Consider the following 72,089-nt stretch of genomic DNA (forward strand, 5'->3'; position numbering starts at 1 on the left):
TATCATATATAACCAAGACAATCTCAAAAGCATTAAGATAAAAAGCTATTACAGAAATGGGAATAAAGTTTAGAAATCAGGCTATTCTACCTTGGAGTTTTTCTCAGGTACATGAAACCCAAGTTAAAGCTAAAAATGCTCTAAGAATCTGACTTAAGTCAAAAATACCTACGAAAATGCTCCATCACAGCAAAATGAATGGCAGAAAATCTGATTAGACTCTGTAACATCGGCCAAATAGGAATGCTGGGCAGAGACGAAAAACATAATTTATTTCCAACAAACTAGATTTAGGCATAGAGTGATAACCCCTTATTACTATCAGAACACATTAATAGTGGATCTCCCAGAAGCAAACAACTATTAAATCAGTAACTATTTGCTCTTTGAATTTTCTATCAGTGATCTAGAAAGTAACAAATAAGAAAATAAGACACAAGTGCTTGAAGAGATCAAATGTTCAAAATAAAGAAATAAAATACAGATTATTTTACGTAAATTGTAATTTCAAAAGAGGGTAAAACACTGGAGCGATTATTCACCAAAAGAGTTATTCAACAGTCTTCAATCCAACTGTAAATGACTGCATGAAAGTTATCAATTAATCCATCTATAACCAGTGTTAAACAACCCTTGTTCAATCTGTATTGTTACCTTTGCCTCGTAATCTATAAAATACAATTGGTATATGAAAATTTGATGAAATATTACAAAAAGGGAATAGAAAGAAATCAATTTCAAGTTTGGGTTTTGGTTTTCTATATAAACCCCCCACTTTGTTTCTAAAAGTGATTCACATTACTGCATTTGATATTTTATCAATGGCTTTTAAATATATATTTAATTCAATAATGACGTCATTTGTACAGGTACAGAGTATACAAGTTTATTTTCACTCACTATTCTATTACCATAAACTCCATATAAAATGTGTACGGCAGAAAGGTGTTATCACACCTATTTCACATTAGGAAATTAACACTTCACGAGACTAAGAGATTGCTTGACGTCCAACAATTAGTGTCAATGGCAGAATCAGGATTTGAAAACAAATCTTTAAACTTTTAACCACTGTACACTATCTCCTTTACCAACTGGGAATAGTATTATGATAGTTTGGGATACATTTTAAAACTGTCTAGGATGTTCTAAAAATCACATTTCAATCCATTCCAAAAATATTGAATAAAAACTGATGGTATTCTAAACTATTTTTTAAAATGGTGACAAATAAGGTATAATTTTTACCATCAAGGACCCATCATGGTTTGGAAAGATACACAGGGCAGTGAATAATAATAATAATAATAATAATAATAATAATAATAATAATAATAAATTTTAAAAATACATATAATAACAGAAGCTTATAAAAGAAGAAAGATTGCATTTTGTCTGAGGCTTCTGGAATGCCTTATTGAGAATATGATATAGGCTAGTTTTCAAAAGATCTATTGATCCTGCCTGGATATTCTGGAAAAGGATATTTCATGTAGGGGGCTCCCAATGTGCAAAGCTATGCAGATACATTAAAAATTGAATAGTTTTATCAGTAAGTACTAGATTATTTTACTTTTAAATACTATTTCCAACATATCAAAACTTAGTATGAATTATTAATTAAATTCATTAGCACTTTATTCTTATAAAGCAATTAGTACACTTGATTCTACATTCTTTCTTCTCCCACAAGAACTAAATGGTAAGATGAGTGATTATCTCCCCCAAATGCAAAAATTTCTCCATGTTTTTCTACCATTACTAGTGATAAAACTTCTGATTATCATCCATATTCTAAAGCTACAATTTTAAATCATTAATTTCTATTGAATCAAACTGTGTACCCTCCCTTGAACTTTACATTAACATAATCATTGAATGTTCTTTTTCTAAGCTTTGCTCCCCTCATCCCTCTCTCTATAAAATGCACAGTAGGTTCTCCTGTAGACAGAAAAGAGAAATAAAAGTTCCAGGTCCAACAAGACAGTCATCCAATGTACCTCTACTCAACAGCTTTTGCTAAGCTCCATAAGCACCTATAATAACATGCACAATTCATTTCATATCATATTTCACATTAATTTTATGTCTCATTCATACATATTTTCAAGAAGAATGAATGACAAAATAATCCATTTTTTTATGTTGATTATAATTTCTCTGCCAAAGATACACTACATTTTTGTTCAAAGTTTACATAGTACCCTGCAAGAATCTTGAATACTGAACCAACCGTAAATGCTTCCCTCTTAATTTTAGCATCTACAAAAATAAGATCATTAACATATGAATATGTTCTAGAATGCTCTCCAGTAATTTTAGTCAAAAAGTTCTTTAGGAAAGAACAGGCAACAGGGCATCTGGGTGGCTCAGTTGGTTAAGCATCTGGCCCTTGGTTTCAGCTCTGGTCAAGATCTCAGGGTTCATGAATTCAAGCCCCGAGTTGCGATCTGCACTGACAGGGCAGGGCCTGCTTGGAGTTCTTTCTCTCCCTCTCTGTCTCTCTCTGTCTCTGTCTCTCTCTCTCTCTCTCTCTCTACTCCTCACCCACTCATGCTGTCTCTTGTCTTTTTCTCTCAAAATAAGTAAATAAACTTAAAAAAAAAAAGATGGAATGCCATCAATCTAATTTGGTTATGTAGAATGAGTTTTTATGGCAAACAATAAAAAAATATCAATTAAAGCCATGTACAGAATCATAAAACAACCCATATAGGCTCCACTACTTAAAGGCATGTTAGACAATTACTTGGAGGAGGTATGCTGGAAGGCATATATCCAAGACACAGGTAAATGCATTAGATGGGTAAGTCCCCTCAAGAAAAGATGAAGGGAGGGGCATCTGTGGTGTATCTGCTAGTACCCTCTTACCCACACAGGCTGGCTCTTTTGCCTCGCTGCCCCAATTCTGACACAAAAATGAACTCTGTTGTCAGTCTGTACTAGGCATCCAGTTGCATTAATGTTACTAAGACTTACGCGACTCTGAAGATTTGGAGATCACAGGAAGCAGTGCCACTGCACAAGGTTTAACACTGTATTTTTAAAATTCCCATGTACCATCTGTCTTCTCAAATCTTTTCTGGTCCCTGACCACTTAATCCTCTTGCCTCTTACCCACACAGTACACAGTCTCACTCTTCTCTCATTTCTTATGCAATATAGTTTCCTACTTTGTGAAAGGGGACCCCAGGTAGCTCTTTCACTTTGAAATTGTTATTTCTGTAATGCTGAATCTTCCAATGATGTATTTTACTTTTATAATCAGAAAGAAAGAAAAATGATTTAAAATTACATATGGAGAAAAAGACATCAATTAGGTTAACTAAAAAACAAGGATATGCTTCAAGCAACTGTGAATCCCTAGCATTTAAGGCGATGCATTTGTTCATAGTGGGTGCTCAATGAATGCTGACTGTGGTATGAAAATTATTGCACGTGAGAGATTCATGTAACAACACATGGGAAGTTAATGTGATAAGAAAGTAGAGTATGTATTTATTTATTTTTAATTTTTTTTAATGTTTATTAATTTTTGAGAGAGAGAGAGAGACAGAGCACAAGCAGGGGAGGGGCAGAGAGAGAGAGAGACACAGAATCCAAAGCAGCCTCCAGGCTCTGAGCTGTGAGCACAAAGCCTGACGTGGGGCTCGAACCCACAAACCATGAGATCATGACCTGAGCTGAAGTCGGACACTTAAACGACTGAGCCACCCAGGCGCCCCTGAGTATATATTTCCTTTTTTTTTTTTAATGTTTTATATTTAATTTTTGAGATCGGACAGAGCATGAGCAGGGGAGGGGCAGAGAGAGAGGGACACATAGAATCTGAAGCAGGCTCCAGGCTCTGAGCTGTCAGCACAGAGCCCGATGTGGGGCTTGAACCCAAGAACCGCAAGATCATGACCTGATTCAAAGTCCAACGCTTAACCGACTGAGCCACCCAGGTGCCCTGTATTTCTTAAACACTGGATAGGCAAGTTACTGGATATGAAAGGAAATAAAGTGAGGTGTGAAAGAAGAATGGTTTGAATTAGTTTATTACAAGGTTCTCTACCAAGTGCTCACTAGGTACCAGACATATCTTAAATATTCCCATCCCTCTCCTAACCCTCATGGGTAAATCCACACCATTCTACTCAGTTTCTTTTCTGCATAAAACACAATTTCTCGTTACATATTCGATTTATTTCAGTTTCATTATAGTTCTCTCCCACAATAGCCTGTAAGTCTTTCAAAAGAATTATATCTGCCCCTTCCCACAAATAACATATACAGAAGGCCTATCCTAGTGCTTAACACAGAGGAGATATAAATACCTGTTGACTATATCAATCAACCTACCATAGACTAAGCATTGTTCTACAACCACATTGTTCTTCTTAATCTCTAATATATAATGCAGATTTTTCTCTGATGATATTTAAAGAACTGTAACACCCCGTTTACCTTATTAAACCAGCAACAGAATCCATTGTATTCATACTCCAAAGTTTATTGAACTATATTCCCAAGGGATGTCTTGGGTTTTTGTTGTTGTTTTGTTTTCTTTTGTTTTTCAGTTCTTCAGTAAGTAAGCAGTTGAGCATGTCTTCCTCTTCCTTGGCAATCTATCTGCCTTTTTGAGTTTTTTCTTGACTTGATTGGATAGAATTTCCAATATAACATTGAGTAGAAGTGATGAGAGCAGACATTCTTGTCTTCCTTCTCAGATTACAGCAAAAGCAGTTGGTCTTTTGCCATTAAATATCGCATCAGCTACAGGCTTACTGCAGATATTCTATATCAAGCTGAGGAACTTCTCTTATATATCTAGAGTATTTGCTAACAGTTTTTATCAAGAATAAATGTTGGATTTTCTCAAATACTTTCATTGCATCTACTGAGATGATCATGTACCTTTTCTCATTCTGTTAATGTGAACTACATGGATTGATTTTCTAATGTTTAACTACCACTGCATTTGGGAGATGAACCCAACTTGGTCACGATGTATTACCTTTTCATATACTGTTGATTTATATTTGTTAGAATTTTATTAATACTGTTTACATCATGTTCATGAAGGGTACTGGTCTGTCCTTTCCTTTCCTTATATTGCTTTCTCATGGTATTGGTATCAGGGCAATGCTAGCTTCATGGGATAAAATATAAAGTGTTTCCTCCTCTACAACATCCTGGAAGAGATTGTGCAGAATTAGTATTATTTCTTCCTTAAGTGTTCAGACATTTTATTAGTGAGGTCATCTGCACCTGGGGTTTACTTTGTGGGAAGACTTTGTGGAGTACTGTTTTGTTTGGAATTGTGGTTATTCGTACAGCTGTATTGAGATATAATTTATCTACCATAAAATGTACTCATTTTATGTAAACAATGCAATGACTTTTAGTAAATGTACAGATTTGTGTAACCACAGTCACAATCCAATTACAGAATAGTTGTTTCACCACAAAAGATTCCTCATGCCCATTTGTAGTAACTTATCATCCCCACTCCCAGGGCCTGACAAACACTAATCTACTTGCAAATTCTGTAAATTCACTTCTCTGGACATTTTGTATAAATGGAAGCACACAATATGTGGTCTTTTGTGTCTGGCTTCTTTTTTTAGCATAATGTTTTTCAGGTTTTTCTCATGTTATAGCATACATCAGTATTTCATTCCTTTTTCTTGCAAAATATTAATCCATGGTATGAATATATCTTATTTTTGTATCCACTCATCAGCTGATTTGACATAGGAAGGTTTTACCTACTAACACAATTTCTCTACAAGATATGAAGCTACTTAGTATGTATGTTTTTCTTTTATATACATAATAAATCTTTGTAAATTGATGAGAGTATTTTGGAAGATACATTCCTAGAAGAGGAACTATGAAGCCAATTATTATGAACATTAGTAATGTAACAGATATTTAAATAATAAGGATTTACATTTCATTCCAATGGGGTTAAACTGATACACAATATCTCCAATTATATATATGAGTTCTGTTCTCCCACTCCATTAACAACATAGGAAATCTATCAGTGTTCACATCTTTGTACTAACTCATCACCAAGACTATCTCACTATTGTGTAAATGTGCATTGTTTCAATTATTTCTGAAGTTATATATTTATTGCTCTTTTAAATTCTACTCCACCTTAGATCAATTTCCTCCCCTCTTTATGAGAACTCCCCAGGCCACTCTCATCTCACCCTATCCTGAATTGCCTGGTTATACAACTCTTGTATTGTTATGATTACTCTCTGTAGTCTTGTGAACAATAGATACTTAAGAATTTTCTGAATGAGTTGACAGACTATTCTTTGTTAACTTCCAGTTCACTTTTTGCCTTCTGTCTTTAACAAGATTACAAGATTCTTAAGCACAATATAATATACATACACCATTTAATCCTGAATATCATAAAGAAAATCACTTTAATGTCAGTAAGTATTTGAGAATTAACTGATGTGAATGTAACTAACTGAGGCCAAAGCTAGGGTTTTTCATTACCTGCAATGAAATTAATGGCAAACCATAAAGAAAAACCATCTGCAAGCCATAATCATATACTTAACCAATGGGTAATAGTCAAGAATATAATTACACAAGGACTATGAACTGCTTTTAAAAGGAGATTTAAGTATCTATAATACATATTATACATAATACATAATCTATATTAATACATATAATACATATTATACATAATACATAATCTATAATATGCAGTATACTATCTAATATATGTAAATTATATGAATATATAATATATGTAATATACACTATATAATACATATAATACAATGTATATAAGAGCATAGTATATATGAAGTATAGTATGCAAAGTATATATACAGAGAGAGACAGAAAGAGGGGAGAGAGAAAAAAATATATAGAAAAGTCCAATAAAAAAATAGTCGAGAAGATAAAGACTCTTTCTCTGACAAATGAAGCCCACCGTTTCAAAATCAACATTTATCACAAGGCACTGTTGTTGGCTCCCCTGGTACACCAGGAGCAATACAGTTTTTATGCTAATTATTTCCCTTCATGCTGGCTACTAGATAGATATCTTGCAGCTAACCATAGTTACATTATAATAGAATGAGATTGTATGAAGACACAAAATCCTCTTATGCAGTCCAATTTAGAATCCATTTCAAAAACTCTCTAGTGCTATACCTAGAAACTGAAATGTGCTGGGAATCTTAGATTTTTGCATATATTTCCGTTACACTGGATTTGGGCAAAGATTTTTGTAAAGACAATAATTCTTTTTTCTACAGAAAATTTGATATTATGTTCTATTACATCTGCAATAAAAAATGTAATTTGTTTTTTAGGCTAAGTTCCTAGGTTTACATTTAGTCTTACTAATACTATTAGAGAAAATACACTTGTAGTTTATATTAACAATGAAACTAAAATTCTAGGGAAAGAAATGGTATCTGTCTTATCCTTGCAACTGGTACAGATAAGCTGTTCCTAATATTAACTAGTGTTTACATGCAGAAAAGCAACAAAAATTATTCTAGTCCAAATTCTAGCAGGCACCATACTTTATCAAAAGAGCACATAATTATTTCAATGGGGCTTTTAAAGTTTTATTCAAATCAATGAGTCATGTAACATCTATCATTTACTTTCTTACTAATTCACCTGATTAAAATAATCTATAAATAATATTACTAGTTTTCAATAAAATAAAACAAATGGACTATCAGCATTCCTGAGAAAATTCCATTGTAAAAATGAAGACACTGTATTAGTTTTGTGTCGAACATCACAAATTAAACCATTGAATCAACATTTCAAAGCAAAATATTTTTAAACTGCTCATACAAAATGGGTAACTAACCTGATAATAATGAAATCAATGGAAATTGCTACTTGCAACCCATTAAGTATTCACAAGAAGAAAAATGTAGAATGCTTTAAAAGGGGGGGGGGGGCTCCATTTAAACCTTATTTATTCAAAAATAGTTTCCTCTTCTTTTCTTTTTCTTCTTTTATCATCATACCTCTTTAAAAGCAACTCGAATGCTCAGATGTCTCTCACAGTAGGCATCACATAATTTTTGCCATATTAATAATAACTTTGAGGAAAGCATCTCACATACATACATATTAATGTAAATTTTACTTTCATGATACTCATTAATAGTCCCCTGGGGGGGGCGGGGAACAACAACAACAACGCTCATCAAAGGTGTTTCAAAATCCATGCTTCATTATGGAAGTTTGATAGATATTCTTTAAATAGAGTTAATTTACTTTTCTATCAAGTGTTACAATGTCTGATATTTACTTAGCACCTTTAAGGTTTGGGAGTTTTCTTTGGTTTTTGTTTTTTGTTTTGTCTTCTCTTTTCAAAGCTTAAAGCTAGGTGTGGTCAAGTTTTAAACACAAGAAGAAAGTGTGTAGCTTTTAATTTTCCCCATTTTGCAGAATTCAACACTGAGCCTTAGAAAAATAAGGCAGCTTTTCAAAAGTGACACCATTAGTGGCAAGAGAGAAGCAGAATTCATGCCTTCTGAAACCACATCCCGTGATTTTCCTACTTCTTCATGCTGCCTCCTGGTGGCACTGAATTAGTTTCTCTTGGGAGATTTCTGGATACTAGATTTTCTCTTGGAGGACATTTAAAAACTGTTTAGCAACTGGTATTTGATGAATGACACAAAGAGAGTTACATTCAGTAAAGACTTAGATGGAGTTAAGGATTTTCCGAAATGGATTACTAATTTCTGACCAGGTATAAATTGACAGGTATAACTCAACTATTTGCTTACTGTAAACATTTCAGATTTGATTGCATTGGCCAGATGCACATGGAGAAAGTATCAGCTACATGGAAATAAGTCACTCAAAGCACAAATGCACCATGTTTCAAGGCAGCCCATCCACCTCCAGGGACTACTATCCAGGCTTGTGGAGAAACAAGGAGCTAGAACCAGACACAAGAAGTACCAACAAAGTAAGAGAGAACCACCAGCTGATGACTTCTACTCCCTAAAGAATCAACCCCACACTCTAGCAGGTTTCTTCTATATAAATTTTAAAACTAAATAGAACAGTCAATATTTTAAAATTACATCCCATTAAAAAATTTATGAACTGATCATTGTAAACTAACTATAATTCTGGCATGGATTTGTTTCTGAAGAAAATATTTAACCAAAAGAAAGAAAAAAGAAAAGAATGAAAGAAAGAAGGGAGGGAGGGTAGAAGGAAGGAAGAAGGGCAGAATGAAAAATATTACTATTACATTTAAGTTTAAATTTTTAAAAACGTTACTGAGAGAAGAAATAATAGACATACATGCATTTAGAGTATTTAACCTGTCTCTCCTATCCTCTTTTCATTTCCTCATCAAACATCTTTTTAAAGCTCAACTGATTTTCTTTCAGGAAATATGATCTTTTATGATTAGATAGTTCTTAAAGTTCTTTACACTGAAATAGCCCCTAAACCATAAAAGGAAAGGGCTTGATGAAATAGTTCCTCATCAAAATTATAAATGGAGTCCCCACAGGTTGAGGGTTATGACAAAGAGGGAAACATTCATGTAAATTCAGAAAACGGATTCCCCCCCCCCCCCCCAAGCCCGCATCCTGCCTTATAGGTAAAATGCAACCAAATTGGAGAATCACTAACTGGCAAGCTTGTTTTGTTTTTTGTGTGTGTGTTTTTTTGGTTTTTTTTTGTTTTGTTTTGTTTTTTGCATCTAGTGACCTCCTCTCCTTGTACTACAGGAAAACATTTCCACCTAGAGTCCTTTCACAGAATATCTAGAGACCAAATGAAATCAACCATAATGACTACCAGAGCCAGATAATAATCAGTTTTTAATTGAAGCATCAAGCCAATTAATTTGTGACAACATCCTATCACCTCTTATTCTTGACATGAAGTTTCAGAGGACTCAAAAACAGTTTTCAGGTCCATAGCATCCCTGGAACATTTCAGTGTTTGGTCTCTTTTAAAATCATATTTATTAGAGACAGAAAAACCTCTTTGTGGAGATAGAGTCCTAAAACTGAATCTGAGGTTACAAACCAGCCTCACTAGTTTGATTCAGTTAAGTGTCAAGAAACACAACATTTTTTATTCATCATGTACACAGATTCCTCATACTAGGAGATCTTCCTCTGGTTTCAGAGATCTCTTTCACAATGAAAGCTGAGCCCTTATTGTGTATTTGTCTTGGTTAATTCAATTCAACAAATAATTTGTATCTATCTATGCATGCAGACAACTACATTTAGATTAGTAACTATTTTTTCGTCACACAATAAGATTTCTACAACAGTTTATTTTAAGAATGTAAGCCATCCTTTTTGAGATTTCAACAAGATATTTATTCTTGTCTTCTACCCAGAGCTCCATACAATGTAATACATTTAACGACAAACTTTATATAAATCTTCCTTGAGATCATGCCATGTGTTATTCTGGAATGAGACACATCAGTAAATTGGCCTGTTTTCACTTGCACTAAATTACACTTATTATATAATATTAACTCGCATATTTACCTTGATCAAAAGTAACGGATGCCCGACACATAACCAAACCACTATGGTCCTCACCAATAGGCAGTCCATTCCATTTAAATTCTTAGGGTGAAATATCAGACAGTATCTCACAAAACATTTTACTGTTTTTCAGCAGGAAGTGCTTCATGTTTTTCTGCCTCACACTAACTGTATTGGAAGTAATGCAAGCTACAGGATGATGATGATAGTAACTACAGAACATCCCCTTCTTTTAAAATGCTACCCACTGCTTCATCCCTGAAAAAAGAAATATTTGGCACTCCTTCCCTATGTGGCCCAATATTTCACAAACGCTGGATCTCAGGTTTTATTCACTATTCCTAGGACAGTCCATGGCCCATCACATTTCCTGCCTTCCTTCAGTGTTATTCTGCGGGAGGTTTATTATCACAAGTCATGTTTGTGAAGAGCCACCTTTGGAAGACTGAAATTGCATTACTGAATGTAAAATGACCACATATGGTATGCACAAACACAACACAGCACAATGAAAATCACATACATTTCCTGCTGCCTGACAGACACGATGTAATCACGCCAAAGCACACACAATACCCGCTTTTTTTTTTTTTTTTTGGCCTAGACACAATCATCAAACATACTCTGTGCCCACCGTGCCCAAGGCAATATCTAGCAGAAATGATTTCTGTTAGTAGCTTGAGCAAGGATTATGTCAAAGACAGTGTGAAATGTGAGCTGAATCAGACTTCATCAAATAATCTGGAACTCCAAGGCTATTTCCCAGCACCCCCCACCCTATACACAAGCTTAACTTCACCCTCCTTCCTTCCCTGATGTTCTGGCCATGACTTCCCTCTCATTCTTCTCTCTCTCTCTCTCTCTCTCTCTCTCTCTCTCTCTCTCTCTCTCTCTCTCTCTCTCTCCAAGTCTCTCAGCAGCTTTGATCCGTTCTCAGAGCCAAACCCTTGGGAAAAGAAATCAGTTAAATGCGAGATGGTGAGACCTCATCATCAGGTGAGACAGGACAGGGGAGGAAAAGAAGAGGGTGTGGTACTCTTTTCTTCACCACACCCCAACCCTGGAGTCGCGCACTCAAGTCCACTGCGGCTCAGGGGAGCACAACGGGTCCCCTCGCTCTCCTTGGAGCAGCCCGGCCCCAAACCAGCCACCCCGCACTCTCTGCAGAAAACTTCCCTCAAAGCAGTCAAATATTCGGGGGAGGGAGGGAGGGGGGTGAAATTGGAGACTAGTTCGAATACACATTCTACGGAGCTCCTCGGAACAGCATTGAAAGGCACCTTTAGATATGGACCCTACAGACCCGCACCCTCCACTCCCTCCCACCTTGCGCGTTAGGCTGAGGGGGTACGGAGAAGCGCGGGGCGAAAGGAGTGGAGAAAGGGGACGTTACCTCCCGGGACTGCCCTCAGGGCGCGGGCCAGGATCGCCCTCTCGAAGTGTCTCCGACTCTGGGGCACAGCTTTCCCGAGCTCAGCCCGGATTCGGACCCGCGTCCCCCGCAGCTCTGCGCTCGGCCAGGAGGCGCGCCAGGACTCCGGCTCTCGTCCCCCGCCCTAGCCGGGCTCGCCTCCCCCTGCCGCGCCCGCTCCGCCACCCCGCGGGCACGCTCGCTCCCCGCGCTCGCCCCTCCGCCTCCCGGCGCCCCCACACCCACCCGCTCCGCGGCGCCCGCTGGGAGCCTCTAGCGGAGGCGAAGGGAACCGCAGCAGACCCGCGGCGCCTGGGCTCCGACGCCCGCTGCACGAAGCCAGCCAGGCGGCGGCGTGGGCTTCGCGCGCCCCGCGATCCGCCGGCCGGATGCCGCCGCCCCCACTTGCCCACCTGCGCCAGGCTCACCTGCCACCGCGTCCTGGCGGCGTTCGCCGGTGCCCACAGCGCTGAGCGGCCACGAGGGGATGGGTCTGCGGTGCTAGAGGCGGTTAAAAAAAAAAAAAAAAATCTCGCCGGAAACACACGCACGAATCCACGCTGTAAATCAGCCCAGACAAGTCGACCCAGCTACACACCTATTTCCAATAGGCTCCAAAAAGTGTAAGGTCAGGACACCAGAACACTCCCTTCGGTAGCTGCCTCCCACCTGGGCACCGGCGGCACCGGCTACTCCCTGACTTGTCCGCTCCAAGGCACTCGCGCGGCTTGAGCAATCTCGTGGCGACGCCCGGAGAGATCATCCTAACTTGGCTTAAGCCCCCACCCCATCCCCGACATCTATTTTAAGTTATTCTTTTTCCTGGCGGTGCTTGTGCTGCCTCTTACCTTGAAACGCTGTTAATTCTCGTTCGCGTCCTTAAAATCCAAAGCCAAGGATGCGTTGCACACAAGTCCAAGCTTTTACTTGCCCCCCCCACCCACCCACCCCTGGCCTCAGCTCTGCCGGCTTTTCCTTCCGAAGGGATCGGGAGGTGATGGCGGTTTCAAAGCCCTCGCGCTGGAGGCGCCTCTAAATCTTCACGCCCGAGGAAACGGGGACGGGGACAACCTTTCCGGCGTCCGGAAGCCTCCCAGCCCCTCCTCCGTCAACTTGGCTTTTCTATTTAATTTTCTTCTTTCGCCCTCCAGGCCCATCGGTCAGTTCCGCGGCATCAGGCAGGAGAGAAGCGCCTATCCTCAGCTGTGGCCGCTCCTCCCTTTCTCTGGATGAAAACCCCTCCCCCACCTCTCCCCCGATTTGGGGAAAGCTTCTACCTTCTGCCCGGATTTGGGCGGGGGGGTAGAGCACAGCTGAGAGGTGCTGGAAGAAGAGCCACTCCAAGGCACAGCTTCAGAAATCCATCTCCCTGGGCAGCCCTTCGCCAAGGTGCCCGCTCTGAGGAAACTTTGAGGGGAGGCAGCGGCAGCCGAGCGGGGCTGAGCGGGCGGCCGGCGGCGGGCGCCAGGTGAGGAGCCTGCGAGGACGCGGCCGCGAGGAGGTGGGACGCCAGGCAGGCGGGCGGCAGGCGGGCGGCAGGCGGCTGGGTCCCGGCGGCCGGGCTCGGCGCGCGGGCTGCGCACACACACCCCCGCGCGCGCGCGCAGCAACACACGCACGCCCAGCCCCGCGCCGGCGGCCCCAGGCCACTGGCGAGCTAGAAGTCGCGAGGAGCGAACCGGGGCAGGGGCTCCCCGGATGCAGGAGACGGGGAGACTCAGTCACTCCTCCCTAGTTAGCGGATTGCTGCTGGCAGGCAGTTCCTCGCCGCCAGCCCTCAAGTGCGTTCGGCCGCCTCTCTGGTCCCTGCCCTCCCAGGTATCTCGGCTCCCAGCCTCTCTTCCTCGAAGCCAGTTACTCTCCGGGCAGCCTGCGTGAGGTCGCCGGACTAAAGATTAACCCGGTCCCGGTCTCCACCCTCCAGAGCCACCTCCGCCCCTTTCGCGGAGCACTGAAGTGGCTGCCGCAGCCTGCGAGGGAGCCGAGGGGCTCCCCGAGGTCTTTCGAATAGAGGAGCCAACGCATATTTTCCTGGAATATACAGTCCCCTCTTATGCCCCCTTTCCTGCGTACTGCATCACGTAACATTTTCCCAGGAGCCCCTGAAACTCAGGTAGATTGTTCAAAAAGGAACTGCCCAGGGATTTGTGACGCCCAGCTTTTGGAACCGGGCTAATGCACTGTCTACGCTTATATTGTAAAGTGGACGGTAGCAGGTGAAGGGCTCAGCTGGAGAAAGGGAGGGATTAGGAGTCTGGAGACTCTGCCCCTTTAGCAGCCATTTCCGACGTTTCGCACCCAGAGTAGGTATCCTGCTCTCCGTCTAGCTCCTTTCCCAACTTCTGCCTCTTCTCTGACAGCCGGGAAGGATCACTGGGTGCCACCCAGCTGGGGAGCCCCAAGCCGGAGACACTCCTCTCTCAGAACCGCCCCAGGCTCTTTCACTCCTCCCCGGAGAAGGTGACTCCCAGCGGGAGGGAGTTTGTCTTACCCAGACTGGGATTCTGGAATTGCTCTCCGAAAGTAAACTTTTACCCTCCGGGTTTTGGGGGTTTTTTGTTTCTTGTTTGTTTTTTTTTTTAACCGTGGCTCGCCTTTGTGCTCTGGGAGGTCGCTACACCAGCAGAGCGTTACTCTGCCATCCCAAGGGCTGGCCAGGCCGAGGACTGCTGTGGGTTTTTTTCACTCCAGAGCTTCGAGAATCTCTGCAGCTTGGGACCTGACGGAAGGAAACACAAAAAGTTGCGCAGCGAGGAGATGGCGCGAGCTTCTCTTGCCCCCACTCTGGGCGCCTGGTTCCGCCAAGGTCTCCCTTCAGGTAGCTCTTGCCTGGCTCTGGGAATCCGCTTCGAGTTGAAAGGCAGCCGACTTTGCCGGGAAGACAGCGCACGAACGCCAAAGCCGAAGGTACAGTTGCCAAGGCGCAAAACTGGAACAAGTGGATGATTTGGTGCAAAAGATGAAACTTGTGTTGATAGGAGTCCTAGCGGCGCTACTCACAGCTCAGAAATCCATCCAGAGCGTTCGAAGGTGAGCCTTGCCGCGCGCAGAGTCTGTGGACCAATAGCTACCAATTTCAGGAAAGAACCTGCTTCGGATTCGGTTTGAGCCGACTCTGGAGGAAGCAGAGACCAAGGGAGACTGTCCATTTGAGAGGGTGATGGATCATTCGATGCTGTCCCTCGGAACCAGGGAACCTCTGGCAACACCTTCTCGCTAACTTGCGTCTGTGCAAAAGGCTACTCACACAGTCACGCTTGGGGAATCGGAGCGCGCAGGTCCCACGCACTGGCTTCCCTTCTGATGCAGTTAAGAGAAAAGCTTGAAGCTCAACCCGGGAGCCTGCAAGAAGAAGTCAATAATGAATTTGGTGGTGAGATACTAAAGGATAAAGAGGCGTTTAATTTCTGTGTGAATTAGTTTGCCCGGAGCGACTTTTTAGGTTTAGTATTCCAAGATGTATCACGGACAGACACCGACTTTTTGCAGAATTGCAAGTGGAGGATGTTCCCAGTGTTTTTTAACCCGGTGTAAATCTGTACATTGTCAGCTTGCCACAAGGTTGGATGCTCCTAGGAGTTTTGAATCTCACTCATAATTAATAAGTGCTAATCGACGGTTTCTGGTAATGAAGTGAAGTGGCAGTAATAGTTATAATGAACTATTTCCAACAAAGGCCATCTACCTTGTGATTTCTGTTGGCATAAGCCTACAGATTCATAATAAAATACTGTGGCTATTAGACAAGAATTGCAGAACTTAGTGGAGGGACTTGGTGGAGGGACTTGAAAGAAAATTTGGAATTCAGAGTTTACTCCTCTTCATAAAGATTCTGGCTTGTAATTCCTTTCCTGGTTGCTGTTTTTGTGCAGGCTGCTGTCTGCTACTAAGGAGCTCTCTTTAAAATAAGTAAACAGGACTTTTACACATTTCGTACCTGAAAAGTTGTCTTATAGTTTTGGAAAATGTTGTGGAAGGTCCAAGGAGTATTTTTCACTTACCTTGAGCTTTTGGTTTACAAGATGTGTAGGCAACAGTGGTGGTCAGAGGTATGATATTTCTTGATATTTAAGCACCTTCAATGAAATAAAAAGGTCTGTGGATTTATGGGCTCTTCAAGAAGCATTCACTTCTCCTCAAAAAGTGCAGTTTCCTCAATAACTTGATTATTGCAAAACCAAACTCACATTTATTGTTATACAAAAAACAAAAACAAAACAAAACAGGACGTGAGGGTGTGAATCACTTTTCCCTCCCACTTTTCACACTATGCTTTTATGAGGAAAAATAGTTGACAATAAACAAAAGAATCAAATCTCAAGGTCAGTGGATTCACTTCATTCCCTATACTTCAGATGAGTCTACATTATCAAGAAAAAATTATTGAGGCTCAAAGGTACTCCAGGAGCCCTCCAAATCCCACCGGTAAATTAAAATAACTCCTTCATTGTTCCGGTGTTATATATTTCCCTATATTCTGTGACAAGTGAAAATTGAAGTTGGTATATGGTACCTCTTCCAGTGGAGACTTTCTTGAACCTTTTATTTCTTCGAGATAATTGCTGGGGAAAATGTATTTTCATATCACTTTTCTTCCCAGGAGATAGCATTTAATCTACTGGTGTATTGCTTATTATAAATTAAAGTTATTCTTTGCTTACTGGCATGCCATTCCCACTGTACTATAAGCCCCAGGAGCAAGGATGGTGTTGTATACATTGCTGTCCCCCAACATCCAGTACACAATCTATCTCAGAATAGATGCATATAATAATGTTGGGGATGATCATGAAAGCTACCATTTACTGAGTAACTACTATATGATGTGATTGATGTACATTTTCTCAGTTGATCCTCTTTATAACCCTCTAATCTAAATTGTATATTCTCAAATTGTGGGGAAATTGATGCATATGTAAATTTACCCAAGATCACAAAGCTATTTTCACAAACGAGGTGGGATTAGAATCTATATGCGCTTGACTCTGAAGCCTGGACTATTAACAACTTTGCTCTATTCAAATAGCCAGGAACCACATGTTCAATATATATGTGTGTATATATATATGTATGTATGTGTTTAATGTGGAATATAAGAATATGTCAACTTTAGAATAAATTCCTTAGCACTAATGCAATATAATCAATATCAGTTTAAGTGTGGAACATTGAAACAGTGTAGTTCTCATGTTAAAATATGATACTGTCTTCTAGGAATTATTGCCACAAGAATGCCAAATATAAGTTTTGTTTTGTTTTGTTTTGTTTTGTTTTTTGAGGGAAGGGGATTGGGACACCATGAATTTAAAGTTATAGAAAACTTTTCATTGTTCATTTCCATGTTGATTTCCTTATGTTAAAAAAAGAAGGGAAAACTGTTAGAAAATTTCAGTAATGCAAGATGAATAAATTCTAGAGATCGGCAAAATATTGTGCCTATAGTTAATACTATATTGTACACTTACAAATTTAAGAGAGTAGCTCTCATGTTGGGCGTTTCAACTCCAATTAAAAAATAAAAATAAGAGTCTGGGAACACAGAGGACGTTGGATATAGAATGGCATAGAAACATGCTACAGAGATGTAATTATCACTTCCAGAGACCCACGTTACAAAACATTTTTTAAGCCTTGTATCATTACAGTACAGATACAGTACATCCATTCCACAGGAGACTATGTTGCTGTGGAAAAGAATAAGAAAGTTATCTTCATACTGATGTGGAAAAGGCTTCATGATATTTTTTAGGTGAAAATTGAAAGGTGCGTGAGAAAACACCAGAAATTAGTAAAAGTAGTTAGGGTTGAGAAGTAAATGGGCAAATGGTGTCAAGGGTTGAGGAAAGACTTCATGTATGTATGTATGTATGTATGTATGTATCTGGAACCATGTGAAAGTTTCACCTCTCAAAAGAAAAAAAAAAGTGTTCTTGAGGACTTGCATGGAAATAAGAATATAACAAATGCATCTCCTCCATTACTGAAAGAGAAAAAGATGAGAATCTGGCCTATGGTACATTTTCTCATTCACTCTCTTTATTAGAGAGAGACCTTGGGGCAAAGAGTGAAGAGAAGTGTCTTAGCATAGGTTGCCATAACAAAATATAACAGACTAGGTGGCTTAAACAGCAGAAATGTATTTCTCATGGTTTTGAAGTCTGAGAAGTCCAAGATCAAGGTGTCAACTGATTCATTTCCCGGTAAGAGCTCTCTGCCTGACCTTTACACTGTCGCCTTCTTTATGTGTTCTCATGGAATTTCCTTGATGAGCACATATGGGGAGAGAGGGAGAGTCCCCTCTTCTTATAAAAGCCACTAATCCCATCATGAGGCCCCCTAAGTAAGCCTAATCACCTCCTGAATGCCCTATCTCCAAATACTATTACCTTGGAAATTAGGGATTCAATGTATGAATTTGGAGGAGAGTTGCAAACATTCAGTGTACAATAGGAAATGACCAAGTCTAATCTCCTTGTCAATTGGACATCCTCTGAATAAATAGACTGATGATATTTACTAGGAAGCAGAGGTCTATCAGTGAAGTGTCTTTAGTTGGATTGCTCTGACTAGGAATTACCTATAATGAATAGAACCAAGGCATGGCTCCCTGGAGAATGTCATATCGGCTATCTAACTCTGAAATATAAAATAGAGATGTTTCATAATTTAAATGCCCACAGTGTGAGAAGCCATGCACACCTTACTTCTCTATTCTGGACTAGAGTAAAGCAACTGTTATAGGAAGGAAAGACCTGGAGAGCAAGCCATTCTTGGTGAACCTCTTATTCATATCCTTGAAATTATTTAGTTTAGGTTGATACTGCTTATGGTCTCTGATTCATAGCAGTCTGATTTGAAAAGTCCAGTCCTATGAATTGCTCAAAAAGTTGTGGGCTTAATTCAAATTATATCCAACTTTACTGAACATCTTTTATGTACCGGGCACGATCCTAAAGGAACTAAATTTATGGCTTCATTTCATACTAACAGCAAAAGTATTAGTTATTATCATCTCCATTCTACAGATGAGAAAACAGTCACAAAGAGGGCAAGTGACCTTGCCATGGTTACACTGCTGACTAAGTAGTGCATGCAAGGTTTGAACCTTGACTGTCTTGATTTGGAGCCCAGCTCCTTAAACTGCACTAGAATGTTCGGTATAGGCTGTAAGGTCTGTTAGAGCAGGACTCCGATATACTGTTCATCATAGACTCTTGGGCCACAAATTGTACATGACTCTGATTGGGGAAAAAATGCAGAAGAGAGAGCTGTACAAATGGCAATAACGTTGACCAAATGTCCTCTGTGTGCCATGCCCTGTGCTAGTTACATAATATACATTATCTTATTAAATTTTCAGAAAAAGAAACATACATTGGGCAATATTACTGTTTTCCTAATAATCAATGCTAAGCTAATCAATTCCTGAAAGTCTCACACCCATTAAGTATAGGTCCAGGATTTAACCCAGACCTATTGCTTTCAACCATTGTGTCACATTTCCTTTAACTTAATGTCATTATTTTAAACTACAATGCTCTGTTTGCAACAAAGTCACTTGCTTAAAATTGAATAACCATTCTAGCTTTTCTAATTCAAAACACATGCAACAATAAAACAGAAACTAAACACAGACTTGGAATAAATGTTTCTCTAAGCAGTTGGAGTGTTTTGCAGATGAAACTGCCTAACAGTCAGTGATTTGCCACTTGCCATCCTCCGAAGATAAACAGGTACCCTTGTGACTTTATTTTATTTTATTTTTGAAAAGGGAGGAAATCAGACAAGGGAATGTGGTCAGGAAAATAAAGTCCTCTCTTTGCACAACTTTTGCCCATGTTATTTCTTACACAGAAGCAGTGTTTATTTTCCTACACTGTCTCTTGGTCTGTCAGTGGATTCATAAAGCCACCACATAAAATGTCAAAATGGCATTCTCCATTGCACATCAGAAAAAGGAAATAACCGATAGAGAACTTTTATTTCTACCCTAATTCAAATTTGTCTTTTCCCTAAATCCTAAACATAAAGCAGTGCTTGGAATGGGAGTTGAGAGATGAGCCAGAGTTGTTGCCCAGAGACCAGCTGTCGGTGGGGCACATATACCAGGCCAAGGAGTTTGAAATTAACCCTGACAGTAGTGGTCATCTTATAAACAGTTTGTCTCTGGGTTCATGCATTTGTGTGTAGTGGTTAAATCTGCAGAGTCTGCAGTTAAACCTCTTGGGTTTGATTTCTGGCTCTGAGACTTGCTAGTTGTTCAGAGTCTTCCAAGGAAAATCAAGGGTCCCACGGGGGCACACAGGAGGACACTGTAAATCATTTTAGGAAACACAGGAACAGGAAAGGTCAGGGGCTCCTACACAGAGGAATATCATCCTAAGCAGAAGCATAAAGGACAAGTTTTGGCAGTAGCCCAAATATGAACTGAGAGGCACTAACCTATGCAAAGTTTTCAAAAATCGATTGAGGGCTGAAAGGAGCTAGGAAAAGACACAGGAAGGAGAGAGAGTTTGTTACCTTTGGGGTAACTACAGACAAATGTCTAAACTTATGCTTAAGCAACAACTATCCCCGAGTACCTGAGAATGTTGCTACATTTGAAGATAAAAGTAATTAAGTTAAAATGAAGCTGGTAGGGCAGAACGTGATCCAATCCCTCTGATACCCATGTAAGAAGTGGAGATCATGACACAGAGAGAGACATCAGGGGCTCATATGCACGGAATCACAAGATTGCAACCATTTTCAAGGCAAGGAAGGAACAGGGTCTCAGAAAAACAACAACAACAACAACAAAAACAAAAACAACTTTGATCTTGGATTTTTAGTCTGAAGAACAAGAAAAAAAACAGCATTTCTATAGTTTAAGATACTCAGTCTGTGGTATTTTGTTATGGAAGCCCCAACAAGCTAATACAGAAGGGAAGATCATCAAAGACGTGGGATTAGAAATGTCACCTTGAAGCTGGCTATTGATAAGACTTGCTGGCTGCAATTAGGTGATAAGAACAACATATTGCAAAAAATCATGGATACATTATTTTCAAAGTCTTGGGGTATTATTAATAAGCCCATTCTCATAAAATCACTTTAGAGAAGTGATTGCAACTGGTTTCTCAAGGATGTGGTATTTAAGAATATGAAAGTGAAGGGAGAGATAGAGAAAATGAGTAAAGATTAGATGAACCAAGATATGGTGAGACCATACAATGGTTACTCATGCACAGGAAGTGAAACAGAGGTTGGACAAAACAATTAGTGAAGGAATATAATTGGAAGTGTTTTTGGAACTACATGTGAATGACACTATAAGGAGTTTTGAATTTGGGGATGAATATGGGGATTATTTTATCCTGTTTATATTGGGGACACATAAGTTATTGTCATTGGGCCATGCATTAGTAATGGCTAGCCTCAGTTGTGAATAACATCATTCTTAAGCAATATAATACTTTATTTTCTTGTAGGAAAGAAGTCTGTGTGCAGTCACGGTCTGTGCAGTGTCTCCACTGTGTGCCCTATGGTGGTTGTTCTGCTATACCTAGCTTCCATTCTTAAGGTCATTTTGTGATCTAAGAAGTCAGCTGAAACTCCAGTCATCAAATAGAGTAGGATGGAGAAAGGTGAAAAGGCAACTCCAAGGATGTTCTCGCACAATACTTTGGCTGACATATCTTCACCCAGATTTTAGCCACTCGGTCACCAAAACAATAAGGCAGAGTAAGGGAAATGTTCCCTTTCAGCCACGTGGCAACATGCCTAGTTAATTGGAGATCACTTACAGAAAGCTAAAGAGAGAATGAATATTCAAGTTAGAGATCCATTCTGGGCCACTGGTTATTTTTTGCTTGAGTTCATTTTTACAGAATAATAGAAGAGGCATTTTCTTATTGTTCTTAAATTTTCCCAGATTTTTTCTTTTTTACTTTTTGTGTTCTTTTGTCTCAGATTATAAACATTTTTGTCCTTAAATTTTATCTTTCCTAACTGGTACCCAATATTAATATACTAGAATAGTTTGGTTTTGCATACATGTAAGTGCAAAAAAATAGATTTTGAAATGTTTTCATCGATAAAGTATGATTATATGAACAATCTGAAGTCTAAAATAATGAAATCTTCATGTGGCAATGCCGCATAGAACAGGTGATAATGTTACAAAGGGGTACAAAAGTGAGGTTTTGTCACCTTGAAAATTTGTAGTTTCTAAAATATTCTAACTGACTTCTCTCTTCATATTCCTGTGTCCACAGAATTAGGTCTCTTAGTGGAATATAATTCTGAAGAAATTGTTGCTAAAATTTTGTCCTAAAACCAGTAATTTAGCGTAAAGCATCAATGAAAAATTTCACCATTAAATTGAATGTTGTATAACGTGCCTTAACCTTCTGCCTGTGGACGCTGGGTTTTCTAAAGCTTTGCAAACATCAGGAAGACAAAGGATAGCTTCTATTCCAAGAAGTGTACTGACAGTAAGATGAATGTGAGTCTTTCTGAAAGAGTGCCAACTCACAAGTGTTCTTAGTGGGGAGATAAAGCAACATAGTTATGGACTCAGTTACTGACTGTGTTGACAAATATCAAGAAAGCAATGACCCACTTGCCTGACCCAGTGATTGTTTTGGAAGTAAAAATGAACACATGGTAAAATTTCAGTGAATGCTTTTTATTTATTTTTCTGGGATACTAGTTTCCTTTTTCCTAAGCTCCTCAAAGGAATGCTGAGTGGGTTTCTGTGGTATAAATAATAGATATAGAGAGGATACTTGTTTTAGCTTCATGGCCAAGTTGATCAACAGTATCCTAGAGACCATTTATTTTCCTTTGTTTCTCACAATACTTCAAATTGTTGAATGGCAACATAATCCACAAAGTTTTAAATGATAGGAGACCTTATTACTAAAGAGATTGTGGTTTACTCTTTCTTTCATCCATCAAAATAATAATAAGACAGGTCGGTCTCTCTAACAGTACTCAGATAATTTCCATCAAGAATTGGTATGACATGTGAGAGAGAGGTTAGTGGTTGATATATGAAATACAGAACAATCTAAATTATCCAGAAATGAATTAATTATCCAGAAATGAATCCAGAAATGAATTAATAATAAATTAATTATTCAGTAATATTCAGGAATATCAAACATTGATATTTAGGAATATCAAAAAGAGGAAAATCAGCCAAACAGCAGAAATTTAACAAATAAATTTATTTGCTGGGTCTAGAATATTTATCAGCGTTATATATTCTCATTATTATATATCTGTATATACACAAGATCACAGTTTCATATAATTTTATTAATATTAATCTTTGGCTCATGACATACCCTTATCATTGTTCTAAAAAAGACGTACTTAAAAATGTAATTACAATTTTTCCCCTTAAGAATGTAATAGACAACCATAAATCCATTATGTATAACAGAAGTTTGGATCTTAGAAATAATTTACCTCTAACCCTTTGTCATCTCATCCTATAATTAACCTATCTTCCTACCTTTCCCAAATATAATCTAAAATATTATGTTCATCATTTACTTTCCTTGTTATTTGTTTTTCTATATCCATATATATTCTAAAGATAATTTAATCTATTTGTTTAATTTTATGGAAAAATTATTATGCTGTATTTAAGCTTTTGGAGCTTATATTTTTCATGTATTATTATACTGTTTATATATTGCAGTCTGGCTCTAGTTCATTTGTTTTGACTGCTGTTTTATATGAGTATACTACAATTTATCTACTTTCCCATGCATTTAGGTGATTTCTCTATTTTTGCTATCATGAATAATTTCTCTATGAATATTCTTGTATATATCTGCTGCTATGTTTGTACAAGTGGATTGTTGAATCATAGAGGATAGGCTTGTTCAACAAGAGAAGAACTTATTGAATTCCTTTCCAAAATGTTTGCACAAATTTGCATTTATAGCAGCGATAGACAAGATATCATGTGAATATACAGCATCTGCAATATGAGGCATTGTCAGAGTTTCATTTTTGTCAATCAAAATGATATATAATGATATTTTTGTATGGAATTCATTCCTTTGATCAATTATGATTCTCATCATCTCTACGTGTTTCATAGCATGAGTATTCCCTTTTCTGTGAAATGCCTACTTATGTACCTTGATCATTTTTTTAGTGGGTTGTTTGTACTCTTCTTATTGATTTGTAGTTCTTTATGTGTTCTTAGATCTGCTTTTTGTTATTGTTGTTTTGTCAGCACAAAAATAAATCTCCTCATTTGTAGGTTTCACCTGTGACTTTATTCTTCTTCATGTTTAATCTTTTGTTACCCTGAAATGTCCTTGATAAAATTATGAACGCTTTACTGAAAAGTAACTAAACCACTAAATTCATTGTACCTCCTATGAATGGGACACCTCCTAATCTGTTTTATCAGTCTTAAAAAAAACATGGCAAATGTAAAACATAGTGTGACATTGTATGTTTTATTTACCTGAGAGATGATCAAAGGACGATTAGTGCTATGATAAATAGAAATCAATCATTGCCAGCTGCCGACTCAAGCAGGAAACATGTATAAATGCTAAAAGTTAAGATTGTATCAGTAGCTTAAGAATGTTACTACTATTAGGCTAACCTGTACAGTTTGCTCCAAATAAAACATCTTTGGAAAGGATATATGTTCATTGCTTCTATCGTAGAACATTGCTTACGTTACTGCTTATTGTAGATAATTAGAACCCCCGAAATATAGCATCTGCACACAGTAATATTTGCAAACAGCATTGATGATTTTGTACTGTTTTCCTTAACCACAGCATTAGAAAAGAAGTCTTTTGGGTTTAGTTTGGGATTTGGAAATGTATCTTCTACTATTTAAAATATTTCTTCTTAGGCCATTAAATATTTAGGTCTTTCGAAAAGTAATTTGAAAAAGTGTGCCAAAATCCTACTCAAAAAAATGTTTGTACATTTCAGGGCAATCTCCTCCCTGTTACCTACATCTCCACTTTCTTCCACGCCTAAGATTTCTTTCCCCATCTTTACATCTACCATTGATTTCATACTAACCTAGATCATCAGAAATCCCAATTTATAAAATTTCTAGCTTCCTCATCCAAACTGCATTAAGATTTATATTAATTTTCTTTCTCAATATCTTAAAATTTCATGAAGGAATTTATTTTTTAAAGTTTATTTTTTGAGAGAGACAGAGATAGCACAGGTTGGGGGGGGGGGCGCAGAGAGAGTGGAAGAGAGACAATCCCAAGCAGGCCCCATGCTGCCAGCACAGAGCCTGATACAGAGCCGGAATCCACGAAGCCATGAGGTCATGGGCTTTTTTGGAAAAAAAAAAAAAAACATTAAGTAGGAAAGAGAAATGTGAAATATCGGTTCCATGCTCTTAAATGAAAATTCATGATTAGCAAACACTAATTTATCTGGCCTTAATACTTGTGGTTTAGTTAACTTAAGGGTAACTTTCTAATTTATTAAAAACTCAATTTTTCCCATTTTCCTTTTATTTTAACTATAATAACTTATAATAACACTCCTCTATTTAAAATACTACACATTTAGGGGCGCCTGGGTGGCGCAGTCGGTTAAGCGTCCGACTTCGGCCAGGTCACGGTCTCGCGGTCCGTGAGTTCGAGCCCCGCGTCAGGCTCTGGGCTGATGGCTCAGAGCCTGGAGCCTGTTTCCGATTCTGTGTCTCCCTCTCTCTCTGCCCCTCCCCCGTTCATGCTCTGTCTCTCTCTGTCCCAAAAATAAATAAAAATGTTGAAAAAAAAATTTTAAATACTACCCATTTAAAAGGAGATTATTGCTTTTTTTTGTTTGAAATTGTATGCTTCCCTACAGGAATGCAAATGCAGCATATTCTTTCTTACAATATCCCTGCCTTACTTGATAGACTTGATCATGTTCCACAAATACTACCTCTGTATCTTACCCAGGCATCTCTTGCTATTCTTGCCATTTACTATTACAATGCACTTGCTTAAATGTCTGATTCCTAGACAAGATTGCTTGTTGAATTCTGTGAAGGTAGAGATAAAACTACATTTGTTTGTCCAGTTCCCAAAAAAATTCTTGGCACTTAGTAGGGGCTTGGAGAATATTTAAACAACCTACCAAATGGATGTTTATCTCCTATTTTATAGGTAGATTTGTTTTCAGCATTCTAATACATAAAATGCTGACATTTTTAATTTATTCACATTAATAGAGATAATTTCTCATGATCAAAACCTCTCTTTTATTGTATCCAATCACATCACTAACCTATACTAATTGGAAGTGTCAGAGCCACACATGATTAGAAGAGTCCTATATGCCATGATTTGGGTGACTAACATTCATTTATATACAGCAATTTATGAATTGGTAAATCTTCTAATGGTTCCTAATACCATTCAGACTGGGAAGACCTCCCTTCAAACACCATTCTTTATAATCTCTTATTCCTTCATTGCTTATTGTGCATTTAGATGAAGAACATGGCAGGGCCTAAAAATAATACACTTAATGTGCTGCTAGTGATCTTACAGCTCAGGTAAGGCAGAACGATATTTTGTATGCAGAGTTTTCTCAAACCTTATTAGACTTTGCATGAGATATGCCTATTTCACTCATAATTGGCATTGTGAAAATCTGAACAGTTACATTAATCAGTTTCTTCTTTCTTTTAAAGTGTCCATCTTTTGTTCTCATCTTGCAATCATTTAATTATGACTCACTTCTAATTGCCTTTCCACTTCTGCCTAGCTGTGCATGTTCCTTCCACCACTACTATAGCAACATGCAGAATACCAGCTTCAGTTGTAAAGGGATTTAAACTGTAAGTTCATAGAATTACATTATCAAAGCACTCGTAAATGTGACTTCAGGGCTACCCTTGGAAAACTCTGAGAAATCATAGAGACTTGAGAGAGATTAAAAAGGAAAATTAGCAAATGTTTTGCTTTGGTAAAAGGAAGCAGGGGGGAATCCTGAAAAATACAAGTTGGTTAACAGAGGTCACTATCATAGAAAAAAATGATTTTACTTAATGATTTAAAAGAAAACTTAGAAAAGTGTAGAGAGCATTAAATATGTATATATACTGTCTAACAATGAGTAAACATTTTAAAATAAGAGAGTGACTGACATATCAGGTTAAAACATAATAAGGTAATATATTTTGAAAAAAGCAATCCCAGTTACCTTATTTGGTGTCACATGGCTAAATTTTGTCTGGGTTTAAAACTGGTAGTGTTACCATGCTCAGTGTTACTGATTTGTTAATGACCCAATATCAATATCAGCAGAGGGCTCTAGTAAAGTGACTTACATTTGTCTTTAACTTTTCCCTTTCTCCTACCCTTCCTCCTCCTCTTCCTCTTCCTCCTTCTCCTCCTTCCTCCTCTCCTTCTTCTCCTTCTCCTCCTTCTCCTTCTCCTCCTCCTCCTCCTCCCCCCTCCCCCTCCCCTTCCCTCCCTTACCCCTCCCCCTCCCCCTTCTTCTTCTTCTTCTTCTTCTTCTTCTTCTTCTTCTTCTTCCTCCTCCTCCTCCTCCTCCTCCTCCTCCTCCTCCTCCTCCTCTGGCTCAAATTCCATTCATTTCCTGGGATCAACATATATAAGGAATGCAGATAATATAAAACCTATAAAGGAGATAGATGGCACAAAGAAATTGCCAATAAAAACTGGAATCAAGAATGAGATATTTGGTAATATCTTCTTTCCTGTTGAAATCCAATGAGAATTCTAGGGCCAGCCTGTATGCTAAAAACATCAGCTACATAGGGAAGAAATGCTTTGGCAACTTTTCACTAGAGGGGACATCTGTGTTTATCCTGACTGATGATGTGATATGGTTACAACACATTTAACATAGTCTTCAGTTGCTTCAAAAGGAACACAGATTCAGGTTTACATGAGAAAAAAAAAAGCCACGGAGAAAAAACTGCTACTTGAGACCACATCAGAATTGTTTTGTTAAATTATCTGCCATATTTTTAGATGTATACTGTCAATTACAAAGAATATGACATATACACAAGTTTTCTGAAATATGAATGAGTCCCATGCTAAAAAGAAAAGTATCTAAGTGTTCCATGGTAGAATATGTTTTAGGAATGCAGTGTTAATCAAAATAGAAAGATTTTTTTACTGAAGAACATCTCAAATTTTTGCTAAGGTGACTGGTGACTTTTTTGGAGAAGTTTATGTATGCAACATTTTCCCAAATGATACGACCATAGTGTTTCACAGAATACCTTTTAAAAAACCCTGGCCAAGAAATATAACACTGTGAGAAGAAATGATGGTTGTAAAGAAGTGAAAATTTGTTCCAGTCCCTTTTTGCAAGGGAGAACCAGTTAGTCAATTTTAGGTTTAATATAAGAAGAATAAAATATATCCTTACAACTGTATTCAAAAAGACTGAATAACCACCTGCAGGTAGGATGCTGATGAATTGGGTAATATGATTTTGAAGTAAATGTCAACACTCAAATTGATGATATTTGCTCCAGGAAACACTACCTGCTGTCATTTGTAAAGGAGATCTCCAGATATCCCATGCTCCTAGATTTAAGGAAGTCCTCAAGACCTGTGAATTTTTCTTCCCAAACATACCTTGACAAAGGCTAATTACTATAACTTTTGTTATGATCCTGGACTGGATTACCAGCATATCTCTTTAGATTCTAGCAGTTTCTTCCTAACTGGTCTCAAGTTTCCACACTTGCCTTTCTTTCCTTCACTGCTCCTATCCTACTCCATCCTTTATGCACACAACTAGCACAAATTTTGGAAACTACACCAGATTATGCCACATCTATAGCTATAGTAACCTCTAGCTATCCTGGCCTTCGTTTTGTTCCTGAGGTTGTAATATCTTATTCCTCTGTCTGAAGTAATTTTCCCCAACATGTTCTGATGACCTGCTCACCTCGTTCAAATCTATGCCCAGATATCACCTCTACAGAGGGGACTTTCTGATGCATTCTCTAAATAAACCTCCCATCATTCCCCTTGTAAACCTCCATGTAAACCTTCCTGCATCCCTACTTCCAAACCCCAGGTCACTGTCTATGATTTTATATCACTGTGTTTAATATGTATTTGGAATATTTTTTGGTCTACCTCCTCCAATGGAATCTAAACTCAAGAGGGCAGGGAGTTTGTTGTCACTTTATTATTTTTCTTAGAGTAGTGCCTTTGTAGAGCGAAGCATGCTAGGTATTATATTTTTCAACAAATGAATACATAAGAGTTTACTTTTTAAAAAGTAATTGAGTTAGGAAAATTATTTTTAGAAAAGGTAACTATTAAATTACCATAATTACAGTATGTTACAGCTAACTTAATATTACTATAATGAAGCTAAACTACCAAAACATGGGTTCTTCAAGTCATTTTAAAGTAGCCTATATGTTATGATCATTTTTTTAATTGCTTCATAATTTAAAAGAGGCAGTTATTTACAACCTACATTGCAACAAGTTGCTAAGGTAACTACAGTATGGCTAAAGCATTTCATCACTTTAATAATTGTATAGATTTTCCATAAGCAGCACACAAGACATATTAAGTAAGATGCATTATTGTGTAAATTACGTTAGTCTAGAAACCAACCTTCCTAGCACATATTTACAGGAGGTGCTTTTCAAGGACATTACCTTGTAAGGATGAAAGACTAAACATGCCTAAATATTAATAAGTATGCCATTCATAGTACAAAGTTATTTTGCAAACCCTGTCTTCAGAATTTCATAAGTTGAACAATATACAAATTAGCAATTTGATCTAGAAGATTGCCTAATGCACTGTGTATTACACTATGAAATCTAAAAGGTTTCAAAATGACATTGTAGAGCATTGGTTTAGACGTCCCTCACTTTACAAAAAGAGCTTTGTGTGCATTATTACCTAATGTGGTAGGAACTATTATTAACCACACTTTCACATGAGGAAACCACGGCAACAAGAGGTTAAATCTCTACTTTTCTCAGAGACCTCCGCACCACTGAGCTACCCAGAAAGCAGAGTAATAAAGCATTAGGGGTCTTACTCCCAGGTCTGTGCTCTTAATCCCTGTTACCATGTCTCTTCTTTCAATATTTTCTTTACTAGACTTTGAGGATACAAACTGCATTCTCCTTGGAAGGTTAGTTGCTAGAAAAACCAGAACTTTGCTGGATATATATTCAAGGTAAGAATACAATGAAATAAGCCAGCATATGAACAAAAGAGGAATGGGAGAGTTCATACTGAATGATTGGCAAAGGGCACATGATGACATTAGCATCCACTGGGAGACATAGTATTTGCCTGGCCTGGGACCTGACTCCCCTTGCCTTTTGCCAATTAACTTGACAGGAGACAGTGAGCTCCTTGGGCTACTCTAGCTCCATGCACCAGTGACGTCAGAGCTCAGTCATATGGAAATATGGAAAGCATATGTCCCTATCAGGTCTCACACCATCTAATGGGAATGGAAAGGAAATAGTGCTGCATGTGTGCTCTGACCAAGAAATCCTATGTCCCACTTTAAGTTATTCAAATTCTATATAGACTGGGGACAATCACCTGGGAAGCTCAAGCTGGGGACCTAGATTATCCACCTTCCCTTACCAGTTTCTTTCAAAAACTGATTGAAACAGCAACAGTATGGCAGCATTTGTTTTATAAATGGTAATTAAATGCATGATTTGGATAAATGTAATATTTAGATACCTATATACAAGAGACAAAAGTTCCAAAAGTCTCCTAGTTGTTAGCTTATTTTGACTGATGTTTGGTTTCCCAATAATAATTCATTGCTTGTCTAAGGATCTAAAAGGAGAGTAAGTACTGGCTTCCCACTCCTAATGAAAAGCTTCTAGAGGGGCGCCTGGGTGGCGCAGTCGGTTAAGCGTCCGACTTCAGCCAGGTCACGATCTCACGGTCCGTGAGTTCGAGCCCCGCGTCGGGCTCTGGGCTGATGGCTCAGAGCCTGGAGCCTGTTTCCGATTCTGTGTCTCCCTCTCTCTCTGCCCCTCCGCCGTTCATGCTCTGTCTCTCTCTGTCCCAAAAATAAATAAACGTTGAAAAAAAAATTAAAAAAAAAAAAAGAAAAGCTTCTAGAGACTACTTCTAGCAAGTATTTTTGTAGGTGTTAATGTTTACCCAATATCTAACATTTTAAAGCAATCATATCAGCAATAATCCTTTGTCTAGATAGCACTTAACAATTTTCCAACATAATATACATTTTCTTATTGGATTTTCACAATCCTCAGAGCTAGTATTGTTCAACAGCTTCAGAGCCTAGCTTATAATTAGAAAGACCAAGACCAAATTCAGATTTTCTGATTGGCAGGCCTATGTCTCTCAAATTTCACTACAGTTCAGGAGCGCCTGAATGGCTCAGTTGGTTAAGCGTCCAACTGGATTTCGGCTCAAGTTGTGATCCCACAGTTCATGACATCAAGTCCTATGTCAGGCTCTGCGCTAAGGGTGCCAAGCATGCTTGGGATTCTCTCTCTTCCTTTCTCTCTGACCCTCCCCTACTTGCTAGTGTGAGCACAATAGAGAACTCTCTCTCTTTCTCAAAATAAATAAATAAATTTAAACAAATAAAATTTCATTATAATTCCAAAAAATTATACTCACTTTAGAAGTCTCTTCTTGGCTACAGAAATTATCTGACTTAACTGACAACTAACTAATCAATTTTTCTGCATTTCTTACATCAGATACATCATGAATAGGACAGTCTTGTCGCATTTGGTAATGAAGAAGGAGCACTGAATTAAGGAAGAATGGAGCCTCGCTTAACTAAATAAACTTTATGACTTTCAGCCACTCTTTGCCTCAGTATTCTCACTGCAAATCTGGAGGAAAGACCAAGTGACCTCCAAAGTCATTAATGGTCTACTCTTAAGTTGTGATGTAAATCATCATAATAGATAATTGGCAATATACATTTTTAATATCTAAATATATTAAATGTCAGGTGTACTAAAACTTTTCTGAATGCCAGAGTTTTTTATATTCCCAAAGACTCTCTTTCATGATCTAAGAATTCCAGGGGTCATAATACCTGGTTTAAATCCCCCTACCTCCCCACCCTCTTTTCTTCTTCTTCTTCTTCTTCTTCTTCTTCTTCTTCTTCTTCTTCTGAATTCCCAAGAAATGCAAACATTGGGTCACACATAGGTTAATCTGTAAATAACATACAACAGTTAGTTACAAGGAGGAGTATAAGAGGCATACATCCTTCATATTATGCCTTATGGCAGAACACAGAGGGTCAGTTGAGTTTTGAAATTTGTCTCAAAACAGATTAAACTATAAAGATCTGAAATATTTCAATTTAGAAATGAAGAAGAAACTATGAGTCTTATTTCTAATATGTCCAAAAAATGCCTATACACCAGTTGCTACACACACACACACACACACACACACACATTTCAGTTATGCTCTGACAATGCCAATACTTTGTGAAATTTTAGCAAGAGCAAATTTTACTCTGATGAGGACTCTTGGAGAAGGGCTGCTTATTTTATGTATTTTGTTTTAGTCTTGCAGAACATTGTTGAATAGGAAAGATAGTGCCAGTTATTAGTAAGAGTTTTTTTTTAATTAATTAATTTATTTTCAGAGAGAGAGCATACACAAATAGGGGAGGGGCAGAAAAAGAGGGAGAGAGAGAATCCCAAGAAGGGTCCATGATGTCAGCACAAGGAACCCAACATGGGGCGCAATCTCACCAATTGTGAGATCATGACCTAAGCCAAAATCAAGATTTGGACACTTAACCAACTGAATCAGGCACCCAATTAGTAAGAGTTTGACTAATCTTTTTGTACATCCTGAATAACATAATTTACATAACGTATGTAATTGATTATTGTGCTGTGGTGGAAAAAACACTGGACATCAAGATAGAAATTCTGAATTTGATGTTGTATATCATTTTATGAGTCTCTATATATTCATATATGAAATGGGAACAGTAATATCTGGCTCACAAGACTGCTCTGAGTATTAAACAAGGAAAGTTTATCTTAACTACTGTAGAGAACAAAGCTACCTACAAATATTAGGTATTATTCTTAATATAGATATAATAGGTATAAATAGGACTCATGAACCTTCTTAAAAAATATCTTCTTTAAATAAAAATAAAATAAAGTTCAAATGCTCTTTATCTTCCACATTCATCCTCTTGTTCCAATAAAATGGATGGCTGTAGACAGTGCAGTAAGATAAGAATCTTGGTACTGTTTGCTGAGTCTCAGAGCAAAGCTTCTACAGCTCTGGTTTCTATCATAGCATCATAAGCAGATGAAACTTTTCTCTTTTACGTATTTAACACACATGTTGTGTTACATGACGGAATTCTGAGCCCTTTGTCAAGGTGAGACAGAATATGTGCACATTGTGCCAGGTACTATGGATTGGGGGCAGTGGTGTGCTGGTAGACCAGCTCTCCTCAAAATTAAGTAATAAGAATGTTGATGATGTTGATGATGATGATGATAATAATAATACAATCTTAATTAATAGCAACTGCAGATGTCCATGGACTAAGTACTCCCACTACAGCTAATCTCAGGGGCCACTGTGACTTCAGTGAAAGCACACTTGGGAAGAGAAGGGGTGGGAGGAGATGATAAACAATCATTTCTCCAAAGGCAGTGAGAGTCACTGGCTGCAGCAAACTTCTGATGGACCATTGGCATTTGTTTTGATATCTGGTCAGTTTAAGCAATTAAGAAAATACATATAATAGAAGTGCTTATGCTCTGCCTTCATTTCCATAGGCTTGTAAAATATTTGATTTAAAGCATGAATTCCACCTATTTATTTTCATTTATATTTGGAAGGAAAAATGAAAAATTCAATGTTTCCAGGTTGAAATGGTTATGACTTTAAAACAAAATGCATTTGCCTCTTCCCTCTGTCTCTAAAGAGGAGGAAAATGAGTAGAATGTAATTCTAGCTGCAGGATTCCTCCAGAAAGAACACCATAAAGGACAGAGGACTGCCTCAGTGGATTCTTTATTGAGGAACACTAATTCCCAACGGGTTGTGTCAGCAACTGTAGGGACTACATAAAACATAATCTTGATTTTATTCCCATGATAGATGACAGTGGTGTGAAGCCATATATTTTGTTACTTCCCCAAGCCTATAAATATGACCCATATTAACGTCAATGTTATTGGTGGAGAAGGCCTAATATCTCCCATTATAAGAGAAATGTAGAATCTCCTGGTAATGATGTTAAAAGAAATAAGTAAGTCAACATTCTAATGACTCTATTTGGTTTTTAAAACATTCAAACACAGATGGAATGAGATGGAAAGAGCATTTAAAATGAATATTTTAGGTAGTACTTGAAATGCTTGATTAGCAGGAAATAGGAATTTCACATCAAAATATCCATAATTTAGCTAGAGCTGCATGACGTGTGCTGGCCAAAGCACAGGACAAAGAGACAAGGAACTCTGGTTCCAGGGTTGGATCTCATGCTGCCATTGACCATGTGATTAGATCGCGACCTAATCTCTCTATGCTTCCCTTTCTCCTCTTGTAAAATGGTAGACAGCATTAATTTAAATTAACACACCCAATTGTCCTTTCCAGTTCAAAATGCCTTACATTTATGAGTCATAGCATTTACTTATAAATTCTTTCTTTGTGGCTAGCTAAAAAAAAATTTGAATTTATAAAGAAACATTTTAACTTTCATTCTTTGCAATGTCCCAATTGTACAATATGATAAGTAGTACAATTTTTCAACTTACATGATGGAACTCATGCAAATTAATGAACTGTATGAACAAAATATTAAGTTACAAAACTCCAATCTGATTCCAGGATGAAGTTTCCATCCAAAGCCTTCTTCCTTTCCTAAACACTAACTATTAAAAAAGAAACTTTAACTTTAAAAAGGTAATTCAGCCAACCCTTTTGTTGTGGACTGGATGGTGTCTTCCCAAAATTTATAGGTTGAAGCCCTAACCTCCAGTGTCACTGTTCTCGGGAAAATGGCCTGTGAAGAGGTGACAAAGGTTAAATGAGGTCATAGAAGTGGAACTCTAATCTGATAGGACTGGTGTCCTTATAAGAAGAAGAGACACCAGTGCATCCTCTCACTCTACCAAGTGAGAACACATTGAGAAGGCAGCCAGCCATCTGCCAGCCAGGAGGAGTCTTCTCAGCAGAAACCACATTGGCCAGAACTTTGATCTTGGAATTTTCAGCCCCCAGAACTATGAATAAATAAGTTTCTGTTGTTAAGCCACTTGGCTGTGGTATTTTTTTTATAGCAGCTTGGGCTGACTAATATGCCATTTTTTAAATATTTTCTTTTGAAACATTTTGAAGTCACAGTTCCATCCTTTATCATAATTATTTTAATAAATAAAATTTCATCCCATTGTTTATACTTTTAAAATGAATGTAGGCAGGAAATAAATATATATTTCCTACATTTTTTTACCCCTAACTCTGAAGAGTCATCATCTTGAATTTATTCCACCTATAAAATCTCCCTTTTACTTTCCTTAATTTTTCATCCTTCTTACTCCCTTAATTCGGACCCCTGTACTATCACAACAGTTTCCAAATTAGTCTGTCTGCCTGAAATCTAAATCCCCCAAATTTTTGCTGCAAAAAGGCTCAAGGATAAGCTTCTTAATATGCCAGAAAATTGTTTAATGATTCCTGGACACCTATATACCCATCAGACAAAATCCTCAAACTACTCTATGGATTAAAGAGCCTTCATGAATTAAGGAGCCACTTAACTCCTCACCTTTGTTGATACTGTTGACTTTGTTTGAGGTATTCTTCCCATGTTTATCTCACAAAAAAAAATATTCCTCATTGTCCAAATATTATTGTTAAGCATTTAAATAACACTATGTGTCAACCACAGTCCTAAGTATTTTATGTGTTTGGATGCATTTAATCCTACAAAACCCACGAGAAAGGTGCTATTAATGTCATCTCAGTTTCTGAGTGACAGAAAGATTGTTACTTGGCTCACTGTCTAGCTTATAAGTGGTAAAGCTGGAAATGTAACCTAAGTGGCCAAAACCATAACCATAAAGCATACTGCTTCTCTAAGCGCAAATGCCATTCCTTTCCTTTGTGAAGTGCTCTGTAAATTTACCAGAAAATCTGTAATGGTTCCATCTTCTGTATGTCACTTTATATTAGTCTCTTTTATTCATTAACTTGTTCCATTTTAAGTCTATTTTATTCTTTTTTACTAAACTGAAACCTTGAAAGTAGAGACCATGAATACCTATATCAGTACTTGGTCCATGGTCAATATTTTATACATGACTGTTGAATATGTTTTTTTAAACATTTTGCAGATATATGAAAACATTTTACATGTTTTTAGAAATAGAACTCCAATCCTTGAAACAATTGTATGATTTATCTATCATCTTTAACTATTTGGTTCTATAATTTTCAAGGAAATAGTTAGTACAATGATAGGGAATAATACATGTCAATGGTATTTGTTTTTATCAGTCATAAGTTGCCCTTAGAATTAAATAAAATACATACCGCTATTTATAAAATTATAATCTTTTCAGAAGGATGATACATTTGTTATCTTGAAAATATTTAAATATCTCCTAAAATAACAAAGTTATGAGCTGCATTATAAAGTCATCAGATTCACAATTAGTTATTTTGGGCATTACATATGGCTTGAAAATTAACATTCTAAATAGCAGTTTAGGGTTTTAGACAATTTTAAAAAAGGAAGTGCTTTCTTTGAGCAAGCTTGTTATGTTCCATTTTATTAACTATGAGTCTAAAAGACAGACATTGTTGAATAGTATTGATAGATATTATGTCATGTTCAATATGATGCTATTGAAATTCCTCTATATGAACTAGATCAATTTGTAAAAGAGTATCACCATAGTCGGGCTTATTGAAAGACTAATAACGTGACCAACCAGTAACAGGTCAATGTCTGATTTGACTCCAACAGACTCTCATTTTCTTTGATACAAACAATTGCTCACTAATCTTTATAGATTCCTATGTAGAAAAGCTATTGTGTTCTCAAGTTTGTGGTGAGAATCCTGCTTATTATACTTGCAAATTCTCAGAGGAATCAACTAGTTGAAGGGCCTTTCATGCACTTGAGAGATTTCCTAAATCCATTTACTAATGGAAAGAAGAAGAGAGGTAATAAAAAAATCTTTGTCACGTTATCTTATGTAACAACACACAAAAAAAATGACATTAAGCAAAATTAAGCTAGTTTCCAAATTTAGGGAATAGTTTTTGCCACATTTGGTGATATTCAGACCAGACTGATGGCATGCCATGAGATAATAATGTCTCACTACCACCTGCCCAGACCAGAGATCTTTTCCCTTGATCCTGTTCCGTAAAAGGGAAAATTCATGTTTTCCTGCACTGTGCTTACGAACAGTCATGATGAACATCAAATATGTTTTCACTGAACCAGTAAACTGAAACATCAAAATATTTCCCAAAGCAACTAGAACTAACTTGACATGTTAAATTACTTCCTAATACTTTTCATAATTTAATCCTGTTTCTTCTCAGATAAAGCCTATGAGGTAGCACATCATAATCTGTCAGCAGTTTATACAGAAGCTCGATTTAGAATTTAATTCAATTAAATAAAGCATGGCCCCTTCAAAACAGTCTCTGAAAGACAAAATAAAGTAACAACATTAGGTAACAGGTGCAGTATGGTTTAGATTTGTACTTAATACGGAAAGAGTCTGAGACTGTGAAGACTTAAAGTCACACCCTTGTGTTCACGCACGTTTTTGGGAGATGCAGAGGTTTTCACAAACTTTCTGATGATGTGAAAGAAGACTTATTTGTCAGTATCATATTTTATCAAATATTTACTTTTATTTTATAAACTACTCCATGACACCCTAACATCGCTCCTCCAGATCCTAAATTGTGGAGGTTTATAATCTGTGTCAGGGCATAGTCACCTATTACAGGATAGAATATTCACTCTATAAAGGGAGGATGTGATCACAAATTACTTTTAAACAGGGCAAGACTCCTGCTGGTGGTTAAGACATAAAAACTTGCTAAATGTCACAAGTAGTTAAATTGTTCTCATTCATATAGCAGATTATTCAGGAGGGTTAGTCTTTTGTTACCTGATTAGAGCCTTTAAATATCACGGAATGCCTGGGTCTTCCAATCCTGGCCAAGGCTTAAAAATGATGGCAACAAAATTATATGTAATCAAGTTCTGAATTGTACCAATACATCAGTCCCAAGGCTCCTTTTGTCTGGTAGCAAGCCTATCTTAGTGATTTCAGTGGATTTCTTAGAGTGGAATGGTTCCCCCAGGGGAAATGGTTTTCAGCTTTGAAAGTTCTGCAACCAAATATATGTGAATTAATTGGGAGATTAACTGATGGTATACTGGTTCCTAAATGTTTGTCCAGAAGAAAGTTTATAGAAAGTTGCAAAAAGTGAAGTTAAAAACCCAGCCACACAACGAAACAGAAACATACTAACATTGTGTGGATTTACCTTTCTATTTTTAGATTTCAATAATTCCTCCATACCCTCTATGAACCCAGGTCATATTTCTGCTGCTTTGTGCCCCTCCTTAAAGTAGGGCAGTAATTTTTAAGAGTTCTTGACATGTGAGGAGTAGGAGATTTGCTTTCTTAGCACTGAATCCTTGGAGTGGACTCAGAGCCTTGGGTAGTCACATAAGAAGGAAAAAGAAATAGTGAGGTGCCTTGTGGGGTTTGACTCATTCACATTTCACTAACTCTATATAATTCTATATCTATATTATATATGTATATATGTATATATCTGTACACACACTTATATACCCATATACACATGAGTGTATGCCCATATGTGTACATATATATATATCCATATATATGTATGCACACATAATTATTTACATACAAATACATATAATAAGTTTTACTCTCTTGTTACTTTATATCTAGATTTTTTTATTTTATTATAATTTTTTTAAATTTTTAATGTTTATTTATTTTTGAGAGAGAGACATTGTGAGTGCTGGAGGGGCAGAGAGAGAAGCAGACACAGAATCTGAAGTGGGCTCCAGGCTCTGAGACGTTAGCACAGAGACTGATGCAGGGCTTGAACTCATGAACTGTGAGATTATGACCTGAGCCAAAGTCAGACGCTTAACAAACTGAGCCACCCAGATGCTCTATTTATCTATGTATCTATCTATGTATCTATCTATCTATATAGATAGATATATAGAGATATCTCTATATATAGATATATAGAGAGATATCTATATATAGATATATATTTTAATCAAGAGAATCAGCATAAGGCAATACTTTACAGAAAAGAAGCTATGAAGTCCCATGTCTGGTACAAATCAAGTTTGTACAGTGGTTCCCAGCCTGAATCTCAGAGAGACTTAGAGAAATCATAAGGGTAAGTCCACACCACATGCGTTTACATGAACAATGAGGGACTTCTATGAAACCACAGCCTGAGATTAAAAAGAGAGAAGTCAAATAAGCATGACCCAGGAAGGAAGGCTGATTTGTGAGAGGCAAGAAGCATTTTGAGAACAGTACTGTGACTTTTCTACGTTCTTGCATTGATTGAGCTCCGGGTTTGAGGAAAAGGGGACTGACATTCATTTCTGCAAGAACAGTTTCAATAAGCTCTATGAAACGTGGAGTCACCTGTAACAGTGCTTTGTGATCCTTCTAACAGGGTTAACACAAATGGGAGAGAGGCTTTCACTCCTATCTCTCTTTCCCATACTTTTCTTTAAGCTTCATGTCCTTTAGCAACTACAGATGCCTCAGTGCACTGGTGCTGATGCCTGCTGAGCAAGAGTCACAGAAGCAATTCCAGGAAGAACTGTTAAGCTAAAGAAACCTGGCTATTACTGCTAATGTGACTTCATGTGTACAAAGAGCCCATGTAGCCTTCAATAAATTTAGGTGACACATTTTTTCCAGGTCCCAATCCTGCTTTTCATCATGTGTACATACATACATATGCAAAAGGACATTGTTTTAAAGTCTCACATGTCTAATACAACATAGATTATTTTTTTGGTCAGATTCCTTAAAAGTAGAGCCTGAGATAGGGATTCTTATGCTACTGAATCACTGAGAAAGTGCTCTTAGGAGAAAACAAGAACAGAGTTAGTGAAGCAGGTAAAGACCAGGGAAGGAGGAAGATAAAGATACAGGTTCAGCTCAGCGATTTGCAAAATGTGGCCTCCAGATCGACAACATTGACATTATGTGAGAACCTGGTAAAATGTAGATTCTCAGGCCCAGATCTACAGAATCAGAAACTCTGGGTGTGGGGTCCAGTAATTGGTGTTTTCACAAGCCCCACAGGGGATTCTGTTACTCAGTAAAATGTGACCATCACTGGTCCAGCTGAAGTCTAGCCTCCACCTGATCATACAGAGAACCATGGAGCATGAAAGGCACTGCAGACTGGCCCTCTTTCAGGCAATAGGGGCAATGTTTGCACTCTTTGTGACTTAGTATTGCTTGCAGACCTCCTATTGGGAGAAATGCATAGCTTCCCAGGCATTTGTCTAACAGGTGGCTGAGATGCATGGACCATTCTCAAGGGAAATATGCAACTGTGGATAAATGTGGATTGCCCACATTTTTAGGAGCTGGAGATGGTCACATCCATGTGGTGAAGAGCATGTAACTGGACATCAGCAACATCTAGCACAATCATATATTTTGCCAAACGGGTTTTGTGTGGATAGAAGAGGTTTTGCCACAATCTTAGATCCAGAGTTGTAGGAGGTCTTCCAGGCATCAAAGACTAACTCTGAGGTCAGTTACTTCTTCACTCTGTCCTCTTTTCCAAACTGCATTCTGATCCCTAATTCAAAATGACATTTTTAAGCCTAGAGCACTGTGGGCCCCAAAGGGAAGAACATAGAATAAAAATTTAATTAGAATACCAGAAAGGGGTGCCTGGATGACTCGGTTGGTTGGGCGTCCGACTTCAGCTCAGGTCATGATCTCAAAGTTTGTGAGCTTGAGCTCCTGTGCTGACAGTTCAGACCCTGGCCCCTGTTTTGGATTCTGTGTCTCCTTCTCTTTCTCTGCCCCTCCCCAGCTCCCACTCTCTCTCTCTCTCAAGAATAAACATTAATTTTTTTAAATAAAATAAAATAAAATAAAAAATACCATAGACTCATCATTCCTTTAAACACCTTGTTCAGTAAATATTTATTAGGCACCATCTGAATACTAGGGGGCAGGGAATTCTCTATTTAGGGTTTCAAAGGAGAAGACAGAAGAGGGATTGAAAATGGACAATAGTAGTTGCCCACAATCTGGAGGAGGCCTTCTGAGGAAGTACACTCATGGAGGAACCTCCAGGGACTGGTCACATGTCTGAAGGGAGGAGACCGGTGGTGCTAAGAGGACATGAGTCCAGCACAAGACCCAAAGTTGGGGGTTGTCATGAACAAAGAAAACCATAGCAATGAAAGAGACCTATGCCCCCACCTCATGCTCCGTTCTGTTGCTGGGGCATTCTCTTGATTGCTTCTTTGTCTGCTCAGCTCACTCTGGATACCTGTGGCATGGCAACTCCAAAATGGAAGTAACATGTGGACCTTTGTCATCCTTGATCTGACCTTGCAGCTTCCAGGTCAGTATAAGTTCAAGGCCCATGTTCTAGTGGAAACCTTCTCTGAGAAAAGCATGTATTTTCTCAGAACCATGTATTTTGGTCCTTTATTGTTTTTAACTCTGCACGTTGATGTTTATTAACCTTGAGTGTCTACCAGGTTCATAGGCTTTTTAAAATCCAGGAGGATTTTTACATGTATACTGTGATTATATCCCCTTTAGAATCTATCACAGTGTTGGAAAAATAGTATATAATCTAAAAAACTTGCTAAATTGATCTCTTTGATTCTATCAGGAGTTTTTCCACTTCCCTGCTTAAAACAGAAGTAACCACACTGAAGTAACATATAAAATATAAATTAACTTCAATCCGTACAAATAGTAAAAATCTGAAGGATACTACCTGCTATTCTCCAAGCACACACAAAAACAACATTTTAACACTTATGTGAGTCTTCAGGCCTCTTATCTCTGACACCATCCTCATATTTTAACACAATGCATTTTTCTTTCTCAGTTTCCGACTGCTGCTCTGTTGTACAATACCTGGGAAACTCATGAGCCTTACATGAACTGTTGCACTAGAAGTTTGCATTCAACATTGGTTTGGCTCAGGTATATGTAAACATAAGTGCACTAAAAATTATTGTCTGAACTGTCCAAAGAATGAGAGTGTGCAGCTAACACTAAACTGTGCTGAAAATTGGCTGAGTAGGGGCACTGAACAGATCCAGGCACCAAGAGGTCTACAAGCCAGCGGAAGATTTGCATCATCTCAGGCCTCATCAGGCAGAGCTGATAAATGGCTTTTCATGTTTAAGAGGAGGATGCCGGAGGGTAGTGTTGGTTTCAGACAATTTAAATGCAATGACTGTCACAAATCATGAAAGGCCAGTGGTGTCACTTTGTTAGTGCTGAGATCTAAGAGGCCAAGTCTTGATCTGTGGCTGTGCAGACCAACTATTTATACAGAAACCACTTCTTTTTATCTTGAGTCCTTCCATCCCTTTAAGGAAAAAGAAAATCTTTTTTATATATATATATATATAAGCTCAAGTATGTGTTGTTTTTGCAAAGTTGAATCCTCACTGCTTTATTTCAAAGAGCAAACAAAACTAAGACTCTTTTCTGACATAGAATAAAAGACATATCTTGTCTTCAGTGAAAATTCCATCAGCACCAAAACAGACAAGGGAATCATCCAGCTAGCAAACAAATTGGGATGTTCAAGAAAGGAACACATTACAGTGTATTTTGTTGCTATGTTGCTTCCTGGAAGCATCTTGCTTCCTGTGTGGATTGGAGCCAGCTTGAAGGCAGGAACTATGTCTAGGACTTTTGTAAATTCTCACACTATACCATATATTAGTAATTTCAGTGCTAAGTTAATACTTTAGTTGTTTGATTTATTAAGTTTATGGATTTAAACTTGACAAGTACTTTCTTGCTTTATTTCCCCTTTAGTAGGTAGATTTTTCAAATATGGCTTTAATCATAACAATTTATTATATTTTATGACACACCTACAATTCCATGCAATGATAAATCTGGCATTCTGGACCCCTTGTGATGAATTTTATGTGTAGAAGTTTTAACAACTTTACTTTCAGGACCCTTACAGACCATCAAATTACTTAAAATCCTTTGAAAATAAACTTTACTAGTTTCTTTAAATGCCTCAGAAGCCCCTTTTTCTTTCAAGTTCATACCTGTGCTCTATAGTGAAAAAGATAAAATTATTTTTTACATTGTGAGAAACAGGCAGCATTTCTCCACAAGCATGCTTTAGTTCATATTCCTTTGGGATTTCAGCATGTAAATACTAGAATCTCAAAATCATAACCATCCAAACGAATGCAAGGTCCTGTTTTCTTAGCAAATGTTAGAAAAGGCAGATAGGCTATTTGATTTTGGATTTGAAACAAGGACAGAAAACTTCAATGAAAGTAAGGTGGTTTAAGAGCTTAGACTCTTCGCTATTTATGCTGTCATCCTCTGAGAACAATGGCCTAGAGAAAAACAATAGAAATAGAAGGGAAGAAAGGAAGGAGAGCACAATTCAACTCCTTCCTGGACTCCTTCTGCAGCTTACCTGCATCCTGCACCAGGCTTGAATGAAGTTCTGTGGCAAAAATCTCCAGCTTCTTTTGCAGATCTGTGTTATTTAGATTGGAGCTGGTGAGAGATAGACACGGGTGTCACTTTGTCTTCATGGGTTCTACTTTGTCCTTATTCTCTCCTTCCTGCTTTCTGTCTAGGTATGCTTCCTGAGAATTGGCCCTGCAGGCCTTTAGTGTTTTAGGGCTACACCCAGGCACCGAAAGAAGAGCATTCTGCAGAATACTTCACCAATTCCCACAACTTTGTAAAATCTAATCTCTAATAAATTGCTTATTCCTTACCATTCTAATGATTGTGCTTCCCTGATCAAAGCTTAGCTGGTACAGAAATTGATAAGCAAAGTGGTTCCAGGGGAAAGAATACTTATGGGTGGGTTATGTGAATTAATTCTGGGCTATCTGGAATGGAAATTTTTGATCTGATCAGAGTTAAAGGCATCAGTGGCCCTGTTGCCACTGACAAAGGGGACACTGAGAATTTATGACATGCAGCGACAAAAAAGTTACTTAAATTATAACCTGGAGATACCTGAAATCAAGTGCCTATGAAAGGAAAGTCTTTGGGTAACCAAGTATTTGCTGCCACAGGTAAAGAATAGAACAATGATGGCATTAGTTAGTTATTTCTAAATGTGCTGGAGCACTTGGGGAAAGAAAATGGTCAACTCAATGCTTTCAATTCCCAGAACAAGGTCCACAGAAAGGAACAGAAACCTCCTATGACTGCCCTTAAGGAAAAAAACTAAATAAATAAAAATAAAAACAAACCTCTTATCTCTTGTAGCTGCAGGGTCAAAATTTGAAACAAAATGAAAACCAAATTCAGAGTCTGTGGGTAAATGGATTTGATTCAAGTAAATTGAATTCACAGCTTCCCAGTTGCCCTTATGTTGGAATTAAGCACTGATCAGAAAGAAGTTTCACTAAGAAAAGGGGTGTGTGTGCTTTTGCTAGAAGAGAAATGAACAACCTCCAGAATTTGTTATAATGACATAAGGAATTTAATTTCTCACCATGAAGAGTCATACATTTCATTGTATAAGGATGGTTGGGTCAAGTTGGGCAGAAGCAAGGTTTATATTAATGTCTTTACTTGGAATTAGATATAGACAAAAGATGTTTGCATGGATGTCAATTTGACCAGGTTGGACTCCAGATGTTTTGTGCTGTATCAGCCTGGCTAAGCCAAAACTTTTTCTAAAGTCCCTTTCTCTGTACGGTCTCAGGTTAGGGTTGGCCAAAGGAAAATGTGCATGAGTGTGAAAGGTGGAAGTGAAGCATCAATACTGAAGGTTTGTTTAGGACACCAGACACTCTGCAACTCATGCAAATTATCACTGTGTTACTGACTCACCCTTTTCAGGTGATGCTGTGCTTCCACCGGATCTCCTCGAGCATCTTTTATCTCTGGGCCAGGTACCTGTGCAGCTCCATGGTGAGGTTTCTAGATTTTCTACAGGTTACCCCGTGCCATTGAGATTGAAGGTGGTTTCAGTTTGTCCTTGTGGCTTCCCCTTTGCTATTACTTTGTGTTGCTGCATGCTCATTTTCTCTTTCTGATTGCTATTCTTCATAACCTATATAGGCACTTCAGGTGGGTCACCGTATGCAGAGGCAAGCAACTTCCATGAGTTGAGTAAGATTTAATTCCTTTTAATAACTCCCTTATCTCATATCACTCATGTTAGTGCTGCTTCTTTGATATGGCTGATATCAAACGAATCCTCACTGAAACAGTCTACAAAGGACAGTTCTAATAAAGAATAAGGAAAGGAACTTCCCAAGTGTCATTGCTAATCTACACTATGTAGTCATATCATGCTGGGAGTTGACCAAATGCTGAACTTTCTCAATTTCTAATATTTAAAAGTACATATTTAATGCACCATATCAGCTGACAGAGCTGTTGCAGACTATACAAGAGTTATGGGGTCAGGTTTTTTGTGCCTTCACTGAGACAACAGTTGCTGACTTGGGAAGTACAGAAATCCTGGATGTGTCTGGTAAGGAGCAGATGCCTTCACATTTGCTCTTTTCTGCTTCAGAGAATCCAGGGTCCCATGCTGTTTAGTTGGTTAAAAATATCCTACTTTGGAAAAAATATAGTGAGGAGGTGACTATGTTGCACTGTTTGACTGCTATACCCCAAATAAATTGGTTTCTATTTTAACAGCCTAGGAATTGAGAGTGTAATTGGAACAGTTTATTGGTTGGTTTAGAGAATTGTTCCTACAGGAGAAGCAGCGAGGTCCTTTGGGTGAATGAAATAAAAACCTTGGGGGAAGTTATGTTTAGACAGGAAAACTCAGATCAAAATCAAAAATCACAAGGAACATTCAATTTTCCTCAGGTCACAAATATTAATGCATAAAACTTGGGATCTCATCTATGACTCCATATTTTGTGGTAATGGTAGGGATGAATAATATCATGAATATCTTCTATGAATTGGTATACTATATTTTAAACTACTTTATAGCACCTCAAATTGGTTTGAAACTTATGATGTTTATGTTCAGGAATGCTTATCTATATCTTTAGTGACATAACTGAATTTTCATTCGAGAATATTTAAGTTGCAGTAAACACGTATTTACTTCTACAAAAAAGAGAGTAGAGAGAGGAAAGGTAGAGAGAAAGTAGAGAGAAAGTAGAGAGAAAGAGAGAGCAAGCAAAAGAAGGGAGGAAAGAAGGAAGGAAGGAAGGAAGGAAGGAAGGAAGGAAGGAAGGAAAAAAAAGGTAAGTAGGAAGGAAAGAAAGAAAAATAAAGGAAGGAAGAAAAGAAGGAAGGGAGGAAGGAAAGAAGGAAGGAAGGGATGAGAAAAGGTAGGAAGGAAAGGAGGGAAAAAAGGTAAAGAGGAAGGGAGGAAGGAAGGAAGGAAGGAAGGAAGATAAAAAAAAGAAAAAAGAATCGATAATGCTTTGTTATACCTAGAATTAATCAAAAAGTACTGGTTTTAGTGTCCTCCATTTAGTAATTGTATTTTATTATGTCTTTGAACTTTTCAAATTGGATGCAATAAGGGAGAAGGGATAGCTCTCCCTGCCCCTTTCTTTTATAAGCACCCAAATTTATATTTCTGGAGTTCCTTGCCTGCAGTAAAAACCTCATTGCGGGTAGCATGATGTCTCATCTGGATCTCATTGTAGTGTCCTAGAAGGAGGAAATTGGTGCATAAGGAACTGGAGTAAGGATTTACTGTTAGTAAATAATTACCTGTTGTACTCCAGAAACTTTGCATTCGGAATAATATTTGAAAATATAGACATTTATAACTTTACAAGGACTTAATGAATCAAATATAATGGGGACTATTTTTCTTTTTTTTAAACATTTTTTTAACGTTTTATTTATTTTTGAGACAGAGACAGAACGTGAACGGGGGAGGGGCAGAGAGAGAGGGAGACACAGAATCGGAAGCAGGCTCCAGGCTCTGAGCCATCAGCCCAGAGCCCAACACGGGGCTCGAACTCACAGACCGCGAGATCGTGACCTGAGCTGAAGTTGGACGCTTAACCGACTGAGCCATTCAGGCGTGGGGAGTATTTTTCAACATTATTATACAAATAAGGTAATACTTTTAGAACATCAAAACTAAGAGAAATTCATTAGCAATCCTTAGTTTTGAGTTTCTCTGAACCAGCCCTTTTCCCAAGAGGCCTTCAGGAATGTATAACCTGCTGCTCATTGGATTAAAGAAACTAATCCTAGTCCCTCCCTGGAAACTGATTCCAAGACTAACTCTAAATCATAGAGATTTGGGCTACTTTCCTTACACTCACCTCCTTTCCAAAGTCAGGAATCAGAAATACTGCCATATGTAGAATTTGGTCAAGTTCATGAAGACAAACCTACTTAAACAGTGTGAATTGAATATGTATATTTACACACAAAGTAACATACAATAAATGATGTTTTAAGTGTTAAACCTACAAAAATTATTTTCTCTCTCCCACACATTCACAATTTTGTGATTGTTTGGTACAGTAATATAAATGAGCTCATTTAATGGAAATTCCCTTATATAGGGTGATTTTCATATATTTCAAAGTTTATTATAATAATTATGAGATATCGGTGCAACTACCAGTTCAACAAAACTAACAGTTATATTCAACTGAATGTATTTCTTCTCCATCCCTGCACACACCCCCGCATTAAAAGCCTTGTGGAATGAGAGGCATTTGTAACTAAGGTAACTCAGTTCTCATAATTGAAAATCTAAGTAAATAGAATTTGCACAATTGTAGAATGATGAAATATGTATATAATAATTGTACTTAATTTCTTATGGAACTAGATTTCTCTTTGTCTATTTCTCTTTCCCTCTCCCTGTCCTCCCCCCCCCTTCTCTCTCTTATTCACAAAAGAAAGCAAAGGAATCAATAACACCAATTATTTAAAGCTGAATTCTGAAATATACATTAAGGCATTTTTTGACACACGGAGGAAAAGTCAGAATGTCTGGTCTTATCTGAGTTCAGTTTTAAGTTTCTCTGTCAACTTATTGTGTCCCCTTATGAGAGGTTATTACAGTTATGATTTTTCACCATCTGTAATAGGGGAATAAAGTATTTGATACTTAAAGCTCAATGACTCTGTGAAGCACAACCAGGTCATATTTGTGCCATATCATCCAATATTATGAGAAGAAAGCACTCTAAAGTATAAGGTTTTATTATATCTTTTCTTTCAAGATGAAGCAGCACTGAAATTTCTCTAGGCTAAAACAATTAAAGTGCACCTATAAAAGCCTGCTATATTACCAAGATAGACTTCTAGGCATTTCACCCCCATGCCCCCACAAGGATGGATGGCATATGGTTATATCCATCGACAGGCACTTTTTTTCTAGGATAGCACATGCAAATTGATTACCTTAGCTAAAGTTTAAGACCATGATTTATCCCTTGGAATCCCTTCAGTAAAGCCCTTTGCACTTCAATCAGGAATATGGAAAGAAAGTTCACATTTTTTTTCCATTGGTGGGGGCACAGTTCTTGGTACCTAAAAAGGCAAGAGAAAAGTATGACCATCTCATCTCTAAGAATACAAAGAAAAAAATATATGAAACATATCAAAATTTTGTCTATGCCCTTTCAGTTTATTTTTTAAAATTTTTCTCCTTTTTTAAAAATTTATTTTTTTATTTTTTTGCCCTCTCAGTTTAAAAAAAAGCAATATTAAAAAAAATTCTTATTTTGTTTTCCCATGAAATGCTTTACAAAACGATGTGTGGGAGAACTCAGCAGAACGAATTACTTGTAGGTTCCAGAACAGGCTTACTGCATTTTTGAAGTGTGGCAGGTAGTTGGGACCAGTTAAAAGCACCTTCCTCTATCTCCATCTCTGATTACCAAGTTGCCCTTAGAGTCACAGCATCAACACAGACAGAGGCAATATGACCTACATTCAGTTTGAAAAATAGCATCTGCAATCCCAGGGCATTTAATTTTATTCACTCTTTTCACCTAAACTATTTTGAAATTTTGGCAGACAATAAGCATTTTATTTGGGTTGTCTTCTATCAGGGAAGTATTGTTATAAAATCTAACTATTCAATATTTTCATCAACACCTCTTTTGATGACAAGTTCAAAAATTAAATGCTTCTGCTTGCAATCTCATATTGACACTATAACCATATAAACTTGTCATTAGTGAGCTTTATGTTGCTGCCAGATTATTTAATTTAAGATATTTTCATGTCTATGAAGAAGACCATGCTACCTATTTCCTCAAAAATAGATTCCTCAAAGTCAGAGCAATGATGTGACTACTGTGACTGCCTTTGTGGATACATGGATTAAAGAGTAGCTGACACGAAACAAATGTTCATTGAATATCTCTCTTATACAGAATACAGCTATATTCAAGATAAATAATAATAAAAAACAGACACTGTCTTTTCCTTTTAGAAAAACTACTTTTTTAACATTTATTTTTGAGAGAGAGAGAGAACAAGCAGAGGAGGGGCATAGAGAGGTGGAGCGAGAGGATCTGAAGCAAGCTCTGTGCTGACAGCAGAGAGCCCAATGTGGGGCTCGGACTCATGAGCTATGAGATCATGACCTGAACCAAAGTCAGATGCTTAACTGACTAAGCCACCCAGGTGCCCCAGGATAACTACTTTTTATAGAGGGGCTTAAATAACAAATACCTGATTTTGTCCTCACAGTGACTCATTAGATTGTGTATCTGTTCTTATGATTAATTATCAGATGAACAAACTAGTGTTTAGAAGTTACATAAACTTGGCTAGTTGGCAAATCCTAGAGTGGCATTGCTGAGACTTGAAGCCAGTTAGCTCTGTTTGACACTAGGGTCCACGCCACAGCTATGTCAATGCCAGCATAGTGCATGTCCATACTAAGATTACAGGTGGGCCCCAATTTACAGATAAGTGAATTTTCCAAAAGTTTCCCTTAGCTTGTTGGCAAGATCTCAGATTGTTGGAAGAGTAGGGCATAAAAGCTATTGTACCAACTATGTGTTCAAATTATTGTATTGGTCAGATTAACTACAGTAGCCAAACTGAATTTCAGTATTTATGTGCCAGACAGGATATGGCATGTAACTGGGCTTCTCTTCCCACTTCAAACCCTCCCTTTCATCCCTTGGTGCCTTAATTTGAGCAGTGAGGCAACATGTTCTGAGCAAAAGACAAAACCTTGCCAAGCTACACCCAGCACTTCAGAAATGAGTTGCTTTGGAGGAAACTATCCTATACTTTGGAGAAATAAATCCTTGGTATGACAGAAATAATAAACTCTTGATTCCCCTGACAAAAAAAAAAATTGGCATAGCTCAATTTCCATTAAGGAGCAAAAAGAAGGGAATTTATATTTTCTTCATAAAGGAGGGCCCCATTAGTTTGCAGCAAGGTCCATCTTTATTAACTATGCCAATTTAGAGGATATTTCTTTATGATTTTTCTCAACATGACCTCCCCCTGCCCCCCAGGAATTAAAAAGACTTTTCTGGAACTTGAAGGGAAAGTTTAACAGTGGGAGATCTGTATCTTCATTATTAGTTTTTTTAATGGGCTTGATGTTGGAGAATGGGTTAACTTTGAAAATTGGGCTTTAGGGCTTTGATGGTTCCTTCTTATTTTATATATTTGTTATTTTATTTTTATTATATTTTCAAACTATTTTTTTAGAGTAGTTTTAGGTTTACAACAAAATTGGGAAGGCAGTAAAAAGATTTTCCATACGCCCTCTGACTCCACATATGCATAATCTCCTCTATTATCAACATCACTCCCTAGAACTGCCTTTATTTTTTTTTAACCAATGATGAATCTACAGTGATACATCATAATCACCTAAAGTCCATAGTTTACCTTATGTTTCATTACTACATTCTATGGATTGGACAAATGTATGACATACACTCATTATTATAATATCATACAGAATATTTTAATTGTCCTGAAAATTCTCTGTGTTCTGCCTGTTCATCTCTCTCACCTCCTCCTTACCCCTGGCAACAATTGTTATTTTTATTGTCTCCATATTTTTGCCTTTCTCAGAATGTCATATAGTTGGAATCACACAGCATGTAGCCTTTTCAGATTGATTTCTTTCACTTAGTAATATGTGTTTAAGCTTCTTTTCATGTCTTGATAGCTCATTTATTTTTAGTGCTAAATGATATTTCATTGTCTGAAGTTACCACAGTTTATTTATCCATTTGTTTACTGAAGGACATCTTGGTTGCTTCCAAGTTTTGGCAATAATGAATAAAGCTGCCTGGTGTAGATTTTGTGTGGGCATAAGCTTTCAGCTCCTTTGTGTAAATACCAAAGAGCATGATTGCTGGAATGTATGGTAAGAGTATGTTCAGTTTTGTAAAAACAACTGCCAGGCTGTTTTCCAAAGTGGCTCTACCATTTCATATTCCCACCTGCAATGAATGAGAGTTTGTATTGTTGTACATCCTCGCCAGCATTTGGTGTTGTCAGTGTTCCAGATTTGGGGCATTCTAAAATCTGTATAATGGTATCTTATTGTTTTAGCTATCATTTTCCTAGTGACATTTTTTGGGGAGCATGTTCTCTTCTGCATGTTGCCATGTAGATATCTTCTTTGATGAGGTGTCTGTACAGCCTTTGGCTTATTTTTTAATTAAATTTTTTGCTTTCTTATTGTTGAGTTTTAAGATTTATTTGTATATTTTGGGTAACAGTTCTTCAGATACGAGTTTTGCAAATATCTTCTCCCTGTCTATGACTTGTCTTCAAATTCTCTCAATATTGTCTTTTGCAGAGAAGTTTTTTATTTTAATGGTGGCCTGTTTATCAATTATTTCTCTCATGGAGCATGTCTTTAGTATTGTATGTAAAAATGCATCAACATACCAAAATCATCTAGATTTTCTCCTATGTCACTGTAGAGAAGGAAAACATTTCCTTTCTTCTTTTTTATGTTCTTTGGCTGGTCTATTTATTAAGTTGACATAAGACGACTAACAAGAGAAAAACAAATTTCATTTCATATGTATATGAGGCTCAAAGAAGTGACCAAAGCTGGAAGCTTTTATACTTCTTAGACAAATAAAGAATACACTTATGAAAAATTGAAAGAACAAAGGGCTTTGGGTTTGGGGTAGCAAATTAATGAAGAAGTAACAAGGTTTGTTTATATAGCCTTTACAAACTTGAATTCCCTATCTCTAGCGATAAGAATACCTTTTACTCTCCTGTTACAGAGGGCACCTTTCACAGACATTTATTTCCTGCTTTCAAGGGAACAAAGGAGGGGAGTCAGAATGTCCTTCTTCCACCAGCTGTTTCTCAGGTAACTTTAATTTAAAATAATCAATATGTCAAAATGACATATTTGGGGGCAGTATATTCTGCTCCCCATTATTATTTTGTAGGAATTTTAAAGTTTGCATTTTGCAGTCAGATCTATGAATCATTTTGAGTTAACTTTGGAAAGAGTGTAAGGTCTGTGCCTAGATATTTTATTTTATTTTATTTTATTTTATTTTATTTTATTTTTTGCATATCATTGTCCAGATTTCTATCACCATTTGTTCAAGAAATAGGACCTTCCTCACTTCAGACTCCATTCACTAGGTGGCAGCACCTCTGATCATGGTGACTCATTCCAATGTTTTGTTCTTAGCAGTGCTGGAAAGACAAGAAGAAACTATATTAATTTTCATAGACTTAAAACATGCCCTCAATACCATATGTGCAGTGAACAAACAAAGTAGTCTGTTTTCACTTTTGCGGGACAATCTTCTAGCATAAGGCAGACTAGCCTACAAGTAAAGTAGCACCGTGAATAACTTTCCAAAGAAGTAAGGGGAAATCAAAAAACTTTGTATGATTCATATTACTATGACCACAAAACTAGCAGCATACCTTTCCATTTCCTTCTTTTTTTTTTAATGTAAAGCTATCACAGAGAAATATTTCTAACCCCTTAAGGTACATAATAAACAGAATAACCATGGAATTTATCTTAAGAGACTTATGACTTTTGGTTTTATCTGTCACAGGGAGCTACTTGAGTTACAAAACGCTCATAACAGAGAAATTCAATTAACCCGTTGTTTCAAAAGTGAGATTGTCTCTTCAAGTGTCACCAAGGTGAGCCATATGACTAAGTAAAGCACTCAATCACTTTTTTAATATTCATTTTTTGGGGTCAGCTTATTTAGTCTTCTGATTTATCCTATTTAGGAGCACAAAGTTTCTGGATTCTTCTTCCATCACCATATATATTTGAAACAAGTAAATAGAGTATTTTGTCATGTCATCTGCTAGCTTTTTTTTTATATATGAAATTTATTGACAAATTGGTTTCCATACAACACCCAGTGCTCATCCCAAAATGTGCCCTCCTCAATACCCATTACCCACCCTCTCCTCCCTCCCACCCCCCATCAACCCTCAGTTTGTTCTCAGTTTTTAACAGTCTCTTATGCTTTGGCTCTCTCCTACTCTCACCTCTTTTTTTTTTTTCCTTCCCCTCCCCCATGGGTTCCTGTTAAGTTTCTCAGGATCCACATAAGAGTGAAACCATATGGTATCTGTCTTTCTCTGTATGGCTTATTTCACTTAGCATCACACTCTCCAGTTCCATCCACGTTGCTACAAAAGGCCATATTTCATTTTTTCTCATTGCCACGTAGTATTCCATTGTGTATATAAACCACAATTTCTTTATCCATTCATCAGTTGATGGACATTTAGGCTCTTTCCATAATTTGGCTATTGTTGAGAGTGCTGCTATGAACATTGGGGTACAAGTGGCCCTATGCATCAGTACTCCTGTATCCCTTGGATAAATTCCTAGCAGTGCTATTGCTGGGTCATAGGGTAGGTCTATTTTTAATTTTCTGAGGAACCTCCACACTGTTTTCCAGAGCGGCTGCACCAATTTGCATTCCCACCAACAGTGCAAGAGGGTTCCCGTTTCTCCACATCCTCTCCAGCATCTATAGTCTCCTGATTTGTTCATTTTGGCCACTCTGACTGGCGTGAGGTGATACCTGAGTGTGGTTTTGATTTGTATTTCCCTGATAAGGAGCGACCCTGAACATCTTTTCATGTGCCTGTTGGCCATCCGGATGTCTTCTTTAGAGAAGTGTCTATTCATGTTTTCTGCCCATTTCTTCACTGGGTTATTTGTTTTTCGGGTGTGGAGTTTGGTGAGCTCTTTATAGATTTTGGATACTAGCCCTTTGTCCGATATGTCATTTGCGAATATCTTTTCCCATTCCGTTGGTTGCCTTTTAGTTTTGTTGGTTGTTTCCTTTGTTGTGCAGAAGCTTTTTATCTTCATAAGGTCCCAGTAATTCACTTTTGCTTTTAATTCCCTTGCCTTTGGGGATGTGTCGAGTAAGAGATTGCTACGATCTGCTAGCTTTTTATAAGCTCCATGTCATAAGTTCAAAAAGAGTAAGAAGACTTACTACATAGGGGTCTTTCCTCTTGAAGTGACAATTTCTTTAATTCAGTTTCAAAATCTAATAGGCTTTTCTCTAATTTTATGGAGAGAATTGCATTATATGTTCTTCATTTTTTTTCCTCAACGTTTTTCCCTTTGCAAGGTGCTTAATTTCAACAATTCATAGTTTATTATGGATTTCTACATCAGGCATTTTTTAAATTAACTGTTCTTAAAAGTTTAATGTCCTCCTAAGGATAACTATATGACTGTGATCTCATATATGCCATCATAAAAATATTATGGAAAAATCCAGATGATAAAAATATAGTAGAACAGTTTTCTATTATCTCCTCCATCTGGGCAACTTAGTTGTCCTTAGTTCATCCCTGTTTACTCTTCCTAAAAGTGATGTCTCTGGAAGAGGGAAACCTTCACTGAAAAGGAAGGAAAGAACTAGAACAAGTGACATAGCAGCCACAAACAAGATGATAATCCAAAATCGCGCTCATAGCTTGACTTGGTATCAGAGAAGCAAGGAAACTATTTTTAGTCCACAAATAAAAGGTCAGGCATTTGTAGACCTGGCCGACCCATACTTTCCTCAAGAAAAGAAGTTCAATAGTATTGTGTAAACCTGATCTTATTTCTCAGATAACTTTAGCTCCAAGAGGGATGATAGCATGCCTTTGAGTTCCAACCTTATCTAAAACTACGTAAAATTAATGATGATGAGAATAATTTTCCCATTCTAAAATATCTTAAATCATCTCACCTAAAATGAGAAGAACAAAACATCACATTTATACAATAGAAGACATTTTGTGTATGCACAGTACTTAACAACTTGGGGGGCTTTACTGCATACTCATTGAATCAATGAATAAATGACCCATGGCAATATTCTATACTAGTTCTGTTCAATAAAAATGTGAGGCACATATTTATCATTATTATTATTATTAATTGTTATTATTATTTTAAGTGGGCCTCATGCCCACTGCAGAGCCCAATGCGGGGCCTGAACTCACTACCCTGCGATCAAGATCTGAGTTGATATCAACGAACTGAGCCACCCAGGTGCTCCACATATTTATTTTTAAATTTTCTAGTAGTCACATTAAACATTAACAAGAAGCAGGTAAACTTAATTTAAATTTTTTTTTAACTTTTATTTATTTTTGAGAGACAGAGAGAGACAGAGTATGAGTAGGGGAAGAACAAAAAGACAGGGAGACCCAGAATCCAAAGCAGGCTCCAGGCTCTGAGCTGCCAGCACAGAGCTGGACGCAGAGCTCAAACCCATGGACTGTGAGATCGTGACCTGAGCCAAAGTCGGACACTTGGCCAACTGAGCCACCTAGGAGCCCCATAATTTTAAGAATCCATTTTGTTTAATCCAATATATAAAAAATATTATCATTTGAGTAATCTATAGTATTTTTAGATATTTTACATTTTGGGGGGAGCTAAGCCTTCATTCTTAACATTAAACACTTAGAATACATCTTAATTTTAATGAGTCACATTTGAAAGCATAAAAACCACACGTGGCTTATGGCTGCTTCAGTGGCAGTAAAGAACTGTCACAAATAACTGATAATTGGGAATCTTGTTAAATGAATGCATCAATGAAGAATAAAAGTATAAGAATTATGAGGAAACAGTATTCAAAACTCATAAATTTGAGAAGGTTAACTAGAATGACAAAGGAATTACAGTAAGGTCTGTACCAGAAAGGGTATCAGGCCAGGAAATAGGAGTTATGAGTTTTAGTGACACTTCTGCCCCCAATTCACTGTATAACTGATTTAATAAGTGAAGCTCTTTGGGTCTCTCCGCTACAACTAGAAGGCCAGGCTCAATTATATCGTTGGCTTTTTCTAAAGTTGATACAATGATTCTATGGCAGTCTTGGGTATAAAAATTCTAACAAGAAAAACAAGCAATCTTCACAATTGGTCAATATCACAGCAAAGATATGCACCATGAAAAGGTCATCATCAACATCTCTTCTAGGAGGGCTCACAGGGTACTAACAGTAATCCTGGTAAATCATTATCTACAATCTATTCCTTAGCTTTTCATGCCCAGATATTACATTTTGTCAAAGTTCAGGTAGAATAGATCTTTTATATATTTTTTTAAATTTTTTTAATGTTTATTTATCTTTGAGAGACAAATAGAGACAGAGGGCAAGCAGGGGAGGGGAAGAGAAAGAGAGAGAAAGACATAGAATCTGAAGAGGCTCCAGATTCTGAGCTGTCAGCACAGAGCCTGATGCGGGGCTCGAATTCAAAGCCGTGAGATCATGACCTGAGCTGGTCGGACACTCAACTGACTGAGACACGAAGGTGCCCCTGGATCTTTTGAAAGCACACATTTGAACAATTTCAAATGACAAATATAAAATTAATTAATTATCATTGATGCATATAAGAAAAACCAGATTACTGAGGAGTACATGGCTAATTCATTCTCTTCCTTTGTATTAACTTAAGAATGCCAATATATTCATTTAAATTGAAAAGCAAACATCACATGTATACACTCAAAGTCCACATGACTTGGCATGGTGGCCATGAAAATGTACCTTTCAGAGCTCCTATTTGGGAGACTGTAGTTGACTGATGACTCTAGCTGCAACACTCTGATTCCATCACCTTGTGTATATTAATCCACTCTGAGGAGTCATTGAATCAGTGTGAAGGATACTAGGGCAATTCCCATGACATGAAAGATTCTTCTGACAGATCTTTCATTGGCCTGGACAAAACTTTCTTACACCTGCATGATCATTTTCCTGTTAATCTTTCTTGCCTCTCTCTTTGATGGTCAGACCTGCACTGCATGGTAAAATCCCCTTGTGATTGTTACATTGTCTGCAAATACATTTAATGACATTTTAGTCTAGTTGTACAGATTTAAGTGTGTTAAGTGAATCTATATCTTTATGTTCTAACCAAATATGTATTGTAGACCATAACATTTCCAAGTTCTTAAGAAGCAATTTATTGGATTCTCCATGTAATAAAAAAAGATACAAAAGTTGTAATATGAAAGGACTAGAAGTTTTATTATTTTGTTAATGTTTGTTTATTTATTTTTTTAACTTTATTTTTTAAATGTACATCCAAATTAGCTAGCATATAGTGCAACAATGATTTCAAGAGTAGATTCCTTAATGCCCCTTACCCATTTAGCCCATTCCCCCTCCCACAACCCCTCCATTAACCCTCTGTTTGTTCTCCATATTTAAGAGTCTCTTATGTTTTGTTCTCCTCCCTGTTTTTATGTTATTTTTGCTTCCCTTCACTATGTTTGTTCTGTGTCTTAAAATCCTCATGTGAGTGAAGTCATATGATATTTGTCTTTCTCTGACTGACTAATTTCACTTAGCATAATACCCTCTAGTTCCATCCATGTAGTTGCAAATGGCAAGATTTCATTTTTTTTTTTTATTGCTGAGTAATACTCCATTGTGTGTGTCTTTATCCATTCATCTATCGATGGACATTTGGGCTCTTCCCATACTGTGGCTATTGTTGATAGTGCTGCTATAAACATTGGGGTGCATATGCCCCTTTGAAACAGAATCCCTGTATCCCTTGGATAAACACCTAGTAGTGCAATTGCTGGGTCATAGGATAGTTCTATTTTTAATTTTTTCATTAATACCGTTTTCCAGAGTGGCTGTACCAGCTTGCATTCCCACCAACAATGCAAAAGAGATCCTCTTTTTCTGCATCCTCACCAACATCTGTTCTTGGCTGAGTTGTCAATGTTAGCCATTCTGACAGGGGTGAGGTGGTATCTCATTGTGGTTAGGATTTGTATTTCCCTGATTATGAGTGAAGTTAAACATTTTTTCATGTGTTGGTTGGCCGTCTGGATGTCTTCTTTGGAGAAATGTCTATTCATGTCTTTTTCCCATTTCTTCAGTGGATTATTTGTTTTTTGAGTGTTGTGTTTGATCAGTTCTTTATAGATTTTGGATACTAACCCTTTGTCTGATGTGTCGTTTGTGAATATCCTCTCCTATTCCGTTGGTTGCCTTTTAGTTTTGCTGATTATCTCCTTCGCTGTGCAGAAGTTTTTTATTTTAATAAGGTCCCAATAGTTTATTTTTGCTTTTGTTTCCCTTGCCTCCGGAGACATGTTGAGTAAGAAGTTGCTGCGGCCAAGATCAAAGAGGTTTTCGCCTGTTTTCTCCTGGAGGATTTTGATGGCTTCCTGTCTTACTTTGAGGGCTTTCATCCATTTTGAGTTTATTTTTGTGTACGGTGTAAGAAAGTAGTCCAGGTTCATTTTTCTGCATGTCGCTGTCCAGTTTTCCCAGCAACACTTGAAGAGACTGTCTTTATTCCATTGGATATTCTTTCCTGCTTTGTCAAAGATTAGTCGGCCATCTGTTTATGGGTCCATTTTTGGGTTCTCTATTTTGTTCCATTGATCTGAGTGTCTGTTTTTGTGCCAGTAGCATACTGTCTTGATGATTACAGATTTGTAGTATAGGTTGAAGTCTGGGATTGTGATGCCTCCTGATTTGGTTTTCTTTTTCAAGATTGCTTTGGCTATTCGAGGTCTTTTCTGGTTCCATACAAATTTTAGGATTATTTGTTCTAGCTCTGTGAAGAATGCTGGCATTATCTTGATAGGGATTGCATTGAATATGTAGATTGTTTTGGGAGTATTGACATTTTAACAATATTTGTTCTTCCTATCCAGGAGCATGGAATATTTTTCCTTTTTTTGTGTGTTTTCTTCAATCTCTTTCATAAGCTTTGTATAGTTTTCAGTGTATAGATTTTTTACTTCTTTGGTTAGATTTATTCCTAGGTATTTTATAGTTTTTTGTGAAACTGTAAGTGGGATTGATTCCTTGATTTCTCTTTCTGTTGCTTCATTGTTGGTGTATAGGAATGCAACCGATTTCTGTGCATTGATTTTATATCCTACAACTTTGCTGAAATCGTGAATCAGTTCTAGCAGTTTTTTGGTGGAATCTTTTGGTTTTCCATAAAGAGTATCATGGCATCTGCGAAAAGTGAAAATTTGACCTCCTCCTGGCTGATTTAGATGCATTTTATTTCTGTGTGTTGTCTGATTGCAGAAGCTAAGACTTCCAATACAATGTTAAGTAACAGTGGCAAGAGTGGACACCCCTGTCTTGTTCCTGACCTTAGGGGGAAAGCTCTCAATTTTTCCCTATTGAGGATGATATTCGTGTTGGGTCTTTTGCATATGGCTTTTATGACCGTGAGGTATGATCCTTCTAACCCTACTTTCTTGAGGGTTTTTATCAAGAAAGGATGCTGTATTTTGTCAAATGCTTTCTCCGCATCTATTGAGGATCATATGGTTCTTGTCCTTTCTTTCACTGATGTGATGAATCACATTGATTGTTTTGTGGATATTGAACCAGCCCTGCATCCCAAGCATAAATCCCACTTGGTCGTGGTGAATAATTTTTTTAATGTATTGTTGGACCCAGTTGGCTAATATCTTGTTGAGGATTTTTGCATCCATGTTCATCAGGGAAATTGGTCTATAGTTCTCCCTTTTAGTGGGGCCTCTGTCTGGTTTGGAATGCTGGCCTCGTAGAAAGAGTTTGGAAGTTTTCCCTCCATTTCTATTTTTCGGAACAGCTTCTAGAGAATAGGTGTTAACTCTTCCTTAAATGTTTGGTAGAATTCCCATGGAAAGCAATCTGGCCCTGGCCTCTTGTTTTTGGCAGATTTTTGGTTACTAATTCGATTCCCTTACTTGTTATGGGTCTGTTCAAATTTTATATTTCTTCCTGTTTCAGTTTTGGTAGTGTATATGTTTCTAGGTATTCGTCCCTTTTTTCCAGATTGCCCATTTTATTGGCATATAATAGCTTATAATATTCTCTTATTATTGTTTTTATTTCTGCTATGTTGGTTGTGATCTCTCCTCTTTCATTCTTGATTTTATTTATTTGGGTCCTTTCCTTTTTCATTGTGATCAAACTGGCTAGTGGTTTATCAATTTTGTTAATTTTTTCAAAGAACCAGCTTCTGGTTTCGTTGATCTGTTCTACTGGTTTTTTGGTTTCGATAGCATTAATTTCTGCTCTAATCTTTATTATTCCCTATCTTCTCCTGGTTTTGGGTTTTATTTGCTGTTCCTTTTCCAGCTCCTTAAGGCGTAAGTTTAGGTTGTATATCTGAGATCTTTCTTCCTTCTTTAGGAAGGCCTGGATTGCTATATACTTTCCTCTTACGACCACCTTTGCTGTGTCCCAGAGGTTTTGGTTTGTGGTGTTATCATTTTCATTGGCTTCCATATACTTTTAATTTACTCTTTAACTTCTTGGTTAGCCCATTCATTCTTTAGTGGGATGTTCTTCAGTCTCCAAGTATTTGATTTAATTATCTCCAAGTATAGAGATTTAATTATCTGAATTTAATATGAAATTTAGGAAGGGAATTCTAATTTGGGGAAAATGGAATATATATTTTTATTCCTTGTACTCTTTTAAACTGGAATATGAATATGTCTTTTATTAGGTTGCTCACAAAAATGAAGGAACACATGAGTGCAGAAATGTCCAGTGAAGAAAATCTTCACTAGATATTTCTTCAGATTTAATAATTTCTGCTGACATCTGCAGCTGGTCCTCCACAAATTTCTCATAATTCTCCAATTCAACATCAGCTGACACCTCCAGGAGACCTAATGGCCTCTGCTCCTATATTCTCGGTCAAGATCCCATCCTTCCTTCAGGACCTAGGTCACCCATTTCTGTGTCTTACCAACCTAGTATGCCTTTGAAATTCTGCAGCCTATTTCTTCTGTGTGCCTATAACCATCTTCAGAAATAAAGAGTGAGGAGAGAATGTGAGATCACATCAATGCAGGAGAACAATAAGGATATTTATTAGTAGCTGGATGACTGGACATATATATAATAACCTTACAGAACACATACATCCTTCTCAATTGACCTATACCGCATACAGAGAAAAGGAAATGTGTCATTAGTTTCTGCATGTGTGAAATACCTCTGTGTGCCAGGGACAACAGACACAAAGTTGAGGGTGTTTACTCCCCCATTTTAGGAGGAGTACACAGAGTAAGAAATATGATAGTATGCCCTCTTGTACTTTTGCATGATGTAGTCCTGATATAGGTGGCCAATAAGTGTTGGCTGATGGCTAACATTCTTAGCTTATTTTCAAAGGAGAAGGTGAGAAGAGACAAAATCAATATAAAAATCATGAAACTGGATCCAGCACTGCTATTTCTAACAATGGAAATTAGCTGAACACACTATATACTTATTCAAAGATTACTTACACATGAACACACACACACACATGAACACACACACACACACACACACATCCCTCCAGGGGGTATTCAATTATAAGAACTTAATGAAGACCACAGGTTTAGACCAAGAGCATTTCCAAGAACTACTGATGGAATGGATCTGTTGATTTAACTGCAAAGGCTTCTTTATTAATGGTAACACTGCATGCTCTGATCATCCTAGAGATGCCAGAGGCCCACTTCAGAGTATGTTTGGAGCATACAAACTCATAAAGAACATTCTTGTCTTAACAAATCAGCTGGATTTGTAGAATTATCTACAATGCATCTCTGGCCATAATGATGCTTTTAGAGATGTCAACTTTGAAGGTCTCATTGCCTCCTTTACAAAGTTAATTTCAATTGTTGGACTGCTGAAGTGGTTCCAGTAGTTGTTATTTGCTATTTGTTTTTTGTTTGCTTGTTTTTGTTTTTTACTGAAGGTGCTGGCTTTTAGATTCATGTCAGACTCAGTGATTGCTCTGTCTACCTGCTCTTCAAGGAGCATTGCCAAATCATAACAGTAGAATCTATTTCCCGTGTTTTTAGTGGATAAACCAAGACTATTTTCTCCTATAAAAATTTTGATTACTTCTATATTAATGCATTACTTTGAACTATCTCTAGTATAATGCTTCTGACTATACAGTCTCTTGAGGACTTTCACCAGTCAGTCTGACATTTCACTACTCAAAGAACCTACAGCCTTCTACTAATTGAAGATTTCCACATCCACACTCTTTATTCAGATCCACTATAAAGAGTCTAGGTTAAATGTATTCTAGGGCAATGGCAAATCACATTCTTCCATTTGGAGAAGAAAATTTTATATACAACATTTTCCCCTTTTGTTCTGTATTGTGTCTTTTCTTTCTTTCTTTTTTTTTTATTTTTTAAATGTTTATTTATTATTGACAGAGAGAGATACAGAGCATGAGTGGGGGAGGGGCAGAGAGAGAGGGAGACACAGAATCTGAAACAGGCTCCAGGCTCTGAGCTGTCAGCACAGAGCCCGATGTGGGGCTTGAACTCACGGACAACGAGATCATGACCTGAGCCGGTTGGTTGCTCAACAGATTGAGCCACCCAGGTGCCCCTGTCTTTTCTTTCTTGAAAATATTCTTGAATCAGAATGAAGATCTGTAGTTCAGAAATAGGATGCAGAATTGTATTAGAAAGTCAGGGGTGGTGCTACTGACCACTTTGAAATCCCTATTCTGTCATCTTCAAGTAGCAATCACTAGTTTTAAATCATCCACAATTTGCCACGACACTAGCTCAGAAGCTGGATCAATCCTACCTTTATGATATATGAAAGAAATATATGCTTCATACATGAAGCAAGACAATAGCACACTTTAAATAACACGTCACCAAGGGCTTCTTAAAATGATAAATATCCTAAATTTGTTCTGTTCATCTATCTATCTAGTTTTTTGGGTTTTTTGTAAGGGAAGAACAACAACAGGTCACTTATTTAAGTTTGATTACTTCTTATGAAAGCTGTACTTTTTAATCAGTAATTTATGTCATATGTTTACATCAAAATTCAATAACTCTATTCTTTATAATGGAATATATCAATTTTCATAGTGGGAAATTCTTTTATTTTTTTTATTTTTATTTTTTTTCAATACATGAAGTTTATTGTCAAATTGGTTTCCATACAACACCCAGTGCTCATCCCAAAAGGTGCCCACCTCAATACCCATCACCCACCTTCCCCTCCCTCCCACCCCCCATCAACCCTCAGTTTGTTCTCAGTTTTTAACAGTCTCTTATGCTTTGGCTCTCTTCCACGTTAACCTCTTTTTGTTTTTTTTTTCCTTCCCCTCCTCCATGGGTTTCTGTTAAGTTTCTCAGGATCCACATAAGAGTGAAACATGTGGTATCTGTCTTTCTCTGTATGGCTTATTTCACGTAGCATCACACTCTCCAGTTCCATCCACGTTGCTACAAAGGGCCATATTTCATTCTTTCTCATTGCCAAAGAGTACTCCATTGTGTATATAAGCCACAATTTCTTTATCCATTCATCAGTTGATGGACATTTAGGTTCGTTCCATAATTTGGCTATCGTTGAGAGTGCTGCTATAAACATTGGGGTACAAGTGCCCCTATGCATCAGTACTCCTGTATCCCTTGGGTAAATTCCTAGCAGTGCTATTGCTGGGTCATAGGGTAGGTCTATTTTTAATTTTTTGAGGAAACTCCACACTGTTTTCCAGAGCGGCAGTACCAGTTTGCATTCCCACCAACAGTGCAAGAGGGTTCCCGTTTCTCCACATCCTCTCCAGCATCTATAGTCTCCTGATTTGTTCATTTTGGCCACTCTGACTGGTGTGAGGTGATATCTGAGTGTGGTTTTGATTTGTATACCCCTGATGAGGAGCGACGTTGAGCATCTTTTCATGTGCCTGTTGGTCATCTGGATGTCTTCTTTAGAGAAGTGTCTATTCATGTTTTCTGCCCATTTCTTCACTGGATTATTTGTTTTTCGTGTGTGGAGTTTGGTGAGCTCTTTATAGATTTTGGATACTAGCCCTTTGTCCGATATGTCATTTGCAAATCTCTTTTCCCATTCCGTTGGTTACCTTATAGTTTTGTTGCTTGTTTCCTTTGCTGTGTGGAAGCTTTTTATCTTCATAAAAAGTAGTCCCAGTAGTTGCCTTTGGGGATGTGTCAAGTAAGAAATTGCTGTGGCTGAGGTCAGAGAGGCCTTTTCCTGCTTTCTCCTCTAGGGTTTTGATGGTTTCCTGTCTGCATTCAGGTCCTTTATCCATTTTGAGTTTATTTTTGTGAATGGTGTGAGAAAGTGGTCTAGTTTCAATCTTCTGTATGTTGCTGTCCAGTTCCCCCAGCACCATTTGTTAAAGAGACTGTCTTTTTTCCATCGGATGTTGTTTCCTGCTTTGTCAAAGATGAGTTGGCCATACTTTTGTGGGTCTAATTCTGGGGTTTCTATTCTATTCCATTGGTCTATGTGTCTGTTTCTGTGCCAATACCATGCTGTCTTGATGATGACAGCTTTGTAGTAGAGGCTAAAGTCTGGGATTGTGATGCCTCCCACTTTGGTCTTCTTCAAAATTCCTTTGGCTATTCGGGGCCTTTTGTGGTTCCATATGAATTTTAGGATTGCTTGTTCTAGCTTCGAGAAGAATGCTGGTGCAATTTTGATTGGGATTGCATTGAATGTGTAGATACCTTTGGGTAGTATTGACATTTTGACAATATTTATTTTTCCAACCCATGAGCACGGAATGTTTTTCCATTTCTTTATATCTTCTTCAATTTCCTTCATAAGCTTTCTATAGTTTTCAGCATACAGATCTTTTACATCTTTGGTCAGGTTTATTCCTAGGTATTTTATGCTTCTTGGTGCAATTGTGAATGGGATCAGTTTCTTTATTTGTCTTTCTGTTGCTTCATTATTAGTGTATAAGAATGCAACTGATTTCTGTACATTGATTTTGTATCCTGCAACTTTGCTGAATTCATGTATCAGTTCTAGCAGACTTCTGGTGGAGTCTATCGGATTTTCCATGTATAATATCATGTCATCTGCAAAAAGTGAAAGCTTGACTTCATCTTTGCCAATTTTGATGCCTTTGATTTCCTTTTGTTGTCTGATTGCTGGTGCTAGCACTTCCAACACTATGTTAAACAACAGCAGTGAGAGTGGACATCCCTGTCGTGTTCCTGATCTCGGAAAAAGCTCTCAGTTTCTCCCCATTGAGGATGATGTTAGCTGATGATCTTTAAGTATGTTCCTTCTATCCCGACTTTCTCGAGGGTTTTTATTAAGAAAAGGTGCTGAATTTTGTCAAAGGCCTCTTCTGCATTGATTGACAGGATCATAGGGTTCTTATCTTTTCTTTTATTAATGTGATGTATCACATTGATTGATTTGCGAATGTTGAACCAGCCCTGCATCCCAGGAATGATTCCCACTTGATCACGGTGAAGAATTCTTTTTATATGCTGTTGAATTCGATTTGCTAGTATCTTATTGAGAATTTTTGCATCCATATTCATCAGGGATATTGGCCTGTAGTTCTCTTTTTTTACTGGGTCTCTGGTTTCACAATCAAAGTAATACTGGCTTCATAGAATGAGTAAGTTTTCCTTCCCTTTCTATTTTTTGCAATAGCTTGAGAAGGATAGGTATTATCTCTGCTTTAAATATCTGTTAGAACTCCCCTGGGAACCCATGTGGTCCTGGACTCTTATTTGTTGGGAGATTTTTGAAAACTTTTAATTTCTTCGCTGGTTATGGGTCTGTTCAAGCTTTCTATTTCCTCCTGATTGAGTTTTGGAAGAGTGTGGGTGTTTAGGAATGTGTCCATTTCTTCCAGGTTGTCCAGTTTGTTGGCATATAATTTTTCACAGTATTCTCTGTATTTCTGAGGGATTGGTTGTAATAATTCCATTTTCATTCATAATTTCATCTATTTGCATCATCTCCCTTTTCTTTTTGAGAAGCCTGGCTAGAGGTTTATCAATTTTGTTTATTTTTTCAAAAAACCAAGTCTTGGTTTCGTTGATCTCATCTACAGTTTTTTTAGATTCTATATTGTTTATTTCTGCTCTGATATCTAGTATTTCTCTTCTTCTGCTGGGTTTGGGGTGTCTTTGCTGCTCTGCTTCTATTTCCTTTTGGTGTGCTGTTAGATTTTGTATTTGGGATTTTTCTTGTTTCTTGAGATAGGCCTGGATTGCAATGTATTTTCCTCTCAAGACTGCCTTCGCTGCATCCCAAAGCATTTGGATTGTTGTATTTTCATTTTCATTTGTTTCCATATATTTTTTTTACGCGTTTTTATTTATTTTTGGGACAGAGAGAGACAGAGCATGAACGGGGGAGGGGCAGAGAGAGAGGGAGACACAGAATCGGAAACAGGCTCCAGGCTCTGAGCCATCAGCCCAGAGCCTGACGCGGGGCTCGAACTCACGGACCGCGAGATCGTGACCTGGCTGAAGTCGGACGCCTAACCGACTGCGCCACCCAGGCGCCCGTTTCCATATATTTTTTAATTTCTTCTCATTGCCTTGTTGACCCATTCATTCTTAAGTGGGGTGTTCTTTAACCTCCATGCTTTTGGAGGTTTACCAGACGTTTTCCTGTGGTTGATTTCAAGCATCATAGCATTGTGGTCTGAAAGTATGCATGGTATGATTTCAATTCTTGTACACTTATGAAGAATACTCCTGTATTCAGCGCATAGGCATTTATAATTGTTAGCTCTTCCTGATGGATAGACCCTGTAATTATTATATAATGCCCTTCTACATCTCTTGTTATAGCCTTTAATTTAAAGTCTAGTTTGTCTGATGTAAGTATGGCTATTCCAGCTTTCTTTTAACTTCCAGTGGCATGATAAATAGTTCTCCATTCCCTCACTTTCAATCTGAAAGTGTCCTCAGGTCTAAAATGAGTCTCTTGTAGACAGCAAATAGATGGGTCTTGTTTTTTTTATCCATTCTGATACTCTCTGTCTTTTGGTTGGCGCATTTATTCTATTTACGTTCAGTGTTATTATAGAAAGATATGGGTTTAGAGTCATTGTGATGTCCATAGGTTTCATGCTTGTAGCGATGTCTTAGGTACTTTGTCTCACAGGATCCCCCTTAGGATCTCTTATAGGGCTGGTTTAGTGGTGATGAATTCCTTCAGTTTTTGTTTGTTTGGGAAGACCTTTATCTCTCCTTCTATTCTAAATGACAGACTTGCTGGATAAAGGATTCTTGGCTGCATATTTTTTCTGTTCATCACATTGAAGATCTCCTGCCCTTCCTTTCTGGCATGCCAAGTTTCAGAAGAGAGATCAGTCACAAGTCTTATAGGTCTCCCTTTATATGTTAGAGCACGTTTATCTCTAGCTGCTTTCAGAATTTTCTCTTTATCCTTGTATTTTGCCAGTTTCACTATGATATGTCATGCAAAAGATCAATTCAAGTTGGGTCTGAAGGGAATTCTCTGTGCCTCTTGGATTTCAATGCCTTTTTCTTTCCCCAGATCCGGGAAGATCTCAGCTATTATTTCTTCAAGTACACCTTCAGCACCTTTCCCTCTCTCTTCCTCCTCTGGAATACCACTTATGCGTAGATTATTTCTCTTTAGTGCATCACTGAGTTCTCTAATTTTCTTCTCATACTCCTGGATTTTTTTTATCTCTATTTTTCTCAGTTTCTTCTTTTTCCATAATTTTATCTTCTAGTTCACCTATTCTCTCCTCTGCCTCTTCAATCCGAGCCGTAGTTGTCTCCATTTTATTTTGCAGTTCAATGATAACATTTTTTAGCTCCTCCTGGCTATTCCTTAGTCCCTTGATCTCTGTAGCAAGAGATTCTCTGCTGTCCTTTATACTGTTTTCAAGCCCAGCAATTAATTTTATGACCATTATTCTAAATTCACTTTCTGTTATATTGTTTAAATCATTTTTGATTAGTTCTTTAGCTGTTGTTATTTCCTGGACATTTTTCTGAGGGGAATTCTTCCTTTTTGTCATTTTGGATAGTCCCTGGAGTGGTGCGGGACTGCGGGGCACTTCCCCTGTGCTGTCTTGAATAACTTGCGTTGGTGGGAGGGGCCGCAATCAGACCTGATATCTGCCCCCAGCCCACCGCTGGGGCCACAGTCAGACTGGTGTGTGTCTTCTCTTCCCCTCTCCTAGGGGCGGGATTCACTGTGGGGTGGTGTGGCCCATCTGGGCTACTTGCACACTGGCCAGGCTTGTGTTGCTGGGGATCTGGCGTATTAGCTGGGGTGGATTGGCAAGGTGCACAAGGGTGGGAGGGGCAGGCTCAGCTCTCTTTTCCTTTGGAGATCGGCTTTGGGAGGGGCCCTGCGGCACCATGAGGGAGTCAGACCCACAGGAGGGATGGATCTGAAGAAGCACAGCGTTGGGTGTTTGTGTGGTGCAAGCAAGCTCCCTGGCAGGAACTGGTTCCCTTTGGGATTTTGGCTGGGGGATGGGTGAGGGAGATGGCGCTGGCGAGCGCCAAGCTCGCCAAGCTGAGCTCTGTTTTCCAGGGCTCAACAACTCTCCCTCCTGTTGTCCTCCAGCCCTCCCATTCTCGGAGCAGAAATGTTAGCTTATAACCTTCCAGATGTCACGTCCTGCTTGAAAGGGCGAGCCTCTGCCAGCTGACTCCATCTTGTTCTGTGTCCTCCACCTTGAGTGACTATATCCCCGACATGACCCCTTTCCTGGGAAAATCGCAGAAACCTCAGACCGCGCCTCCTCCCCTTGAGTAACCTCCCGCTCACCCGTTCAAACTTCCTGATCAAAACATGCCCAGCGACCTGCCTAACAGGACTCCGACCCTTCCCCAGCCAATCAGCCGATGCCATGACCCTTTCCCAGCCAATCGGCTGAGGCCACAGCCATTACCTCACCAACTGCCCCTAGACCCCTATAGAACCTTTGTGCTTTTGAAACTCGCTCTCTCTCCCTGGTATCTCACCGCTGCGTCGGTGCAGGTAGGGGATTGAGCTCGAGCTAGCTCGAATAAAGGCTCTTTTGCTTTTGCATCGGATTTGGCTCCCTAGTGGTCTTTGGGGATCACAAATTCTGGGCATAACATTTGGGGGCTCAGCCCGGGATCCCCAAGACCCCCGAGGGACCCCCGACCCGGAGAGCCTGACTGGCCACGGTTAGTGTCTGTCTGTTTGTTCTGTCTTTTCTGTGTGAGCTCATTTCTGGAATTCTGGTAGTGCCCGACACGGTCTAAGTGGACGCACAGGAGGACCACGGGCCAGGAGTTTTGGAAGACATTCCAATTCTCCCTTCTGGAGGGACGTGGAATCCCCTCAAAGGTCTGAGACGAGGCGGGTCGCTCCCGCTGGTCAGTGTGAGGCCGTCGTCTTTGGAGGGACATGGAATCCCCTCATCCGTTTTGGAGGGACGTGGAATCCCCTCAAAGGTCTAAGCTAGCTTTCAGTTTTGCTTCCATGGAGTTGGAAGACTTTCTAGGGGCCCTCTATTTGTCTGTTTTTGTTTTTCTCTGTTTTGCTCTGTGGACTTACTGGACGGACATTATGGGACAGGCTCAGACTACCCCTCTACCCACCCTCTTGGCTTAAGCCCTTCCTAGCCCCCGCTCCCTCCGGAGCCAAAACCCATTCTTGCTTTGAAGGGGACAAAGAAGAAGAAAAGTCTTATCCAGCCTTCAGCACCCCTCTACCCTGTCTTACAGGGGGGTACTGAAGAAGAATTAATTTTTCCTCCCCCGTATAACCCCTCTAGGATGCCGGAAGAACACCATCCTCCCCCTCTGGGGGAGGCAGACGCTGTTCTGAGAGCGGGAGGCGGAAACACTCCAGTGGGAATCCTGCCCTTTACCAGACAAAGGGCTCAGAGGGAGCAATCCGCTTCTGCCGCCGACTCCACTATTCTGCCCCTGCAAGCCACCGGACCCCCAGACGTGGAGGGGAATCAGCCCCATCACTATAGTGGCCTTGTGCCACTAGTGACCTCTACAATTGGAAAGCTCAGAATCCTAAATTTTCTGAGAAACCGGCAGGGCTTATTGATTTATTAGACTCTGTTCTTTTTACCCATCAGCCCACGTGGGATGATTGCCAGCAGCTTTTGCAGATCCTGTTCACGACTGAAGAAAGAGAAAGAATCCTCAATGAGGCCCGAAAACTAGTTCCGGGCACAGACGGGAATCCCACTACCAACCAGGCTCAGATAGATGCCTCCTTCCCCTTAACTCGGCCCCAGTGGGATTTCAACATGGCAGAAGGTAAGGAAAGGCTCCAGGTCTACCGCCAGACTCTAATGGGGGGTCTCCGAATGGCTGCTAGAAAGCCAACCAATTTGGCCAAGGTAGGAAATGTACAACAGGGAAAAGATGAATCTCCGGCTGCCTTTTTAGAATGGATCATGGAGGCATTCTGTACCTATACCCCCATGGATCCAGAGGCTCCGGAAAGCAAGGCAGCTGTTATCATGGCCTTTGTAAACCAATCGGCCATAGACATTAGGAGAAAATTACAGAAAATAGATAGACTAGGAGAAAAAAGTCTGCAGGACTTACTGGTGGTAGCTGAAAAGGTATATAACAACCGGGAGCCTCCTGAGGACAAGCAGGCTCGTGCCATGGCGGCTGCCAGCAGTAAGCAGACTCGAGACCTGGCCAGAATACTACTAGCTACCACTGCTGACTTCCCCGGGGAACGAGACCGCCGTCTCCGGCAGCTGGCAGACGATGCAAGAAAAGGTAAAGGAACCACCAAGGCGGGGAAGCAGAGGCTGCAGAAGGATCAGTGCGCATACTGCAAGGGGATAGGGCATTGGGCCCGAGATTGTCCAAAAAGGGCCGGCTGGAAGGGAAGCAAGACTGATCGAGTAAAAGTCCTAGAGCTAGATGAACTAAGTGATTAGGGGAGTCGGGGTTCGGACCCTCTCCCCGAACCCAGGGTAACTCTTAAAGTGGAGGGGACCCCTATTGACTTCCTTGTTGACACCGGAGCACAACATTCGGTCCTCCGCACCCCACAAGGAAAACTAGCCAGCAAGAATTCCTGGGTACAAGGGGCAACTGGTATGAGCCAGTATTCATGGACTACCCAAAGAACAGTAGATTTGGGAACGGGCCGGGTATCCCACTCCTTTATGGTAATACCAGAATGCCCCTACCCGCTGTTAGGACGGGACTTACTGACCAAGATTGGAGCTCAGATAACTTTCAGACAAGGGGGGGGGGCTCAGGTCACCGATGGCAAGGGCCACCCCATCCAGGTCCTGACCATGAAACTGGAGGATGAATACCGCCTCCACCAGGAGGCGCTCCCGAGCGAGGATAATATAGACAGATGGCTACAAGAATTCCCCTCAGTTTGGGCAGAGACAGGGGGGATGGGATTAGCCGCTCACAGGACCCCAGTCCTGGTAGAGCTCAAGCCAGGAGAGAGTCCGGTAAGGATCAAACAATACCCCATGTCTCAGGAGGCCCGGAAGGGGATCCAGCCACACATCCGGAGACTACGAAGCCTAGGGGTACTAGTTCCTTGCCAGTCTGCCTGGAACACCCCCCTACTGCCGGTCAAAAAGCCTCACACAAATGACTACCGACCGGTACAAGACCTCCGGGAAGTAAATAAGAGGGTCACGGACATACACCCAA

General features: G+C 38.5%; 2 long non-coding RNA genes across 2 annotated transcripts; one reads left to right on the forward strand and one right to left on the reverse strand.

Moving 5' to 3' along the window:
• The first annotated feature begins 12,326 nt into the window (after window positions 1-12,326).
• LOC123381621 lies at window positions 12,327-17,205 on the forward strand. Its single transcript, XR_006588863.1, has 2 exons — window positions 12,327-12,574; window positions 13,098-17,205. It is a non-coding gene; the product is annotated as an uncharacterized LOC123381621 (long non-coding RNA).
• A 29,354-nt stretch (window positions 17,206-46,559) lies between these two features.
• Window positions 46,560-48,718, reverse strand: LOC123381478. The gene is made up of 3 exons (XR_006588504.1): window positions 48,590-48,718; window positions 47,494-47,562; window positions 46,560-46,864 (listed from the first exon to the last, which is right to left on the reverse strand). It is a non-coding gene; the product is annotated as an uncharacterized LOC123381478 (long non-coding RNA).
• Window positions 48,719-72,089: the final 23,371 nt, after the last annotated feature.

This window comes from Felis catus, chromosome D4 (genome assembly GCF_018350175.1).
Source record: "Felis catus isolate Fca126 chromosome D4, F.catus_Fca126_mat1.0, whole genome shotgun sequence".
NCBI lineage: Eukaryota > Metazoa > Chordata > Mammalia > Carnivora > Felidae > Felis > Felis catus.